General features: G+C 43.3%; 2 protein-coding genes and 1 pseudogene across 2 annotated transcripts; 2 read left to right on the top strand and 1 right to left on the bottom strand.

Moving 5' to 3' along the window:
- Window positions 1–16924: 16924 nt before the first annotated feature.
- Window positions 16925–27912, top strand: LOC128846096 (olfactory receptor 1009-like). The gene is given in 3 exon segments (XM_054045170.1): window positions 16925–17533; window positions 26966–27494; window positions 27497–27912. Coding segments are annotated over 3 exon segments (1554 nt in total).
- A 16933-nt stretch (window positions 27913–44845) lies between these two features.
- Window positions 44846–50050, top strand: LOC128846095 (olfactory receptor 6B1-like). The gene is made up of 4 exons (XM_054045169.1): window positions 44846–45764; window positions 47410–47432; window positions 47552–47602; window positions 50024–50050. The coding sequence occupies exons 1-4, from the start codon at window positions 44846–44848 to the stop codon at window positions 50048–50050; spliced, it is 1020 nt and encodes a 339-aa protein (XP_053901144.1).
- A 13813-nt stretch (window positions 50051–63863) lies between these two features.
- Window positions 63864–64734, bottom strand: LOC128847019 (olfactory receptor 12D1-like; annotated as a pseudogene).
- Between the last annotated feature and the right edge of the window lie 7355 nt (window positions 64735–72089).

The following is a 72089-nucleotide window of genomic DNA, read 5'->3' as shown; positions in this document are numbered from 1 at the left end:
CTTGATACCACAAACAAACACTTATGCCTGTGAATAACTTGCCAGAAACAAGTCTCAGGGATGGTCTAGGCATACTTAATCCTGCATCAGCATGGGGGGCTGGACTAGATGACCTCTCAAGGTCCCTTCCTCCCCTACATTTCTATGATTTTCTGACAGCAGTCTCACTGAAATCAATAAGCTTATTCCTATCAATAATTGTCCTCATGTTCTTTATGAGTTTCCAAGGGTAGGTTCTTTCTTTCTTTCTTTCTTTCTTTCTTTCTTTCTTTCTTTCTTTCTTTCTTTCTTTCCAGAGCAAGTTAGGGAAGTTGGAGAAAATAAATAAGGAAGAGTTATTTACTCCTTCTCATACACAAGAATTAGGGGTCACCAAATGAAATTAATAGGCAGAAGGTTTAAAACAAATAAAAGTATTTTTTAACACAACGGATAGTCAGTCTGTGGAACTCTTTGCCAGAGGACGTTGTGAAAGCCAAGGCTATAACAGGGTTCAAAAATAACCAGGGCCACCCAGAGGATTCAGGGGGCTCGGGGCAAAGGAATTTCGGGGACCTTTTTAATTTTGACTCACCCAGCGGTGCTCCAGGTCTTCAGCAGTGGGTCCTACACTTGCTCCAGGTGTGTTTGGTGGCACTGAAGGACCCACTGCTGGAGTGCCGCCGAAGACCCGGAATGCCTCCGGGTGAGTAAAAATAGGCCCTGTCCTATTCTCGTGGGGGCCCCTGCGGGGCCCGGGAGCTGGGGCAAATTGCCCCACTTGCCCTCCCCTCTGGGCGGCCCTGAAAATAACTAGATAAGTTCGTGGAGCATAGGTCCATCAAAGGCTATTAGCCAGGATGGGCAGGAATGCTGTCCCGAACCTCTGTTTGCCAGAAGCTGGGAATGGGCAACAGGATTACTTGATGATGACCTGTTCTGTTCATTCCCTCTGGGGCACCTGGCACTGGCCACTGTCAGAAGATGGGATACTAGAGTAGATGGATCTTTGGTCTGACCCAGTATGGCCGTTCTTATGTTCTAAGTTATTTTGAGGTGTGGAAGGGAGGAACTAGTTGTTTGCTAAACATTTAGCCATTGTCCCCTCTATTCTTCAAGCACTTTCCTTTAGGCATAGTGCTTACTGTGGTGAGTTCTTCAATTGACTTCAGTACTAAGCCTGGTAATATTTAAATGAAGAAATGGAGAAAAAGCTTTTGTGATGCTAGCCTAAAATAAGGTATAATTCAGACTTTGTGCTAAGGAACTCTGGGAGTGTTGACCTAGAATCTATTATATTTGAGAGCATACAGACAGAATAAGAAAGAGTAAGCAGGAAATCAATAAGAAAATATACCTTATGTTATAGTTTGGAGTCCAGGTAAAGTCACCAGACTATCAAGTATCTGGGGAACTGGTGCTTGTTAATCGCATTGTTAAGGCAAATCTCATAAGCACTGTTTGAAGGCACCACACTGAACACTCAGCAGAGAGGATTTTGTTGTATTGTAGGCTCCATGGCTCCATCTACCGCAGACATAAACTCGAGATCTTGGCCAAACTAACTCAGCAGGAGCACAAAGCAAGGTTTGCTCTGTCTCCTCTGATTGAGAGCACATCTTTTAGTGGTTCCACCGGGGGGGCATGGATCAGCATTCACATCGCACTCCCCATCAGTACACAGCCCAAGCCAGGGAAGCTAATGATCCAATCAGCAGACCAAATTCAGTGATGAATCCCGGTCACGAGCCACCTGAGGCATGTTGCTAAGAAGTAGTTCCACCCAGCATTTGAGAGGCAGGGCCACAGTGACGAACGATGATGTAATACTGGTCAACCGTTGACATGAAGCACTGCTGATGTGTTTGACTTCTGTTAATATCTCCAGAGGAGGCACAAGACTCTTGTGTGTATAATCAGACCGGAGGGAAAACAACAAATCAAAATGATTAAGTCATAGAAAGGGTGTACTTAGCAGAGAAAATTCTCTCTCTCTGGATTTACTCTGCATTTACACCAGTAGAAGAGACAGCCTGATCCGATGCCCTTTGGAAACAATAGAAAGCATCCCATTGATTTCAGTGGGCTTTGCATCAAGCCACAAGATCAGAATCAGGCCCATTATGTCTTAGATTCCAAGGCCAGAAGGGACCATTGTGACAATCATTTACTCTGACCTCCTGTGTAGCATAGGCCTGGGAACTTCCCCAAAATAATTCCTAAGGCAGATATTTTACAAAAAACATCCAACCTTGATTTAAAATTATCAGTAGTAGAGAATCCACCATGATCCTGGTTAAGTTGTTCCAACAGTTAATTACAGTCAACAATTAAAACATTTATGCCTTATTGCCTTTCTGAATTTGCCTAACTTGAACTGCCAGCCATTGAAACATGTTATACCTTTCTCTGCTAGATTGAAGAACCCATTATTAAATATTTGTTCCACATGTGGGTTCTTATAGACTGCAATCAAGTCACCCCTTAACCTAATCTTTATATTAAGCTAAATAGATCGAGCTCATTGAGTCTACCACTTGGACATGGTGATGGGATACAGGAGTGTGTTGCAGATGGCAGTGTATCGATAGTATGCCATCGCTGACAGGAGGAACCCTTCGGTGGTGATGAAGAGACTGATGAACAAGAATTGGGTGGAGCATCCATTGAAGCAAATGGCTTTGCTTTTTGATAGGAAGCTTACCATCGCTTTGGGGGCAATGGTGGAGGAGTAACAGAGATCTATGAGGGACAGATTCATGAGGAAGAAGTACATGGGGGTGTGGAGGCTTTGGCTCTGATGATGAGGACCAGGATTGTGTTTACCAGCATGGTTACCATGTAAATCACCAGAAACACCAAAAAGGGGACCATCTGTCACCCTGGACCATTTCCAAACCCCAGCAGGATGAATTCCGTGACTGCTGTGTCATTCCCCTCTCTCACTGGTGCCATGGCTATTAAATCCTTGTGGAAAGGGATGAGATAAGGAGAATCAAATGAAGACGATGCAATGAAAGGCTCAATGAAAAGAGGGAGGATGGATAAGGGGAAAAGACCCCGGGTCTGAGAGTTAGCAGATCAATGCTCATTTTCCAGACACCCAGTGAGGCCTTGGCCCAGTCATTTGGGCTGGGACTTCCAAAGCAGCCAAAGAGAATTGGGCACTCATCTGCCAGTTAATTTCCATAGGATTTCATCACCTCAGGCCAGATTTTTAAAGGTATTTCTGTGCCTAGTGCAATTATCAAAAGCACCTAAGCACCAAAATCTCCTAGATGCTTTCAAAAATCCCAGTAGCCTCCTAGATTCATAGATTCCAAGTGAAGAAGGCACCATTCTGAAACAATACTGTTAATCCTGAATTCCTAACTACCCTAAATTGATCTTAAATATCAATAAAAATCTGAGGCCTATGCCTTAAGCTCTCGTGAAAACTCTCAGCTTTGATATTTCTGCCTCTCAGCTCCCCTTCCTGAAAATGAAGATAATATTATTTCCTGAGCTCAGAGGGTGTTGGGAAGAGAAATTCATTAATATATTGCTAGTGCTCAAATGATACCATGTCAAGAGATAGAAAAGTATTTTGTCAGTAATTTTTAAAATAATCCACCCAACTTTCATTGACTTTTTGTAATATTTGGGTCCTTAATTCACTAAAGTTCTATTGAAAATCTCATCCTAGATAGATTGATTTTGATGCCAAAACTGCCTTTGACTTCACTGTAAACAGATTAGGCCCTTGTAATCCAAGTTAAACTAAATCCTAATACAATTGGAGCTGTTCTTTTGGAAGGCATCTTTTCTAGTCTGGCAGCCAATTTAACCAAATTTTCCTTGTAGTTGTAATACAAAGCCCATCTACTCAGCCAAATTGGACAACTACAGAATCTATCCAGCCACGTGTGATCCCACTGATTTATAAAAAGGTGGCAGATTGGGATTTTAGCCTCAATTATTCCATACTCCATCAGTCTGAGAATTAACATATATGATTTATTTATTGGACTGGGGAAAGGCAAACATGGTACCCATCTTTGAAAAGGAGAGCAAAGAAGATGTGGTGAATTACAGACCAACTTTGGTACCTGGAAAGATACTGGAACACATTATTAATCAATTATTATTGACCAGTGTTATCAGTTTTTGAATGATACCTCACAAGGTACAACTATTATTGCAGTAGTGTGTAGGATGTGAATACAGGGATGGCTAGGGTTAAAGTGGGTGCACAGCTGGTTGAAAGACTGTACTCAAAGAGCAGTTGTTAAATTGGGAGGACATGTCTAGTGGGGGAAAGATGGTGATTAATACGAGAATTGAAAGGTGGGTAAGAAACTGGTTAAAAGGGAGACTACAACGGGTCATACTGAAAGGCGAGCTGTCAGGCTGGAGGGAGGTTACTAGTGGAATTCCTCAGGGATCAGTCATGGGGCCAATCTTATTTACAACATTCATTATGACCTTGGCACAAAAAGTGGAAGTGTGCTAATAAAATTTATGTATGACACAAAGTTGGGAGGTATTGCCAGTACAGAGGAGGACCGGAATATCATACAAAAAGATTGGATGACCTTGAAAACCGGAGTAATAGAAATGGGGATGAAAGAACAAGAAGAAATTTTCCTATAAACTGCAGACATATCAGTTGGAAGCAACAGAGTAGGGGAAAGACCTAGGTTTATTGATTGATCATAGGATGACTATGACCCCTTCTTATGATGCAATCATGAATATAATGTATATATTTATGGATGCATGGATGCATCCATTTATATAATTTTGGAATTCAATATATTTAAAGTGGCACAATCCCTTAGGGACACATTTTTAAAGGTATTTACCCACCTAGTGAAGTTTTCAAAAACACCTAGACACCTAACATCCATTGAAAACAATGGGAATAAGGCATCTAATTGCTTATGAAAATCCTACTAGGCAACAACATACTTTTAGAAATATGACCGATAGTGCAGATGTAGCAGTATTGGATAGAAAGATATTTATACTAATGTAATAGATTCCCATGAATTAAGTATTACAATGTGTTAGATTTATTCAGGGCATGTTGTTGGGGCTGACCGCAAGTTACCTTGGCCTGTTGTTACAGAATGGTTCGCGGGGAGCTTGTAGTGAACTGGCTTTGACCAGCTCGAAACCACTTGACTGGATAAACAAGTAAAGAGATAAGGAGGGCCTGAAAGTGTTAAGTGTGGAAATAGAAAGCAATAGTGTTTCTTGCCAGATCCTGCTTGTGGATGTATACGCCCTCCTTAGAAAGAGATGATGATAAAAAATGGCTATGAGAATTGCTTTAGATGAACAGTCTCACCTACGGACCTAGGCCTTGTGGGTGCCCAGGAATTCCTCATGCTGGAGCAGCGCCTGCTATGAGCTCTCAAGGACAAGTCTGGAGGGTCCAGGACTGTCCGTAGCAGAAGGGACGTAAGCATCACTTTTTACTTATTAATTAACCCAGAGTATGCATTAATACCCGGGGGGGGGGGGAGGAGGGCAGCTGTGCATATCTCTCTATCGTGTTATAGAGGGAGAACAATTTATGAGTTTACCCATATAAGCTTTATACAGGGTAAAACAGATTTATTTGGGGTTTGGACCCCATTGGGAGTTGGCCATCTGAGGGTACATCTACACTACAGCGGGGAGTCGATTTAAGATACGCAAATTCAGCTACGTGAATAGCGTAGCTGAATTCGACGTATTGCAGCCGACTTACCCCGTTGTGAGGACAGCGGCAAAATCGACTTCTGCGGCTTTTTGTCGGCGGCTCTTACTACCACCTCCGCTGGTGGAGTTAGAGCGCCGATTCGGGGATCGATTGTCGCGTCCCGATGGGACGCGATAAATCGATCCCCGAGAGGTCGATTTCTACCCGCCGATTCAGGCGGGTAGTATAGACCAGACCTGAGTGTTAAAGACAGGAACACTTCTGTAAGCTGTTTTCAGTTAAGTCTGCAGCTTTGGGCATGTGGTTCAAACTCTGGGTTTGTGTTGGAGCAGACTGGCATGTCTGGCTCAACAAGACAAGGTGCTGGAGTCCCAAGCTGGCAGAGGGAAAGCAGGGGCAGAAGTAGTCTTGACACATCAGTTGGCAGTTCCCAGGGGGGTTTCTGTGATCCAACCCATCACAACTATTTCACTAGGAGGGTGGGGAAGCACTGGAATGGGTTACATAGGGAGGTGGTGGAATCTCCATCCTTAGAGGTTTTCAAGCCCTGGCTGGGATGATTTAGTTGGTGTTGGTCCTGCTTTGAGCCGGGGGTTGAACTAGATGACCTCCTGAGGTCTCTTCCCTCCCTACTCTTCTATGATTATATGATTCTATGATCAGTACGCACTACTCAGGGAGAATAAGAGTTGCAGAACAGGGAATATGCATGGTTTCATTAGGTGTGTTCATTTGAGGAAAGTACTCAATGTCTTTGTGGAAAATGAAAAACATACTCAGTGCATGAGATCCCAATATTTCAATCTTTGGGATTATTGTAATCCCAAAACAAAATACTAGAAAACACCTTGCCAACAGGGGGTTGTTTTCCCACCTGAAGTTCTGAACCTAATGTAGCAACTAGGGAGGAAGTCCCATAGGTTCTGGAAGCAAGCAGAAATACTCATCTATGAAGCCAGGGCTCATTGTTCAGAGGTCGGCGGTGTCAATTGGCATGTACGTGTGTTCTCTCCTTCTGCTAGCCCAGCCCTGCTCAGATAGTTGGTTCGGCCAGCCTCAACAGTACTACCCATAAAGACCACAGACTCAATTCAGTGGCGAAGGTTTATTGTCGATGAAGCATGTTCCTAGTGCCCTGGCTCTGTTGCTACAGGTACACTAAGACATCTATGCCGACAGCAATGGTACCAATTCAGTCAGCAGTGGGAGTCCTATGATTTCTCTTGTATACATTGATACAAACAACTTACACATTACACTTCTGACGTAGTTGGTTAGCAACCCTACACCCTGTACCTGTTTGTTTGAACAAAACTTCTCTATTTGTTATTCTGTTATCCCATCCTTATTTTACTTGGGATCAGTGTGTTTTAAGGCTTGTGTTTGTGCTGTTATTTGAGAACTTTATGTTCGGGTGGATCTGTGCTAGCCTTCTGGCATGTGTTTACATGGATACCCAGTATCTAGTATTTCTGATGAGTGCCTGTGTTTTAGCAATGCTAGCCATACCTTTTCTAATTTCATATACCAGACAGTAAAGTTATAAGCAAGCATCTGCTTTATGACAGGGCTTTTTTCTCCTAGGATGGCCTGGCTTTGCTGACTGTGGTTGAGTCCTCAGGTCTTGCACCAGGTCCTGTGCTCTCTACTACAGTCGGTGAGAAGGTTAGAGGTAAATGTGACTTTTCAGGCTAGTGATGGAGCTCTAACTGATCATAGTCCCGGCCCTTGAGTTTGAAGGGAAATTTTGATCACCCAACGCCCTCAGCCATGTTTAAAGCAGATTAACTCCCCAAATGCTTGGGCTGTGTGACAGTCAGATGTGCAGATCTGTTGATACAAAAGTGTATGAGGTTGCCATTAAGGTTTCTGCACTGGAGTGCAAGTTGAATATCGTATGGTTTGCTTCCAGGTATGTGTTGCAGATGGCAGTGAAAGCCTTATGGAGAGTTTGGTTGTGTTATTGACAGCATTATAGGCAATGAAAAGTTGGCAAGGAATGCAGGGGACTTTCCCCCTCAACTTCTAACTCCTATGCTTTATGATTTTGGTGGGTCAAGTGTGTCCTGACACAACATGAAATGTCACTAAACCTGTATTTTGTTTGTGTTTATTTTTATTAGAGCTTATTTAGGTGCCTAAAAATCTGGCCTTAGGTGCTTTGGAAAATTCCATTAGGTAGCTATCTGTAAGTTTAGATATCTAAGTACCTTTTAAAATTTAGCCTTTAGACTCCCAACCAAGTTCATTGGGATATGGGGATTCAGTCCGTTAAAAATCCCAGCCTTACTACATGACGATTCTGTCTGAAGTCAGTTGGCCTACTCCGAGTCAGGTAAGTGTAAGAGTACCCATTATAACCCAGATCTGAAAGAATGTTATGACCCCTCCTAATCTAATGTAGACTGGGATTTTCAAAGAGGGCTAAGGGATTTAGATACCCAACTCCCACTGATTCTCATTAGGAAAAAAAAATCCCACATGTAGCTTTTAACTCGTAACAAGTTGTTATGATTATGATTTATGTGAGTTGTTGTAATGTGGAGCAGCCCCGGTTATGGACCAGAATCCCATGCAAATGTTACCTTGGCAATGCAAAACTGTTATGATAGGTGAGCTTGATAGTGCTATGTACTATGAGGGTTGCCCAACACTTCCCATTGTAAGACCTGTGTTTGGTTCCTTTATAACGTGACAAAATGCAAATTATTTGGGCTGAAATATTCCAGGCCAGGTTTCTGCCTCAGGCTGATTTCTTTTTAGAAAATTTCTGCTAAAATGGTTCAGACAAGGAAAACATACATGGTTTTGTCTGCATTAAAAATATTGTGGCCTCGTCTTTGAGAAGGTCTAGCACCTCTAGCTTTGGAGCTGGGACTTGAAATTTGACAGAGGAGGTGGCCTTTGTGTCAGAGATGTGTCTTTTGCCAGCCCGTAAAAATCTGCCCAAATATGTCCATGTTATAACTTTGATAATCAGCAGTTCACACATCCACATAGAGACTTAGTGTTAGAAGCTAAATTCCCTGAAGGTTCCTTCCACACTGAGCATGCTCCAGTGCAGGACTGAGTGGGACTTTTCCCTGCAATGGTAGCTCTGGGCTGCTGTGGGCTGCACCAGGTCCAGGGTCCGGGCACCTGAACTGAGAGAAGAGGTCTGTCTCTCCTGTGCTCTTAATGACCTTGAAGGCAGCATAGAGGAAGATGCTGCCTGATTCAAATGCAGTGGAGAGAAGAGGCAGGCATGGGTGGGGGCAGAGGGAGTAGATTGGGAGAAGGACCCTGGGGGAAAAGCAGAGACTGGAAGATGGAGGTGGAGTGGGGAGAGGGAAACTGGGTACTAGGGTGAAGTGGAGGCTGGGCAAGAAGATTGGGACTGGGAGCTGGGGGCAGACTGTGACTTGTTGGCAAGGAGACTAGGACTGGGTGCCAGAGAAGGAAGTGGGGTTGGGCCTGGGTGTCAGTTGTCAAGGGGGAGACTGAGATCAGATAAGGAGCTGCAGGGGATACTGGGACTTATGGAGCAAGAAGACTGGGACTGATAACCAGTGGGATGGGGCGAAGGAGGTGAGGGAGGATGGGAGACAAATCTGATGAGGACCCTGGGTGAAGAGGCAGAATTGACACTAGCTGTGCAAAGTGGGCAGGAGAAAGAGGGGGACATGGATATTGGATGAGGAGCCTGGGAAGGTAGATTGGACTAGGAACCAGCAGGGAAGGGGAATGGCATGGTGGTGGGGGGGGTGGAAGCCAGGGTGGGAGCGAGAAATGGATCAGGTAAAAAGCTGGGGGAGGGGGACTGGGCTGGGCTGGGCAAGGAGACTGGGACAGGGAATGGTAGGTGAGACTGGGACTAGGACAGGGAATCTGGAAGTGTCAGACTAGGATTGCTGGGCATGGAGACTGGGATGAGAAGTCAGAAGGGAGGGGACTGAGACTGGTAAGGTGAGGAGGCTGGGACTGGGACAAGGAGCTGTGGGGGCAGACGAGAGAAACACGTCACAAGGGCAGGCTGGAGGGGATGAGGCAGGAAGCTCAGGCTTCGGGGGTATGAGCATAAAAGTCTGTGGCTTGTAGAGCACTCTCCCCTCCAGCACCTGGAACCCAAGATTCCTGGGTCTTGTTGTTCCTCTGCTATCAGCAAATACCTTTGAAACTCCCTGGGAAAGCATCCCATGCCCCTGTAGTACTGATCTACATAGATTCTAACAACCTTGTTTTAGTACCTTAATGACCAGCTATTTGATATTTTGTTTTATGCATATTGTTCAGTGTGGGGCCCCGTCCTCATTTACTGCACACTAGTCAAACCTCGCTCTGAAGAAATAATTTATTAATTTCTTCATGGGCTTTTCTCTGGTATCTATCCCTGTACTGTCTGAGTGCTTCACAAACATTCATGAATTTGTTTTCAGAGCACCTGAGACCAGAGGGGAGGTTGTGTTAACTTAGATGGAATATAGGAGCCTCATGTGTTAACATAACACAGCCACTGTCCAATATTAAACACCTTTAAACAAGGATTGGCGTTTGGTACATAGAAACCTCGATCTGCTTAGTGCCATGGCAAACCTGCCATTAAAATCCTTTTAACCCTGGATTAAAGATATGGGTGGGGGAAAGGAAAAACAGTTAAAGCATTTGAAATTTAGGGTATTAAGTAAGGTTTTTTTTTTCCTTTTGAACAACATCCCTTGTTCCCTTCCCTTTAGTTGGAGAGTCTTTAAAAGGAAAAACCCTTGTATGACAGTCTTTATATGCTAATAACTGTCCTTTAGGGGGGAAAGGAGAAGAAGTTACTTGAGGTGGGCTGGAGCTGTTGTTGTTAAAGTCTGATCCCATCTCCTACAAGACAAAACAAGACAAGCACACACAACAGGGGAGGGGAAAGAGCAGCAAAGATAGAAAATGTAGTTTTTGTCTCTGGTGTTGACTCTCACTTGCAACCTCACTGCTGGAAAAAAACAGGCACAGCACATGGTCTTATCAGCCACTCTGAGACCTGACAAGCTCGTGCCAGCATCAGGCTGTTTAGGACATCACTTTTAGTTGCCTTTCCAGTCACAGGCTTACAGCAGTGTTGGAGAACATGTAGTCTTGGGCAGCTAAGCCAAACTCTTATTAAATAGAAGGCAAAATAAGAGAGATGGGGAAAAATAAGATGGGGAAGGAAAAGGATACACAGGGGCGAGGGGAGAAGAGAAAGAGACAAACTCTAGGTGGTGGTTGGGATTCAGCCAGCTGTGGTAGAAGTGGTGATGTCATCTGGGTCCCTCTCTCTTGCCCGGTCTCATCAGGACATTACTCAGAGTCAGGATGATGCAGGCCCAACTTCCAGGAGATGGTGGGGGTGGCAGTCATGATGGTGAAGCTCATGCCAATAGCCAATAGTTCTCCCCAAAGTCTCTTTCTTTAAGGGCCCCAAAAGGGAGTGATGAGTGAAACAGCCCATCCCCTCCTTTTTTTGTCCACCAGTTAGTCCTAATTACCGGCACACCAATTTTGGCTCCTTGATTTTCAGGCTCACAATATTCTTGTTTACCAGGCATGATTTCAACACAGTCCATGAATTATGTCAGCAGGTCTTTTCATTTGGGCTAATTCAGTCTTTCAGTCTCTTTTTTGCACCTTTTCCTATCCACATATGTTGCTAGAGGTTATTGTGATAGCTTATGAACGCTTGCTTGTTTTTAACAGCAGAGCTCACAGTTAGGATATGTGTGGCAGCCCGTTTATTTTAACAGGTATTATATTCTCTATTTTACAGATGTGGAACTGAGGCACAGGGAGATTCAGTCAAAATGTTGGCTGCCCAATTTGAGATGCCTAGAACCTGATTTTTCAAAGTGCTGAGCCCAGGACCCATTGACTTCAGTTGCAGCTGTGATTGCTCTGCACTTCTGCAGATTAGATCCCAGGGTCTCAGGTAAGGCCCCCAGAACATGTGGAACACACAGTTAGTGACCATCTGTGAAAAGTCTGTTTTAAATGACATGCTGGGGTTGAATGTAGTTCTCCAGGGCAACATTCAACTGCCGCAACTGCCTTAGACCATCCTTTCTCTTGCTGTAGTCCCCTGCCTCAATTGCTAAACACCTTCCACCTTCTGCAATAAATGAGGCAGGGATCCTGCAAACTAGAGCTTCCTTCAGTACACAGCCATGATTCATTCCCCAGAGCACCATTCCACCTCTGCACTGAATGAGGCGGGGGTCTGGTGGAAAAAATAGTAGGTGATTGTGTAATTAAAAGTGTCTAATAATGGATACATACAAGAGGGCTGAATTAAGGTTCCATGGGCAACTTTAATTCTAGCATTTTCTAACTTCTGAGTGCTTGACTTGCAATCTTCATCACCTTGATCAATCGGTCTTTCAGCCCTTATATATATTGCGCTGATCACAACACATCTTCCATTCTTCTTGTATCCTGGCCTTCCTTCTCCATGTGCGGCCATGTCTTTTCATGATAAAATCTTCCCATCTCTTTGGAGGTTGGCTGAGTGGTCGTTTCAGTTCCTATGGCTACCACTCAGTGACAGCTGCAGTCCATCGATTGTAAGTGAGCCTTGTTATATGCCCAGGTCATCACATTTTATTATGCCTGATCTCAACAACGATGACCTGCACTACACTTTGCTGTCTGATCACTTCACTGGGGACTCAGTCACGGATGGAAATTCCCAGAATTCTTCTTTCCATCGCTCTCTGTATGACAGACAGTTGCCCCTCCTCTATCTTTGTCAGCACCCATATTTTGCTGCTGTACAACATTGCTGGCAGTACTGTTGAGTTGAAAAGGCTGGCACATGTTGCCTTGTTGATAGAATTGAAAGCGCAACAACCTTTCTTTCTTCGCGAGAGTTCACCTTCCTGATCATGGTGCCTGCTAATTTCTTGGCCCAAATAGACATATTGCTCAACTTCTTCTATTTGTTCTCCCTTGTTTGTTATTTGGACTTTTGGCAAGGTATCTGACCACATAAATTTCATTTTGGAGCGGTTAATTTTCAGTCCGACTTGGCTGCTTTTTTTGTTGAGTTCTTGCAGCATTTCCTGTAGTTTGATAGTATTTTCTGCGATCCACCCAGTATCGTCCATGAATCTGAGACAGTTTAACTGCTCTCCGTTGATGTTGATTCCACCCTTTCAATTCATCTGCTTGTAATAGCGCGCACTCACCTCTGCACTGCCTCCTGCTGGTAAGTCTGGGAATTAGCCCTTTCCAGCTTCGGAGTGCCTCCTGCTGGCCAGTTTCTTTCCCTTGGTTACCAACCCTGTTGTCTCCAGCACCTCTGGTCCCGTGTCTCTCCCAGACCCTGGTGTCCCTTACCTTGGGGTGCTACCACACAGCAGTGCCCCCACACTCTGGGTCTCACCTCCTCAGGGGAACCCCAACCCTTCTTTATACCCACCTTCTCTCAGTGTCTACTGCCAGTCTTCATCTAGCCCCTTTACTCAGGGGCAAACTGCAGTCTGCAATGGCCACTCATCATTGGCTAGGGATTTGGACCTGCTGCCTTTCCCTGGAGCCCCAGTACCTCCTTAGGCCTTTCTGCCAGGCCTCAGCCTGTGAGGTAGCCAGGCCCAAGCTCCCCAGCTCAGCCTGTCCCTTCCCCAGCACTGCTCTGTCGAAGGTACCCTGTCTTTCCCAGGCAGCTAGGTCCTTCTCACTCCAGGGCTGGAGTTCCCTACTCACAGCCCTCTTATCAGGGCCAGCTGTGTCCTGATTGACCTAGCCACACCTATGGCCAACTACTCAGCCAGCCTTCCTCAGCTGATTTCACTCCTTTTGTCCCAGGAGCAGGGTATATTGCTACATTGCCTCATTACGATTTCGAGGCAGGCTGTGAAGAGTTTCGCTGAAACCATGGCTCCTTGTTTCACACTTTTCTTAACTTAGATGCAAAGCGGGGTATCAAATAAAGTTATATCTGTAATGCAGTCAGAATTTTCTTCCCTTAATAGTTTGATATAGTTTGTGTCGATGCCCTGCTCTGCAATTGCTTTCAACACTGCATCGATCTCTATGCTGTCGAATGCTTTTTCATAGTCAATGAAGGAAATACGTAAAGATAATTTGCATTCCCTTGAGCATTCCAATAGTTAGTTTATAGTCAAAATATGGTCCATTGTTTTGAAATTCTTTCAAAAGCCTGCCTGCTGTCTCGGCTGCTGCTCGTCCAGACTCTGCAAGAGTCGGTTTATTATTTTGGTGAGCAGATTGTAGACATGAGAGAGCAGGCATACTGGACAATAGTTCTTTAGATCTTCACGATCACCCTTCTTGTAAAGCAGAATGGTGTTGGACTCCTTCCAGCTAGATGGCATCTTCTGCATTTCCAAGTAATGGCTAAACCTCTGAGCAAGGGTTTCCCAGAGGTCTTGGCCTCCAGCTCTTATCATTTCGATTGCCAGTCTATCTTTACCTGGGGATTTTCCTTCCTTCCTTCATTTGGTGAACTGCATGTTGAACTTCACTGACAAGGACTGGGAGGTACATGCTCATTGGTCTGTTGAAGTGTTGGTACTCGGACATTTATCTGAGACGCAAACAATTCGGTGTAGAAATCTTTGCAGACCGCTTCCATTCCTATTCTGTCAATTACTGGTTTTCCGTCCCTGTTCTTCAGTGCCATTATTGTTGACCCATACAGTGTCAATTCCCTTTTGCATTTTTTGAGGCGTCTGTGATCTTCAGCTGTTTTTAAGAGCCTTTCATTTTGGTACTTCTTGAAGTCCTCCTTTAGTCTTCTTCTTATCAACTTGCAAAGGAGGGAGTACTCAAGCTTGCACCATCATTTTGCCTCTTTAGCAAGTACTACATTTCCTCTGAGATTCTTCCCTTTGCTCTTTTCAGTCTTTCTTTCTTGGCTAATATTACTCATTACCTCAATTGATCATTGCAGTTATCTATAAGACTCCAGTCTTCCTTGGAAATGTTCACTTTCAAGATTGCCTTGTCAAATATTTTTGGCCGCTGTCTCTGATATGCCATCTGTAGCGCTTTCTTTTCCACCTTTTCATTGAAGTTGAGCCTTACTCTGAGCAAGCAATGGTCACTACTGGTGTTTAATGACGGTACTACTGAGATGTGTTGTACAATGCTCCACTTATTAATTAGAATATAGTCAATCTAATTTTTGTTCTTTGCATTGGGCATGATCCATGTCCACCTCCTCTTGGCCTTCTTCTTAAACCAGGTGTTACCAATGAACATTTCTTTCATCTCCACCAGAGTTTCCAGTCGCTCTCCTTGTGGATTCTGTTCACCGATGCCATACCTTCCAATGAACTTTTCACCTTCTTTCCCTCTTCCAACTTTGACATTCAAATCTCCCATTGCGATCGTATATGTGGATTTTTGAGCAAGGGTTTCCTCAAGCTCCTGATAGAATTCTTCCATATCATCATCTTCACTTGTGCTTGTGGGAGCATAGATCTGAATAATCTTGAGGGTGCATTTCTTGTTCAGCTGGAGGTGTAGCACCCTGATGTGTGATGACTTGAACTTGCATGAGATGATTTTTGAAGACCATTCCTTGTTAATGATGAAGCCAATTCCTCCAACAGTTCTCGTGCTTTCTCCTTTTCCCAACATGATGGTACTTTCGTCTCTCCACTCCTTTCTTCATCATGTTTTGCAGAGACCAAAGATGTTGTAGACTGTCCTTGCCTTCTCCTCCATTAGATGGTTGATCAAATCGTCTCTTATCAGTGTCCTGCAGTTATAGGTGCATGCTGAGAGGGCAGTCCTTTTTCTGGACCCTGAGATTCTTAACAGCCTCTTATCAACTGAACTCCCCACCCCTGTTGTATAACAGATCAAGGAGTGAACAAGGAGCTGGGGCCCATTTATTCATATTGTTTTAGCCACTTCTTCATCCACCCACTGGCTATGCTGTCAGTGGCGCGTTTACCTCCTCAACTTAGCTAGCACCCAACCTCAAGTAGGAGGACAGCTCTCCTCTCCCTGGGTTGGTAGTCTGACACCTTAATAGCATGGTTGAACCTACTGAAGAATACTCTCCACTATCCTCGCTGTCAGAGAAGCCAGGGTCACTGCTGCATCACTTTGAGGCATTGAGGTAGGATTTTGCAGAGGCAGGATCTGCTGCAAAATCCTACATCAATGCAATCTTCATAACATTCTTTTAAAGTAGCTTTTAGTGAGCAATTTAAGATTTGTAATTCTATACAGGTGAAATTCACCCCATGCAGGGGGCCAGTACAAATAACAGGAGCCAATCTAATGTTGCATTTAGGCTCTAGTTTGAACCCTAGTCTAGAGGAATCATTAAACCAGTATGTCAGCCTTGAAATTCCAGTATTGCAGCTTTTAAATTGCACCTATTTTACAGGAAAAAATTGTTTTGTTCTATCAATTCATAGATTTTAAGGCCAGAAGAGACTTTTACGATCATTTAATCTGAACTCCTGGGTAGCACACAGCAGAGAACCCCACCCAGTGACTCCCACATCTGTTTAAGCTAGAGCAGATCTTTTAGAAGGGCAAGCAGACTGCTTGCTAGAAACTCAATGACATTCAAAGAAATCACCCAGCAGGACTGATCTGATGACTGTATTTACAGGTTAATTGTTAATGCTGGTATTTGGATGGGGTGCATGTGTTGGAGTTGATGAGAAGCAATCTGATACATCCATTGACACATCCTTTTGAGTAATTACTGTGGCCTGGGCAGAGATATGCTCTAGTTCAGATAGAAGTTATTGGGCAGGAGGTCATAATAGATGCGCATCTTGCTCTCTTCTGGCTTTAAGATATATGAATCTGTGGCTCAAGGGTGACGTTCCACTACCTTGACTCATGTTGAGTAATGCTCGGACACGGGCATTGTTACACACTCATGAAGGAAGTGGGTAAAATCCCCTTCATTCACAGGGGAATCACATGGATTTCAATGGGAGAAGGTATCCATATGGGTTATGGGATTATCAGAATTTTGCTATATGGGCAAAGCCCAAAGTCCACTTTCATGAATCATTATCATATGGGAAATGTAATAATTTTTTGCTTTACTGCAGAAAGGTTAAAATTCACACAGAATTTCTCAAGGATGGTTCAGTATATATTTAACTAGCTTTCCAAGGGTTCTGCCCACTGTTATCAAAACCAATAGGAGCCTTGTGCTCGACTTTAATAAGGATCAATCCACTCGGACCTGTCACTTGCTGCAATCTATCTAGTACCCATCGGTTCTTCTTTAATCTTTATCTCATCACTTTTCCAAAGGAAATGTCAGCGGCGGAGCCAGGGAGAGATGCGAATCACACTGCAGTGATGGAATTCATCCTTCTGGGGTTTGGAAGAGGTCCAGGGCTCCAGGTGGTCCCTTTTGTGATGTTCTTGGTGATTTACATAATAACTGTGCTAGGAAACACCATCCTGGTCCTCATCATTACAGCCAACTCTCGCCTTCACACCCCCATGTACTTCCTCCTCATGAATCTGTCACTCTTAGACCTCTGCTACTCCTCTGTCATTGCCCCCAGAGCCATGGTGAGCTTTCTAACAGACACCAAAACCATTTCCTACAGGGGATGTGCCACCCAATTCTTCTTCTTTGCTCTCTTTGTCACTACTGAGACATTCATCCTGACAGCCATGGCATACGATCGATACACCGCCATCTGCAACCCACTCCTGTATCCCACCACCATGTCCAAGCCAGTCTGCATTCAACTGGTGGTGGGGTCCTATCTCTGTGGCAGCATGAACGCCATGGTGCAAACAGGCTTCACCTTTACTCTTCACTTCTGTGGCTCTAATGAGATCGATCACTTCTTCTGTGATGTTCCACCCCTGCTAACCCTCTCATGCACCGACACATACATCAATCAAATGGTGATGTTTGCCTTATCGGGCATCATCATAGTGAGCACTGCCCTGATCATTCTTGTCTCTTATGCCTATATCATCTCTGCTGTCCTCCAGACTCGCTGTGCCGTGGGCAGGCACAAGACCTTCTCCACCTGCACCTCCCACATAGTAGCTGTAAGTTTATTTTACGGGACTGTTTCCTTCATGTATGCCCAGCCAAGTTCATTATCCTCCCCAGATCAGGGTAAAGTGGTGTCTGTGTTTTATACCCTGGTCATCCCCATGTTGAATCCCTTCATCTACAGCCTAAGGAACAAGGATGTGAAAGAAGCTTTGAGAAGAACCATAGGCTGCATAATTATTTTTGAAATGAATCTTTTCTATGAATATTGAGTTAAATAATCCTTAGATAGATTAGTTGAACAATAAGTCCTTCCAATATACCAATCTATCTATCTATCTATCTATCTATCTCACGCCCAATACTGTCCTATGACACTAGAAGAATGATTTTTTAAAAACTGTAATAAATCAATCCTCTCTGTGTTTATGTTATTTTTCACATTTTTATCTATTTGTTTAGAAATGCACAGATTTGGAAAACTGGATCCAAACACCCTTGAGCCATAGGAAGTGTTTGAAATCTGCGTTCAAATTGCTCAACTACTTGATAAATGCTGAACCCAAATTTAGTTGCCTGGCTTAGTGTGTGAGTGTGTGTGTGGTGTCATATCTCCTTTACTCTCTGGCTCCAGTTGCTAAACACCATGATATTTTCCTAAGGGGTTAAGGTAAGATTTTCAGGAACACTCAATGTTGTAGTCAATGAATATTTTACCTTTGACTTCAATGGGGGCAGATTTAGGCCAACAGAAAACACTTTTGAAAATATCATTCTGATGCTGTTTGCCAGAAGTTTGGAATGGGTGACAAACGATGATTGCCCATTCTGTTCATTCCCTCTGAGGCACCTGGCATTGGCCACTGTCAGAAGACAGGATACTGGACTAAATGGACCTATGGTCTGACGCAGTATGGCCATTCTTATGTTCTTGTTTTCAGTTCAAATTGAAGATCTTTGTTCTCTGTGATGATGATTTTCAAAGTAGCCTAAGAAATCAGGGGCCCAATTCTCTTTGTCACTCAATGGCAGATGGGTGCCAAACACCTTTGGGGATATTCATAATCTTTGTCCACAATTTTCAGTTCAAACCCATCTCTGGTTTATAGATTTGTAGATTCCAAGACTAGAAGGGTCAACTGTGATTATCTAGTCTGGCCTCCTGTAAAACATAGGCCATAGAACTTCCCCACAATAAATCCTAGAGATCACCTTTTATAAAAACATCCAATCTTGACTTAAAAATTGTGTAGAAGTCCAGAGGAGAAAGGAACTCTGTATAGCAGGAAATGAAAAGTGTAACAGAGAGAACAAGCTCATGGGTACAGCTGGTCAAAAGTTTTCAGCCCAAAAATGTACATTCTGCTTGACCAAAACATTTCATGAATGTAGGTCAAATTCACCAAAATGCTACAGTCCAAATAAAATAAAATCAGAAAAAAACCTGAAACAGTTTCAATATTTTAAGAGAAATGTTTCAATATTTCAATTAAAAAGTGCCTTTTTGTTTAGAATGTTGCTGTAGTTTTACTTTAAAATAAAAGGTACAAACCCCCCAGAATGAAACATTTCAAGTTGTTTCAAAGCAAATGTTTTATTCAACCCCCCCAAAATTATTTTTTTACTTGTTTGCTTCACTGAAAAATTGGAAAAATAGTTTGTTTCAGATCAAGACACCCTGTGATGGGGTATCTGCCCCACATTGGCCCATAAAGGGTAATAGAGCCCTAGGGAGGCTGTGCAGGAGGTAGCCAATTAGAGAGCTGCTGTGAGGAGCAGCTAATCAGGGCAGGGCTGGCCCATATAAGAAAATCTGCAGGTCAGAGCAGTTTCAGTAGCTGCCTGGAGCTTGAGGAGGGAAGATCAGGCTCCTAGTAGGAGGATGGAGTGCCAGCACCCGGGACAGAGCAGTGCTGCCAGCAGGGACTGGGGAAGCTAGAGAGGGCTCCTGGATAGCTGCTAAGACTGGCAGGCTTAATGGTGAAGAAGGTGCTGGAGGCTGTGGGGAAGTGGTCTAGGGAAATGAACTGAGGAGCTGGAGGGAACGCAGCAAGTGGTGGTCATCTACAAGGTCTCTGGGCTGGAACCCAGACTAGTGGGTGGACCTGGGTCCCGTCCACCCCCACTTGCCACTGAGGAAGTGGCTGGACTGAGGGACTGCAATACTGTCCCCTGGAATGGGGGAGAACAGACTGTGACACAGCTGGAGGCTGAGTCCTGAAAAGGATGCTGCAGTCCTTGAAGTGACATGGGTCCAGGAGCAGAGGTGACAGTGGGTGAGTTACCACTAGAAGAGGTCACAAAGCTAATTCCCTAGACAGCCAGTAGGAGGTGCCACAGTGGTGAATCAGACCTCATCACACACACCCTCCCCCATCCCATATGTTTTTCTAATTTTTGGTTCAGCCTGTGATGGGTTGTTTACTCCACACCAGCCTGGAAGGGGTTAAGGTGACACAGATAGGGCCAATTAACATTATAGGCTGCATCTGGTAGAGAGTCTAGCTTGACTGAAAAGGACCAATGGCTGATAAAGCCCAGCGGGGGGAGAAGCTGGCTAAGGACTAAAACCAGGAAGTGTACAGCAGAAAGGGGCTGCAATGTGGAAGCCGGAAGTCACTCTCTGGGCTTGGAAAGGGAAAAGGAGGAAAAAGTGGAGAGAGAACCCCTGGGATCCTGGCCCTGATGGAAGGGTTTACCCAGAAAGGTGGAGAAGAAAGCCTGCGGGAGACACAGTAGGAAGCAGCCCAAGGAAAGAGCAGCAAGTTTTGAGATCATGCAGAGTTTGGCTGCTGACTCTAGGGTCCCTGGGCTGGAACCTGGAGCAGGCCCAGGTTTCCCTACCAGCCACTGGACACAGGATTGTGGGAGATGCCAACCAGAAATCTGGTCTGGAAGGATTCTGATATCCTGGAAGGTGTGTGGGGGGGTATATAGTGACCTAGTCGGATGGCTGAGTAATGAAGAAAGAGAGCATTCTGATTCAGAGAGATGGAGAGAGGCAGCAGGATGAAGAACAGGAGTACTTGTGGCACCTTAGAGACTAACAAATTTATTAGAGCATAAGCTTTCGTGGACTACAGCCCACAGGATGAGTAAATCATAGAAGGCAGTGCCAAACTGAACCAAAACTGATTCCCCAGACACAGCCACAAGGAGTTGCCCCATTGGAGAGACACTTCCCTCCAACCACAGGGGGGCAGCACCTCTGAGTGGAGTTGCACCCAGCTTTTCATGTAAGTGTAATGGGCTATGGGGGCTCTAAGGATGATTGGAATTTTCCATGGGAATTGTGTTTGGTGGACAATTGAGGTTTGGGGAAATCAGGTTTTTGTTAAGAAAGATAAAGTTTTTAATATTTGTTTTAATAATAGAAAATAATAATAATAAAAAAAAAAACCCAAAACTTTTGTCTGAAAACCTTTTAATCAAAAATGAATTTATGGCCAAAGTTTTAGTTTTAGTTTTTCAAAGAAAAGTCAAAAATTTCCATGGAAAAACCACCATTTTCCTATGTGTTCCACCTGTAACCCTTGCTGCGAATGGCATGCTTAAATGGCCCAGCCATGGGTATTAAGCATGCAGGGAGTGGGAAAAATTTGTTATTAAGGCTGGGATTTTCAAAGAGGGTGAGATATCCATTTCCCCTCTAAAAGTCAATGAGCGTTGAGCACCGATCTCACTTAGACCCTGTTGAAAAAGCCAGTCACAAATATTATGGTTTATCCTATGGCCTGCATTATGGAGGAGGTCCAAAACCAAAACACTTTTGGCAGAAAACTTTTCAGCCAAAAAAAAATGGAATTTTGGCCAAATTTTTAGGTATTAGGTTTTTCAAAGTTGAAAATTTTCCATGAGAAAGCCATCATTTCCCAGCCAGTTCTACCTGTAACTCATGCTACCATAATGTGGTACTTTGTCACCATCTAGTGACAGATACATTCCAATAAATGTATGTCCGCTACACCTTTGTCACCTTTCTCTAGGTACAGCAGTAGGGACTCATGTTTATAGATTCAGTGGTCAATCTATGCACATAATTTGCCTTGGGGTGGTGGTTTTGTTCATGTCCTGGAGAGGAAACTTAAATTGCTTGTTCATTTCTGAGATGTAGACTGAGCTCCCTCAGCCAATGGTAGCATGTAACCCAAATAAACCAGAGAGCCTCACTGTCCCATGCTAGTGATTAGCCCATGGGTAGGGGTTATGAGTCTGCTACTTCAGTTATAAAACCTTTAGCTCACACAATAGAGTCTCATACTTTTAGGGCCACAGGTGCCAGGTTCAATCTTCTCACAGCCCAACCGTAAGCATCATAACACACGTAGGCAAGGAGTGCATAAAATTTGGTCATTAAGGGTAGGATTCTTAAGAAGACTATGGGACAAAATGTCCATTTCCTTCTGCAAGTCAATGGGATCTGGGCACAATCTCCCATAGATCCACTTGAAAACGCCAGTCAAAACATTATAGTTTGCCCTATGGCCTGTGTTATGCAGAATGTCAGAGTAAATGGTCAAAATGATGCCTTCTGGTCTTAGAATCTATGAATTGGGAGATTGGTCAGGCCTGAAGCTTTGCATCAGAGAGCCTGACATTAACCCGAAAATGTGGAGGGAGCACGGGGGTGCAGATTCATGGGGAGGCAGAGATGGTGAGGAAAAGGAGATTTCCCAGCATGGCGATGAGGCAGAGGAGCAGGAAGGTGAGGAAATAGAGCAGAGGCCACCAGACAGATGGAAGAATTCAGGAGAATGAATTCTGGCTGGTGTCTACTCTTCATTCCTTCTGAGATCCTGGAGTAGGGATAACGAATATATTAATGCTCTGAGCTAGTTGTGTAGATAGATAGATCAAAGCAGAATATGGGGAATGTTTCCTAAGAAAATTCCCTTTTGAAATTTTCCTGTCAAAAAATTCTGGTATTCCCATGGGAATATTTTTTTTTTTAAAGAAAAATGTTTGAAAAAGCTACTTTCTGACACTTTCTTCCTATTTTCCCACTGGAAAAAAAATAGGAGGCAAGCATAAAATATGAGAAAGTAGGTTTTCTCCACTCTCTCAAATGCTGGAATTTTTTCATGGGAATGCCAGTTATTATAAAAACAGATTTTGCATCAGGGAAACATTTCCATACAGAAAATGTTGACCTGCTCAGATAGATAGATAGATAGATGTGATTGGAGGAAAAATATGTATGTCCCTGAAGAAAAAGAACTTTCAACAGAATAGACAGTTACTTTTGGTACACTATATCCCAAATCAGCCCCCAATTTGCTTCCTAAATTTGAGGAGCATGATAAAGAAGCAAACTTTGTGAAAAGTCTGAGTCCAGCACTGGGATATGTGTAATATACTCCTAGGAAAACTTCCACTTAATAAAATGCATCCTATCTTTTGGTGCCAGACATTGCCTACAAGCATGCAATGTTTCTGGGAATATCCTACCCCAGAGGTTCACAAAACCACATATAAAGATGAGTCTGTGATACCAGCATGAATCCTTCAGCAGTTTGCAGATGTATTTTATTTTATCATCAACAGTAGCAACCCCACAACCACCACCAGACTTAGCAGGGACATTTTCTTCTTCTTCTCCAGGTAAGTTCAGCTACTCTGGGTATTGACAGGTACAGAACCACTGCAATGATCTTTTTTTCTGCCATATCTATCTATCTATCTATCTATCTATCTATCTATATGCCAGCATTTAATCCACTCTGCTGACTTTACAGCATCCCTGTGTGAACTCCTCTTGTGCTCATATTGTATCACTGCACTTTTTACTTTCCTATAAAATATTCTATTCTGTTTAATGTTAGGAGATGACATTGGCAGTACTATACTACATGTAGCCCTACAATTTTGCCTTCAGGTTGAAGGGATTTCTTTACTTTTGGAGGTAGATACACCCAATTCAGGGTGCTGGATCTTTCTGGATATATCCCTAGTGTTATGAAAATAAATTCTGATCAGCAAACATTTTGGCTTTGGTGCAAGAGAACCTAATACCGTTATTTACCCATCCATCACAGAATTTCAGTATGATTTGGGCTTGTAATTCCCTCAGTCTCTTTGAAAAACCCAGCCTAGAGCAGTTTGAAACTCAGAAACTCCCTTCTATGAGAAATGCCGACATTTCAAAATTTATTTTCCTTCCAAATTGGAACAAAAAGAAAAAAAAATGAAATTTCCCACAAAATGAAATTGAAAAAAGAAATCTGGCCAATCAAAATGTTCTGTTTCAATACAATGGAAAAATTGTGTTCTAGTTTCAACTCATTTATTTTATATTATAACTCAAAATATAATATAGAATAAAATAAAATGTTCCATGCTCAAATTTTTGACCAGCACTAGCCCAACCTTTGCCTTTGGGTTTGCAATACCACTCATGTTTTTGTTTTCGTTTCTTTTTCAAAAAATGTTTTCATAGGAAAGTATTCTACAAGTTCTTCCCATACCAAACATTCAGGTTTGACACAGGTATGTCATCAATATGCTCCATATATTTGTCATGATTGTAGCCTGAAACAATTGAGATTTTCAATGGATCCTAAAGGAATTATATGCCAAACTCTCATAGAATCTAATAGGAATTGGGTGCCTAACTCCCTTAGGCTCTTTTGAAAATCCCATCCAGAATTATAGAATCACAGAAATGTTGGACTGGAAAGGATCTCGATAGGTCACTTAGTCCAGTCCACTGCACTGTGGCAGGACTAAGTATTATCTAGACCATACCATAGAGGTGTTTGTCTAATCTGTTTTTTAAAAAAATTCCAATGATGGAGATTCCCCATCCTCCCTAAGTAATTTGTTCTAATGATTAACTACCCTAACAGGAAGCTTTTCCTAATATCTAACCTAAATTACCCATGCTGTAATTTAAGACCATTACTTCTTGTCTTGTCCTCAGTGGTTAAGGAGTACAATTTATCACCCTCCTCTTCATAATAACCTTTTACATACTTGACGATTTATGTCCCTCCTCAGTCTTCTCCAGACTAAACAAACCCATTTTTTTTCCATCTTTCCTCATAGGTCATGTTTTCTAAACCTTTTATCATTTTTTTCTCTCCTCTGGACCTTCTCCAATTTGTCCACATCTTTCCCAAAGTGTGGTGCCCAGAACTGGACACAATACTCCAGTTGAGACTTTGTCAGCATGGAATAGAATAGAAGAATTACTTCTTGTGTCTTGCTTGCCACACTCCTGCTAATACATCCCAGAATGATGTTCACTTTATTTTTCGCAACTGTATTACATTGTGGACTCATATTTAGTTTGTGATCCACTATAACCCCCAGATCCTTTTCTGCAGTACTCCTTCCTAGGCAGTCATTTCCCATTTTGTATTCGTGTAATTGATTGTTCTTTCATAAGTGTAGTACTTTGTGTTTGTTCTTACTGAATTTCATCCTATTTATTTCAGATCATTTCTCCAGTTTATCAAGCTCATTTTGAATTCCAGTCCTGTCCTCCGAAGTGCTTGCAACCCCCTCCCAGCTTGGTATCATGCACAACCTCTGTGTACGGTCTATGCTATTATCCAAATAATTTATGAGGATATTGAATAGAATTGGACCCAGGACAAGTCTCTGAAGGACCCCACTCGATATGCCCTTCCAGCTTCATGGTGAACCCTTGATAACTGCTCTCTGAGTATGGATTTACAAGCAGTTGTGCACTCACCTTATAGTAGGTTTGTAAAAGCTATGTTTCCCTAGTTTGTTTATGAGAAGATCATGTCAGACAGTATCAAAAGCCTTTCTAAAGTTGAAATCTATATATCTACTGCTTCCCTGCTATCTGCAAGGCTTGTTACTCTGTCAAGGAAGGATATTAGGTTGATTTGAAATGATTTGTTCTTGACTGTTGACAGTTACTTATCACCTTATTATAGTCTAGATGCTTACAGTGTGATTGCTTGATTGTTTGCTTTTTGGATACTAAAGTTAAGTTATAATTGCCTGGGTTGTCCTTATTCCCCTTTTTATAGATAGGTACTATCTTTGCTCTTTTCCAGTCCTCTGGGATCTCTCCCATCCTCCACTAGTTTTCAAAGGCAATCACGAACAGCTCAGAGATCTCTTCAGCCAGTTCCTTAAGTGTTCTAGGATGTATTTCATCAAGTTCTGCCGACTTGACGATTTCTAAGTAATTTTCAACTTGTTCTTTCCCTATTTTAGCCTCAGATCCTACTCCATTTATACTGATGTTCACTATGTTAGTCATCCAATCACTACTAACCTTTCTGGCAAAAACTGAAAGAAAAAAAACATTTATCTGACTTTGGTCAGTGCTGTATTTTCAGTTATTGTCTTTCCCTCCTCGCTGACTGGTGGGCCTACCCTTTCTTTGGTCTCCTTCTTGTACAGAACCAGAGATTTTGTATCCAACTAATCCTTCAGGAATGGAATTTGCCAATGCCATGTTATTCAGTGGATATTAACTTTCCGCCTGCCCTCGGAACAAATGTTAAGGTTGAGGGAGGGAATTATTGTGATGGCACACTTGGTTAAAGTATTGACAGAACATGGATTTGCAGCATTAGTTATCACAATGCCAGGGACCAGTACTGCTGATATGATCCCAGATTCTGGAAACTGCCTGCTGGACATCTCTGCATAGTGCAAAAAATCTTCCTCACTAGCCAATAGGGCAGCAGAAGACCACCTGATAGCTGAGAATCCATTCCACAACCGTTACTTCAGCTTCAGGACTGCAAATCTCATGAGTTGCAGCACCAAATGCTAATGGCATTGGAGAGACACTGGTTCCTCTGGGACAGTCACAGGGAAGAGTAAAGGGTTTGGACCTTAGTATCTGAGAAGAAGATACATGATACTAGTACTACTATTATCATGTGCATGGTTGAGTAGCTTCCTTGGTCCCTCGCACATGACAAAGCACTACGATACCAGTGTATTACAATCATGAGTCTGACCACCTGCCCCTCCAACCAGGAGGACAGTCCTGAAGGTCCCATTGTGTTTGCAAAGCTGAACAAAAGGATTTTCCAGAGAACAGAAGAATGAGACTTAGAATAGGTTCAGATCCTCGGTCCACCAGAGATCCTGCTGGGCAAATCACTCAATTTACCTGCACCTCAGTTTTCCATCTGTAAAATGGGGATAATACTTTCCTATCTCACAGGGGTGTTGGGAGTTTATAGGGCCAGATTTCCAAAAGAAGAAGCAAATGAAAAACTTCGGTCAGCTCTTCTGCCCACTAGTTGAGGATGGAAATCAGAGATCACTAAGGGGTTAATGTGTTACCTCAATAGCCATTATTGATCCCTTTTAATTGTGTTTGTTCCCTTTAACCAAAGCAAGCAACTGCTATGGAAAACTGCACTGCGGTGTCTGAGTTCATCCTGGAAGGATTCAGAGACCATCCAGAGCTTCAAATCATCCTCTTTGTGGTCTTCTTAGTACTGTATGTCACCACCCTGGTGGGCAACAGTGGTATGATCGCCATCATTAGTGCCGACACCCATCTCCACACTCCCATGTACTTTTTCCTCAGGAACTTGTCCTTCTTGGACCTGTGCTACTCCTCTGTAATTGCCCCCAAAGCCCTGGCCAGCTTCTTCACCCAGAACCAGACTATTTCTTACACAGGATGCATGGCCCAGTTGCTGTTGTTTTCCCTCTTCATCACTACTGAAGGGTTTCTCTTGGCTGTCATGGCCTATGACCGCTTCATTGCCATCTGTTACCCACTCCTCTACCCCATTATGATGTCCAGGAAGTCTTGCCAGCAACTGGTGGCTGCATCCTACACCTGCGGCTGTGCCAATGGAGTGATACAGACTAGCTTCTCCTTCCGGTTGCGGTTCTGTGGGAGCAGCCAAATAACCACTTCTTCTGTGACGTCCCCGCTGTCATGAAGGCCTCGGTCACTGACACATACGTAAATGAGGTTGTGATGTTTGCACTCTGCAATGTCATCATAGTCATCACCACAGTGGCAATATTTACTTCCTATGCCTACATCCTTTCCACCATCCTCAAGACCCGCTCTGCGGAGGGTAGGTATAAAGCCTTCTCCACCTGCGCCTCCCATATGATGGCTGTGAGTCTCTTCTATGGGACGGTCTTCTTCATCTATGCCCAGCCAGCTGCTATATCCACTCCAAACCAGAGCAAAATGGTGTCCGTGTTCTACACCCTGGTGATCCCCATGCTAAATCCCCTCATCTACAGCCTGAGGAACAAGGACGTGAAAGAGGGTCTGGGGAGGATGATGGGGAAGAGGCTTTTTCCAATGAACTAAATAGAGTCCCAGGTACAGTGAGCTCACAAAGAGAGTTCTCACCACCATTTGCTGGAGCAGAGCAGGTCTAAAGAAGGGAGTTCAATCTAGTATTGCTGGAGCTAGGAGTCCCAGTCAGGAACCCTAGGTTCTGCTCCCCTTATGCTTCACAGATTAATGGGGCCAGCAGTTGCAAATGGGGGAAGGCTAGAGAGCTCTACCAGTTTACACCAGCTGAATATGTGACCCTTAGATTTAAGGCTAAAAGGGACCCTGGTGCACATATAGCTTGACCTTTTACATATCTGTAGATTTAAAAAAAATAGTGCCTGTCTTTTAGTGCCTCAGAAACTGGGTGCCTAGCTTGAGGTTCTTTAGGGGCCTGGCTTCCAGAGGTACTGAACCATTGACTTCATAGTTGCGGGCACTCAACTCTGCTGAAAATGACAATATGAGAAGCCAGTTCTGGAAATCTTGGCTAAATTAACCTCTTTCTGGCTACTTACCAGTAAAACAGACATAATTATTCTTACCAATGTTGAGAGGTGTGATGACACTTACTTTGTTCACATGTCATAAGCTCGTTCAGCTCTTCAACAGGAAGTCGCCGCAGACAATGCAGCTGAGGGGTTCAAAACTTCTTGAGGTGATTTCTAGCTTGGTTAACTATCTTAGGTACAGATATGGCCCCCATCATCTGAGCAACTCAGTCTTGAAGGCATTTATCCTCACAACATGTGTCTGAGGTGGGGAAGTGCTCTTATCCCCCTTTCACAAAGAGAAACTGGGGCCCAGCGAGACTAAAGGTTTATAAAGGTGTTTACGTACCTTAAAATAGGTATCTGGTGGAATTTGCAAAAATGCTTAGGTGAGTTAGATACTTAACTCTCATTGAAACCATTGGGAGTTAAGCACCAAACTGCATCGGTGCCTTTGAAGATAGGCCCCTCTCTGTATCTTTAGGTGCCTAAATATCTTGGTAAATATGGCCCCAAGAGACTTGCTTGAGGCATAAAATATGTGGGAAAGCAGCAATTGAACGTGGGTTCCCATGACCTAAGCTAATGTTCTAACCACTGGACTATGTGTCTTCATAATAGATATGGCAAAATCTCCTGGATTTCATAGGAAACGCATGGCCAAATTGCTTGGGCAGCTTTGAAAATCTCACCCTACACATCCAAAGTGTTTATAGATATAGATATATAGATATAGATAGATAGCGCATAAGAACCTAACTTCCTATTAAGGTCACAGGAAGACCTTAGATCCTCACAGACTCTGGCAATGATACAGAAGGTTTAATAATAACAAACAATATTACATATTAATTATTATTATTATTAATAATTACCTTCTGTATCATTGCCAGAGTCTGTGAGGATCTAAGGTCTTCCTGTGACCTTAATAGGAAGTTAGGGTTCTTATGCACTCTCAGAAAGAGCTCAGCAATAATGCATCTGAAATATTGGCCCAATCTGAATTTCAGTGTCTGTATCAGAGTCAATTGTGCAACATCTTTGGGCAGTGTATTCCATTCTCACTGCTTCCCTTGCAATGTGCCAATGTCCCTGTTTAGGGTTTGTTGGTTCATATTTTGTAGTGTTTTTGAAAAAAGAAATCAATAGGAAATGAACAATTTTCATTTACAGTAGAACCTCAGAGTTATGAACACCTCGGGAATGGAGGTTGTTCTTTCAAAAGTTTATGACTGAACATTGACTTAATATGGCTTGGAAACTTTACTATGCAGAAGAAAAATGCTGCTTTCCCTACCACTATATTCTTATTATTCAAGCATGGAATTGCTATCCATAGAGATTCTATGGTACAATTTGATTCATTTAAGATTTTTACTTCATTTAATTCTACGCTTTCTTTCACATATAATGCCACTCCCCCACCAGCACGATCTGTTCTGTCCTTCCAATATATTTTGTTCCCTGGTATTACTGTGTCCCACTGATTATCCTTATTCCACCAAGTTTCTGTGATGCCTATTATATCAATATCTTCATTTAATATGAGGCACTCTAGTTCACTCATCTTATTACTTAGATTTCTAGCATTGGTATATAAGCATTTTAAAAACTTGTCACTTTTTAGCTGTCTCCCATTACATGATGTAATTGAATGAGACTTTTTTTCTTTGACTGTTTCTCATTAGATCTTACTTGTATTTTATCATCTTCCATCCTCTCCTCCTTACTAGGACATAGACGATCTCCATTAGCAGATCCTCCCCATAGGAATGTCTCTGTCTGAGCCACGTGCTCCTCTGCACCTGTCAGCTTTCCCCCCGCCCTTCATTTAAAAACTGCTCTACAACCTTTTTAATTTTAAGTGCCAGCTTTCTGGATCCAGTTTAGTTTAGGTGGAGCTCATCCTTCCTATATAGGCCCCCCGTTTCCAAAAAGTTTCCCCAGTTCCTAGTAAATCTAAACCCCTCCTCCCTATACCATCGTCTCATCCATGCATTGAGACCCTGCAGTTATACCTGTCTAACTGGCCCTGCGTGTGGAACTGGAAGCATTTCAGAGAATGCTACTATGGAGGTCCTGGACTTCAATCTCTTACCTAGCAGCCTAAATTTAGCCTCCAGGACCTCTCTCCTATCCCTCCCTATGTCATTGGTACTTACATGTACCACGACCACTGGCTCCTCCCCAGCACTACACATAAGTCTATCTAGATGTCTCAAGAGATCCACAACCTTTGCACCATGCAGGCAAGTCACCATGCAGTTCTCCCACTCATCACAAACCCAGCTATTTATGTTTCTAATGATCGAGTCACCCATTACTAATACCTGTCTCTTCCTAATAACTGGAGTTCCCTCCCCCAGAAAGGTATCCTCGGTGTGAGAGGATACCACAACATCATCTGGAAGGAGAGTCCAAACTATGGGATCATTTCCTTCTGCTCCACTTGGATGTTCTCCTTCCCTGAGACTTTCCTCCTCCTCAGTAGCATAGAGGCTGTCAGACTGGGGATGGGACCATTCTACTGTCCCGGTAAGTCTCATCTATGTACCTCTTTGTCTCCCTTAGCTCCTCCAGCTCAGCCACCCTGGTCTCCAAAGCCCGTACACGGTCTCTGAGGGCCAGAAACTCCTTGCACGTGCTCCTTGCACCATAGGGCAGGTAATCATACATGCTGCATTGGGTGCACTACACTGGATAGCCCCCAGTCTGTTGCTGGACTTCTGCCTACATTGTTTTTTTACTCCTGAAGTTAGTTCCTTTGTTGAGGTTTTGTTTTTATCAGGGGGTGGTTTTTGGCTTAAGTTTGAAGAACTCTCCCACTCCCCTTCAGTAAACTCCCTCGCAAAACTCCTGTTAGGTGCTCCTGTTCACTAGCTCCTCTGGTCGCTTAGGAGTGGGCTTTTTAAAGCCCTGGTCTTCCTGAGTAGCCCCACCCTGGTTAAGGGTTGATGGGGCTAAAGAGCTTAGGGATCAAAGCCTCGTTAAGAAGCTCTCAGCCTCAGGCCGCTAGGCTCAGCACCCACACGGTCAGTACACATTCCCCAAAACAAACAGACCACATGGTATATTTCAGTCCAGCAGCAAGAACACCACAATAAACACACACACACACACACACACACACACACCAGACAACAAACTTACCCCAAGGGTCATGTAATCGCTCCTCCTTTACCTGGAGAAGTCCCTCCCCTCTTAATCCGCTCCAGTTCTTCTACTTTTTACAGCTGAGTTTAGAATTAGGGTAAATGTTGTCGTACCAATTATGACAACAGACCTATAGGTGCCACTATAATACTAACAAGCTATTAGGTGGTTTTGTTTTTCACAGATTCATAGAGTTTAAGGCTAGAAAGGACAATTAGAGCATCTATTTTGACCTCCTGTAGAATGCAGGCCATGGAATTCCAACAAATTACTCATCTCCTGAACCCAATAGCTTGTGTTTGGCTAAAGCATCTTCCAGAAAGGCATCCAGTCTGGATTTGAAGACATAAAAAGATGGAGAAGCCATCGCTTCCCTAGGGAGTTTGTTCCGGTGGTTAATAACTCTCACTGTTAAAAAATTGTGCATTATTTCTAATTGGAGTTTGTCTGGATTTATCTTCCAACCATTGGGTTTAGTTCTCTGTTCTCCATGAGATTAAAGAACCTTTTAGTACCTGATATTTTCTCCTTAGGAAGGTACTTGTACACTAATGAAGTCACATTTCAATCTTCTTTTTGATAAGACAGAAAACCCAAGCTTCTTCCACCTCTCACTATAAGGCATTTTTTCCAGCTCTTTGGTAATTTTTGTGGCTCTTTTCTGCACCCTCTCCAATTTTTCAAAATCTTTTTAAAATGTGGACATCAGAAGTGGACACAATATTCAAGCAGCTGTCTCACCAGTGCATATACAAAGGTTTGGAAGGATTAGATTTTATCAGTAAATGTCAGTAAACATAAATTCCACCATACACACATTTTCCCATTGATGATAATAGAAATGTACAGATAGAATAATGATGCTTGAGAACTTATTGAATATCGATTCAAGGATATTTACTTTGTATATTTTGACATGGGATCTTCACCTGAACCCCAAATTTTGCACAAATGTGAAAATTTAAATGGATAAAAATTGAAAAACAAAAAAGCTTTAAAGTGAACAATAATATTATCTGTCAAAACTGATATCAAATTCTGCAAATACACAGGCTTGGAAGGGTTCCATTTATGTCATTAATCATTTTTACCTGCCACACAGAAATTGATGGGGAATATATCAATTGATAGTAATGAGACAGTGCAGTATCCCCTGCACCTAGTACCCAGAGTGATCGAGTATCCAAGGCCCCTCATCTGTACAGGGAGCCCCCTGCAGACCTATTGTCACTGGGCTCACTTGCTCACTCACCAGCCAGGAGCACAGGGGCTGTCTTCTGCCCCTGTTCACAAGACATTTAGCAGCAGGGTGGCTTCTCCCATGGTCAGAGGCTCATCCTTCTCCTCACAGTCCCGAGTGGGGATATCTGCTCCGTCCAGTGAGCACATTCTCCCCCACATCTAGCACTGGAATTGCCACCTGGCTGTTTTTTAACTCTCCTTGTTGTTTGTTTCTACTTCCTTGCCAGTTGCTGATTGCAATGTGCTACATTTTTAAAACATGCAACATTGCAACTGTAAGTTGCATGCACGCACAGTCATGCCAATGGCCATGCAATGATCTTCTAACTACAGCACGCAGGTCACATGGCAGGGAGCACTGCCAATGTGTCACATGTTTCCCATCTGTGTGCCAGGACCTTAACCCGAAACCACAGCGGCCATATTGGAAGGACAGAACAGATCGTGCTGGTGGGGGAATGGCATTATATGTGAAAGAAAGCGTAGAATCAAATGAAGTAAAAATCTTAAATGAATCAAACTGTACCATAGAATCTCTATGAATAGCAATTCCATGTTTGAATAATAAGAATATAGCGGTAGGGATATATTACCGGCCATGTGACCAGGATGGTGATAGTGACTGTGAAATGCTCAGGGAGATTAGAGAGGCTATTAAAATAAAAAACTCAATAATAATGGGGGATTTCAACTTTCCCCATGTTGACTGGCTACATGTCACCTCAGGACTGGATGCAGAGATAAAGTTTCTTGACACCTTAAATGACTGCTTCTTGGAGCAGCTAGTCCTGGAACTCACAATAGGAGAGGCAATTCTTGATTTAGTCCTAAGTGGAGAAAAGGATCAGGTCCAAGAGGTGAATATAGCTGGACCACTTGGTAATAGTGACTATAATATAATGAAATTTAACATTCCTGTGGCGGAGAAAACACCACAGCAGCCCAACACTGTAGCATTTAATTTCAGAAAGGGGAACTACACAAAAATGAGGAGGTTAATTAAACAGAAATTAAAAGGTACAGCACCAAAAGTAAAATCCTTGCAAAATACATGGAAACTTTTTAAAGACACCATAATAGAGGCTCAACTTAAATGTATACCCCAAATTAAAAAACATAGTAAGAAAACCAAAAAAGAGTCACCGCATCTAAACAACAAAGTAAAAGAAGCAGTGAGAGGCATCCTTTAAAAAGTGGAAGTTAAATCCTAGTGAGGAAAATAGAAAGGACATAAACTCTGGTAAATGAAGTGTAAAAATATATTTAGGAAGGCCAAAAAAGAATTTGAGGAAGAGCTAGCCAAAGACTCAAAAAGTAATAGCAACTTTTTTTAAAGTAAATCAGAAACAGGAAGCCTGCTAAACAACCAGTGGGGCCACTGGACGATCGAGATGCTAAAGAAGCACTCAAGGATAATAAGGCCATTGAGGACAAATGCAATGAATTCTTTGTATTGGTCTTCATGGTTGAGGATGTGAGGGAAATTCCCAAACCTGAGCCATTCTTTTTAGGTGACAAATCTGAGGAACTGTCCCAGATTGAGGTGTAATTAGAGGAGGTTTTGGAAAAAAATGGTAAATTAAACAGTAATAAGTCACCAGGACCAGATGTTATTCATCTAGAGTCCTGAAGGAACTCAAATGTGAAATTGCAGGACTACTAACTGTCATCTGTAACCTATCATTTAAATCAGCTTCTGTACCAAATGACTGGAGGATAGCTAATGTGATGCCAATTTTTAAAAAGGGCTCCAGAGATGACCCCGGCAATTACAGGCTGATAAGCCTGACTTCAGTACCGGGCAAATGGCTGAAATTAAGAACAAAATTGTCAGACACATAGATGAACAGAATTTGTTGGGGAATAGTCAACATGTTTTTTGTAAATGTAAATCATGCATCACCAATCTACTAGAATTCTCTGAGGGCATCAACCAGCATGTGGACAAGGGGGATCCAGTGGATATACTATATTTAGATTTTCACAAAACCTTTGACAAGGTTCCCTCACCAAAGGCTATTAAGCAAAGTAAGCAGTCATAGGATAAGAGTGAAAGTCCTCTCATGGATTGGTAACTGGTTAAAAGATAGGAAACAAAGGGTAGGGATAAATGGTCAGTTTTCAGAATGGAGAGAGATAAATAGTGGTGACCCCCAGGGTCCAGTCTGGTCCTATTAAACATATTCATAAATGATCTGGAAAAATGGGTAAACAGTGAGGTGGCAAAATTTGCAGATGGTACAAAACTGCTCAAGATAGCTAAGTCCCAGGCAGACTGTGAAGAGCTACAAAAGGATCTCTCAAAACTGGGTGACTGGGCAACAAAATGGCAGATGAAATTCAATGTTGATAAATGCAAAGTAATGCACATTGGAGAACATAGTCCCAACTATACATATAAAACAATGGTATCTAAATTAGCTGTTGATACTCAAGAAAGAGATCTTGGAGTCATTGTGGATAGTTCTCTGAAAACATCCACTCAATGTGCAGCGACAGTCAAAAAAGCAAACAGAATGCTGGGCATCATTAAGAAAGGGCTAGATAATAAGACAGAAAATACCAGATTGCCTCTATATAAATCCATGGTATGATAAATAAATTAGTGGAGATATCCTATCTCCTAGAGCTGGAAGGGATGTTGAAAGGTCATGGAGTCCAGCCCCCTGCCTTCACAAGCAGGACCAAATACTGATTTTCCCCCCATTCCCTAAGTAGCCCCCTCAAAGATTGAACTCACAACCCTGGGTTTAGGAGGCCAATGCTCAAACCACTGAGCTATCCCTCCCCCTGCCCACATCTTGAATACTGCATGCAGGTGTGGTCACCCCATCTCAAAAAATATATTGGAACTGGAAAAGATTCAGAAAAGGGGAACAAAAATGATTAGGGGTATGAAACATCTGCCATATGAGGAGAGAGGGAAAAAAGCTGAATAAGGGGGAGGGGGATATGATAGAGGTCTATAAAATCATGACTGGTGTGGAGAAAGTAAATAGGGGAGTGTTATATACTCCTTCTCATAACACAAGAACTAGGGGTCACCAAATTAAATTAATAGGCAGCAGCCTTAAAACAAGCAAAGGGAAGTATTTTTTTTCACACAATGCACAGTCAGCCTGTGTATCTCCTTGCCAGAGGATGTTGTGAAGGCCAAGAATATAACAGAATTCAAAAGAGAACTAGATAAATTAATGGAGGATTGGTCCATCAATGGCTATTAGCCAGGATGGGCAGGGACGGTGCCCCATTTCTCTGTTTGCCAGAAGCTGGGAATGGGTGACAGGGGATGGATCACATGATGATTACCTGGTCTGTTCATTCCCTCTAGGGCACTGTGGTGGGGCAGCTGCCCCACCCCCCATGCTAGAGGGGGCTGCAGCAGGCCAGGGTACCTGTGCAGCCCGGCAGCCAATTAAAGAAGGGCTTATTGGGAGCCAATCAGGGTCCAGAGTGGAGAAAGCCAATCAGGGCCAGGCTCAGCCCTATAAGAAGGCTGCTCAGGGAGCGAGCAGGCAGTCTGTCCCAGACCTTTATGGGGGAACGTCTGTCTCCAAAGCAGGAGACCAGCACCTCGGACAGGGCAGTGCTGGGTGGGCTCAGGGGAAACAGAGTAGGGCTCTGGCCCAAGACCTGCCAGACTGCGGGGTCTTGAGAGAAGGGGCCTAGAGCGTGCGAGGGGCCAGAGGGGAAGTGGCCCAGGGACAGTTGGACAAGGGGAGAGAAGGAGGGCAGGGAGTCTGCCACTAGAGGGTCCCTGGGTCGTGACCCAGAGTAGTGGATTACACCTGGCCATGCAGTAGAGTAGCTGAGACAAATTGCAACTGGCCCTTGAGACAAGGGGCTAGACTTTGGAAGTTGGGGTTGACCACTGAGGCCAGTGCAAGGACTGCTGAGCAACCCCCCCTCCCCCCTAGGAAGGGGGTGACGATGGACTAGGGGGCACTGCCAGAGGGCGGTGGCCTGAAGAGGACGCTGCCGAGCGAGGAGCAACGTGAGTCCAGACATCAGTGAGGAAGAGATGACGGGATGGGACACCACCACCAGAAGGCACTCCCCATGGACTAAGCTAATCCCCGGAACAACCAGTGGGAGGTGCTGTGGTGGTGAGTCCCAACCCTGTCACAGGCACCTGGCATTGGCCACTGTCGGAAGACCGGATACTGAGCTAGATGGACCTTTGTTCTGACCCAGTATGGCCGTTCTTATGTCACAATAAACTATAATAACAAATGTTGATGGGAAACAGTCTGAAAAAGTGACAGAATGACTACATTAATCTAAATGAAAGAGCCTACTGATATGGTTCAAGGACTATGTTAAAATAATTCTTGGTAAAAACAGGAGATCTGGAACTAGAAATTAGGAAACCAAAATTAATTAACCTCTGTTTGCCAGAGGTTGGGCATGGGAGACACACAGTACTGGGTTTACAATGGCTCCAGTGGCACCGTGGCACCAGGCCCACACTTGTAAGGGCCCACAAGGGTTAATCCAGCCTGGGCCACAGCCCAGCAATGTGAAGAGTCAACAACTTCCCAACACCAGCTGAAACACTCAGCAGCCTGAAGAGCGCAGTATGCAGGTGCAAAAGAGACTGGGTGTTGCAGAGTTGGCTGGGAGTTGTGGTTTGCATGCTGCTGTGTTCCTCTGGGGCCCTGGGACCTGCGCTGCCAGCTGCATGACTAGTCCCAGAATGTCCTGCGCCATGTTGCCAGCCGTCGCAGCTGAAGTGGGTGGACCGGACCAAAAAGAAATCCCAAGCAAGGCAATGGTCTGCAGGGAGAGGATTCCCACCGCGCCCTCCCTCCTCCTTGGGGCACGGAGTGGTAGCTCCTGGTTACACCACCCCCAAGTCTCCCCCGTTCTCCTGGGGCAGTGGGAAGCTTGGGACAGCTGCGGCGCTGAGACTCCCGGGTGGTGTGCAGCCCCCCAGCGACCGTGTCTGGTGGCTCCTGGCCAGTGTCTCAACCCTGCACTTCAGGGTGGAGGGTGGTTGTCTGTGGTCCCTGGGAGCAGGGAGGGCGGTAACAGTGGGGCTTCTCAGTGTTGGCTGCTGCACCCCCTGCTAGTGGGAATACCCAGCAACTGCCCCCCTGCAATCCAGGGAGGGGAGGGGGCACAGCACGCTTTGGGGAGAAAGGGGCAGTTGTGGGACAAGTCTGAGCGTGATGTGGGAGCTGGAAGTGACTCTGTGTGGGGGGGTGTAGGAGAAGCAGGGTGTTAAGGTGGGGGTTGGTGTGGCAGGGGCACAGGGAGGGAGGGATCTGGGTTGAAGGTGGGGGTTGGCTCAGTGTGGGGGGCTAGTGGGAGGGAGGTGACAGTCCTGGAGTGAAAGGGGGGGGCAGTAGCAGGGAGATCGAGGAGACCCTTTCCTAGCTGTGTGGGGTGGGGACAGTAGGAGGGACGGGGGCAGGGAGAGCCCAGGTGTGAAGGCTGGGGTAGGAGTTTGAGGCTGTATTGTGGTAGCCTTTGTGGTAAAGTGTGTGTGTCTCTCAGTGGCCCTTTCTCCCTGCAAAAGATGGGCACCAGCTATTTTCTTCCCCATACTCCACCCCAAGGTTTTGTAAACATTATTGTACTAAAGTGAAAAATGCAGCTTGAAAAAAATGTATTTATGAAACATAACTTTGGGTGAAGGAGGTGGTGGTATGGGAGATGCAGGTGCAATATCACTGACTGCTACATCCAGGCTTAATATGGCTCATAAGTGTGCTAATTAAGCACCTGTGTTCCAGGTCCCAAGCAGGCCCTGAGTGTTTAAACAAAAAGGACAAAAGTAACAAACAACCCCCTCCCACACAAACCGAATTCAATGGTACTCTGGGTACATTGATGTTAGCCCAGTTTGTTCTCTATGTTGTCGAATAAATGTTTTCATCCCCATTTGGACAATACCACATTTACTACAGTATCAATAGCCCTGTCACACTGGGCCCACACTTGGAAAGGGCACATCACAACCACATGGGGGCCCACAGATGTGTTTGGCACGGGGCCCACAAAAGGTTAATTCCAGCCCTGGAGACACAGGATGGATCACTTCATGATTACCTGTTCTGTTCATTCTCTCTGAAGCACTTGACATTGGCCACTGTCAGAAGACAGGATACTGGGCTAGATGGACCTTTGGTCTGACCAGCTATGGCTGGTTTTATGTTCTTAAAATTGGTGTGTCAAATATTAGGCCTAATTGGTGGACAAACCAATGGGGGGGGGTGGGGTTTGGGCAATTCCACCTATCACTCCTTTTTGGGGTCATTAAAGAAAGAGTTTATGGGGGGAGGAAAGAAAAAACAGGCAGAGGCTACTGGAGAGAGCTTTACCAACATGGCTGCCACCCCCACCATCTTCTAGGACCCTGGACCTTTTTCATCCTAACCCTGAGGGATTTCCTCATCAGACTGGGCCAGAGAGAGGGACCCAGATGACATCACCCCCTACCAGCTCCAGCTGAATTGCAAACATCACCTGAGATGAAATGTGATCAGACTTCAACACAGCAGCAGCAACAGCTCCAGCTCATCTCAACAATCACCTTCTCTTTTCCTCCAAAGGACAGGTATTACCATCTTTGATACCATCTAAGAGACTGTCAAATAAGGGTGTTTTTTTTTCCCTTCTAAAACTCTTTCCAGCTAAAGAAAAAGGGAACAAATGATACTGTCAAAATGAAAGCCTTACTTAATGCTTAATGCCTAAAATGATTTTTCCCTTTTTTCTGTACCTTCAATAAAAGTCTAAAAGGAATTTTAATGTATTTTTTGCCATTGTACAAAGCAGGCTAAGGTGTCTATGCCAAACCCTGGACCTTGTTTAACATTGGATGGGTGACTGAGTTATGTTACCTCCTTTGGCCCATTTATTTTATCTACATTAATACAACAGGCCCAAACTGAGTTTTGGACACCATTGTGCTAGGCACTGCACAAATGTGTAGTAAGAGACTGTCTCTGACTTGGAGAGCTTACAATGGAAATAGACAAGGCAGATGAAAAATAGGAGGGGAAACAAAATGACTTGCATAAAATCATTGACAGACCCAGGACTAGAACCTGGGCCTCTTGATGCTTAGACCCAGTCAGCATTTATTAGACCAATTCCTCCAGCTGGCCCTAGGTCTAGTGTTACAGCTAGCACACTTCACAACCTTAACTCTGCTTCCCCGCAAGCTACTCTTCTCTACACATCTGTTTCCCAAATTGCCCTGCTCCCAACACCACCCATTTCAGGTGTTTCATCTAGTGTTTTGTTTGAAAGACCTTCGGTTAGGTAAAGGGAGTCATAGGACTCTGATATCTCCAGAAGCAAGTTGGGATTTTATGAAGAGAAACCAAAACAAAAAAAACTACACCAGAAAATTCAAGGGCATAGAAACAAACAGTGTATGAAATGACAGCTGGAGAGGCCTTCTACTTTTAGAGAAAAACAGGATAGTATATCTTATTTTAAGCCCATTTAATAACACAACACTAACTATGGAACCTGTATCAGGCACTTCCATAATATCAGAAATGATACGAGGAATTGTTTATTTGTTGGATTTTGCATAGGACTGATGAGGCATCAGGAATGCAGTAGAGGAGCCTATGAACTTCCATCTCTGGGTGATGCATCATTAAGTGGTTATTACATGAAATAGAAAATATATTTGAGGGGGGGGAAGATGAATCGCCCAAAGAAGGGAGGAAGAAGGAAAGAGTTAAAACTGATAATGTAGAGGTAAATAAAGCCAAAATAACCAACAGATGTGGTGCATTTAAAAGGAAATCCATTGAAAAAATGTCCACACATCTACTCGCTCTAAGCCCCAATGCAAGGATGTATCTGGGAACGGAAGTCCTCTGTCTCCATCTAATGGTGAGATCAGTGATTGCGCTCCAGTGCCTGCTTTCCCCATGGAAAGCCCCAACCCCTGGGCACATCCAAGCACTTTCTCACCTGGCTGCTGCCTCGCAAACCTGCTTTGTGCATATTGACAACTGCTGGATAATGCCAACATTTAGCTGGCAACCGAGGAAGCTGCTAATAAGCGGAATCTACTGTACATTGAAATCAATGGGAGTTAGGCACCTCTATACCTTCAAAAATCTGGCCCGTTGGGACTTAGATGTCCTGATAAATACTAGCAGACTGAAAACCGACATATTTGTGAATAACCAATCAGGCTGGTATTATCAAAGCTGTCGGAGTTAAGTGCCTGAATCTCATTGAAATTTAGTTGGGTACCTAACTCCCTTAGGCTCCTTTGCAAATCCCAGCCTCAATGATTTGGATCAAAGCTCCTTCCTCCTGACCACACACCTTCCATTAGGGAAGGGGGGCTGTATGGTGGGGGCTGGTTAATGGAGGCAGTGGCAGAGGGATCTCCCCCTCTTCCCCAGTGCTCAACCCTCTGGGAGATGTGATCCGAGCAGCTGTGTCTTTTACCACCCACCAGGAGTTGTTTTTCATGGCTCCACTCAACAAGCCGCTCCGGCTACACTGCTCCCTGCCTCTTCCTCCAAGCAGAGCAGTGGCCAGGCAAGCAGGCAGCCAGGAGAGGTTGAGGAGAGGGTCTGAAGTGGATCCACAGAGGAGCAGCCCCCAGCAGAGGCTCCCTGTGGGTGTGAATCTTTGGAAACTTGTTAGCACCACAAGCGAAGGCTCCCGGGGTGGAATCCTGGCCCCGTTGAAATCAGTGGGAGTTTTGTAATTGACATCAACTGGGCCGCGAATTAGGCCTCTAGGGCCACTGGAAGATGGGGAGGAGTCGACCCTGCCCAGCTTAAATCAGTACGTAAGGAGAGCTCACCCAATCTTGTCTATGTAGCACTGCGGGGGAATACCACTCCTCTATCCCGACCCAACTCCAGGTCTCTGTTTAGTTTCTCTCCAAAGGATATTTTCCTCCCTCCTTATTTTTTTTGTCCTGATCAATTATTTGGATCAAACATCGGGGAACAAACAGCTATTTTGGGGTATCATCTGTCTTCACCTCCTATTCTCAAGTAGGTAGCATTTGTTTGCAATACATCCATTAGTGAGTTTCTTTCTTTCTCACCATATTGCTTTTTTTGCTCATTCACCATTTCAAAACGTATTTTTCTCTTTCTTTTGGTTTTATGCTTTCTCTCTCTTCCTCTTTCTTCCTTCCACAATTTCTTTCTTTCTTGTTTTCTTGCTTTTGCTCTTTCCTCTGCACAACGTGCAGAAAATTCAATGGGAAACTCACAAAAAGAACCTTGTGATTCAATTAGGTTGGGCAAGAGAAATAACATGCTCAAATTATTATTTCTTTCATCCTTTCATTAATTTCTTTTTTTTAAATGATTTCACTAACAATTTAAATCATTGCCTTTTTTGTTCTGATTTGGGACAGAAAACATTTCAAAATCTCAAATTTGTTCACAGGATGGAAAATCTATTTTCTGACCAGCTCTCCCCAAAGCACCCATCACCTTTAAAAATATTGACCATGAATGTCTGATCCTTGTTTGAATCATACAGGGTTGTTGGCCTCTGTCATAACTTTAAAGGGAAGGGTAATAGCTGTCCTGTGTACAGTACTATAAAAATCCCTCCTGGCCAGAGACTCCAAAATCCTTTTCCCTGTAAAGGGTTAAGAAGCTCAGGTAACCTGGCTGGCATCTGACCTAAAGGACCAATAAGGGGACAAGATACTTTCAAATCTTGGGGGGGGAAGGCTGTTGTTTGTGTTCTTTTGTTTTGGGAGTGTGTTCGTTCTCGGGACTGAGAGGGACCAGACATCAATCCAGGTTCTCCACATCTTTCTAAACAAGTCTCTCCTATTTCAAACTTGTAAGTAAATAGCCAGGCAAGGCGTGTTAGTTTTCCTTTGTTTTTCTCAACTTGTAAATGTACCTTTTACTAGAGTGTTTATCTTTGTTTGCTGTACTTTGAACCTGAGACTAGAGGGGAGTCCTCTGAGCTCTTTAAGTTTGATTACCCTGTAAGGTTAATTTCCATACTGATTTTACAGAGATGATTTTTACCTTTTTCTTTAATTAAAAGCCTTCTTTTTAAGAACCTGATTGATTTTTCCTTGTTCAAGATCCAAGGGGTTTGGATCTTGATTCACCAGGAGTTGGTGGGAGGAAGGAGGGGGAATGGTTAATTTCTCCTTGTTTTAAGATCCAAGGGGGTTGGATTTGTATTCCCCAGGGATTTGGTGAAGGTTTTTCAAGGTGTCCCAGGAATGGAATCCATTGAAATGGTGGCAGCCAAACCAGAGCTAAGCTGGTAGTTAAGCTTAGAAGTTTTCATGCAGGCCCCTACATTTGTACCCTAAAGTTCAAAGTGGGGATCCAGCCTTGACAGCCTCAGTGGGTATATTTACACTGCAATGAAAGAGCTGTGGCTGGCCTGGATCAGGTCTTATAAGGCTTGGGCTGGGGGCACTATACAATTGAAGTGTAGATGTTTGGGCTCAGGCTGGAGCCTGGGGTCTGAGATCTCAGAGCCCAGTTCTGCAACCTGAGTCCTGCAAGCCTGCCTCATGATTTTTTTAATTGTAGTGTTGACATTCTCAGTGATATCTGATAGATTCATAGTGTTAAATCCTGGCTCTGTTCAAGACACAGGAAGTTCTGCAGTTGGCTGCAACAGGACCAAAATTTCATCCAGAGATTTTGAACCATTATGGTCATTTAGTCTAACCTGCAGCCAGCCAAAAACAATAGGTTTGAGTGGGACGGAAGAACCTGTGCTTATCAATGGGGTGTTAGCTCCAAGTCCTGCTGTTTGGGGTCTGTGCCCCACCACGAGTGTCTGTATGTGGCAAAAAGGGAAAAATGGCCTAGCCCACTCCAGCTGCTGGGGTAGGTATTCAGGAGACACCTTAGCTGCCATCTTCCCTTCTCCACGAAGGGGGCTAGAAGTGGGACCCTGCTACTTTCTTTGGGAGCCAGGAGATGTAGGTTTCATTCCCACCTGCAACACTGGTCAGCTCTATGACCTTGTTCAAGTCTTTTTTTCCTTCCGACCTATATAGATGGGGGGATTTTAGGGGAAGGGACAGTCTCTTACTACATGTCTGTGCAGGACCAGAACAACAGAGTCCTCATTTTTGTTAGTGGCCTCTAAGTGCTACTGAATTAAAATAATAATAATAAATAATCATAATAATCCTGGTTGAGATTTTCCAAGATGCCTAGGGAACTTAGATGCTCAGATCAGTCATTTAAATTGGTATTGGGTATCCAAACATCCTAGTTGGCTTTGAAGAGCTCAGAAGATCCACGTCCAAGATAGGAATTATTTTTAGAGCTGGTCAAAAAATGCTCAAACATAATGAATGTTATGTTAATTTCCTGGGTTTGACATGGAGCCATTTTTCATTTGTCTCTGAAAATACTTGTGCTATATTTTAATCAACATGGTTCCCGACATTTGTCTTAATTTTTATTTTCATTTCCCCAAAAGCCAGTTTTCATTTAGTAAAAAAAAATTGAGAATCATCTCAATTAAAAGTAATCTTGTGGAGAAATTTCATGAACAAAGGAAACACGTTGACAATTATTCATGAACAATTTCAGTATAGGAAAAAATGGCCAATTGATTTACCTTGGGCTAGATTTTCAAAGGTGTTTTCAAACCCTAAAGATAAAAATAAGTGCTCACTGGGATTTTTAAAAGCAACTATGTGTCTAGCTCCAATTGATTTCCATGGGAGTTAGGCAACTAGGCCCAGATTTTTAAAGACATTCAAAATTAATAGGTGCTGTCACATAGATGATTTTGAAAATCCCACTAGGTACCTATCTACATTTTTAAGTATCCAAATGTCTTTAAAAATACGGCCCCAGGTGTTTAACTTAGTCAGTTTTGATGCAAATCTGTGTGCCACTACATGCCAATCTATATCTTTAGGTGCCTAAATATCTTTGTAAACCTGGCCCATTATTTTTTTATTAATAATATTAGTATTATTTAATTCTGACCAGCTCTAATTATTTGCATGGCTTTTCGAGTCCCAGTCCCTGTGACAAAGCCATCAATACTGTGTTGACATGCAGTCACATTTCTAACACCTGTGTCTCTCCTCCAGATTGAATAACAACAGTGCCAAGACCTCCAGCATGCACTGGGCCAACCAAAGTCATGTGACCGAGTTCATTCTGGTGGGTTTCCCTGGCATCCTGGAGCTGCAGCTCCTGCTCTTCTTGATGTTCCTTCTGGCCTATGCATTGACAGTGATAGAGAATACGGTGATCATCATGCTAATCTGGGCCAACGTCCCACTCCACAAGCCCATGTACCTCTTCCTGGGGAATCTCTCTTTCCTGGAGATCTGGTACGTCTCAGTCACGGTGCCCAAGATGCTATTGAGCTTTGTAACAAAAAGGAAAAGCATCTCCTTTATTGGGTGTATGGCCCAGCTCTACTTCTTCCTGGCCTTGGCCTGCACTGAGTGTGTCCTCCTGGCCGTCATGGCCTACGACCGCTACGTGGCCATCTGCAACCCGCTGCGCTACTCAACCATCATGAGCCAGACTCTCTGCATCCGCCTGGTGGCTGGGTCCTGGCTGAGTGGCTTTCTCATCTCCATGTGGAAGGTCCTCTTCATCTCGCGTCTGACCTTCTGTGGGGCCAACATCATCAACCACTTTTTCTGCGACGTGTCACCGCTGCTCAACCTGGCCTGCACCGACATGTCACTGGCAGCACTTGTGGACTTCCTGCTGGCCCTGCTCATTCTCCTGGGGCCTCTCTCCATTACTGTGGCCTCTTACATCTGCATCATCTCTACGGTTGTGCGCATCCCCTCAGCCAAGGGGCGTCACAAGGCCTTTTCTACATGTGCCTCCCACTTGCTGGTGGTCACCATCTTCTATGCTTCCTCCCTCTTCATCTATGCCAGACCTCGGGCCATAAGTTCCTTTGACTCCAACAAGCTGGTGTCCGTCATCTACACAGTTCTGACACCCCTCTTCAACCCAGTCATCTATTGCCTAAGGAATGAGGAGTTCAAGGACACCCTGAGGAAAACAGTGCATGGCATAAAAGTCTTCTCCTTGTCTGGGACTTTCCAAGATGGCCTAAAGGATTCCCATTTTTTAACTCACTAATATCCTGTGGCAATGAGTTCCACAGGTCAGAATGATTTTTATCTATTAGACTTAAATCAGACCACAGTGAATTCCATTTAATGGACCTATGATATCATTCTTGAGGGCTACGGTGGTCTGGGATTTCAAAGAGGGGCTAAGGTAATAGGTGCCTAATGCCCATTCTTTAACTCAATACCAGTTCAGATAAATTTAACATGCATTGAAGTATTATGGTTTCTTGAACTGAACTGAAATTATTTGTTTCATGTCTGGTGGGCCAGATTTTTAAAGGTGACTAATGGTATTTTAAAAATCCATGGAAATGAGTGTGAATCGGGCACATAGATGCTTTTGAAAATTTCATTAAGTGCCTTAATACCTTTAAAATGCTCTCCTTTTGACATGAAACACCATCTGCCTCAGGTGTAACAGTGCCACATGGTAGTTGTAGTTCAGGTCTTTCAGTCGTAATTCTTCTTTATGGGCCACGCTTCTTGGCTGATTTACATCTCCAGACCAGTGTGTTGCATCATAGCAGTCACATGACTGTGTTGCATCATGGGAGATGCAACCCAGTCACGAAGGATGAAGTGATGGCTTGAGGCTGCAGTTTATTGTCCAACTGACCCAAAATAAAACATGTCACCATTTCCCAAACTGCTTTTTTTTCCCTGCATTTTTCAGTTCACAAAAAATATGAATCATTCAACTTTTGGACCCAGTTTGGGTCATAGAAACATAGAATCATAGAATATCAAGGTTGTAAGGGACCACAGGAGGTCATCTAGTCCAACCCCTTGCTCAAAGCAGGACCAATCCCGAGCTAAATCATCCCAGCCAGGGCTTTGTCAAGCCTGACCTTAAAAACCTCTAAGGAAGGAGATTCCACCATCTCCCTAGATAACTCATTCCAGTGCTTCACCACCCTCCTGGTGAATTTTTTTTTCCTGATATCCAACCTAAACCTCCCCCACTGCAACTTGAGACCATTACTCCTTGTTCTGTCATCTGGTACCACTGAGAACAGTCTAGATCCATATTCTTTGGAACCCCCTTTCAGGTAGTTGAAAGCAGCTATCAAATCCCCATTCATTCTTCTCTTCTGCAGACTAAACAATCCCAGTTCCCTAAGCATCTCCTCATAAGTCAGGTGCTCCAGCCCCATAATCATTTTTGTTGACCTCCGCTGGACTCTTTCCAATTTTTCCACATCTTTCTTGTAGTGTGGGGCCCAAAACTGGACACACGTCCCTCGATCTGTTGGCAATGCCCCTACTTATACAGGCCAAAATGCTGTTAGCTTTCTTGGCAACAAGGGCACACTGTTGACTCATATCCAGCTTCTCGTCCACTGTAACCCCTAGGCCCTTTTCTACAGAACTGCTGCCTATCCATTTGGTCCCTAGTCTGTAGCAGTGCATAGGATTCTTCCGTCCTAAGTGCAGGACTCTGCACTTGTCCTTGTTGAACCTCATTAGGTTTCTTTTGGCCCAATCCTCTAATTTGTCTAGGCCCCTCTGTATACAGGTCTGTCGCATCTTACGCTGGGGTTACGTTCCGCAGTCAGCGCGTAAAGCGAAAATCACGTATAGTCAAAATTACATTGAGTGTAATGGCGTGCGGAATCGCCCGCACTACAGGCACAGTATTAAAATTGTTATTTTTCTCTTTTTTTTTTTTGCCGACCGCGTAAATCTGAAATCGCACATGTTAAATGCACGTAAGATGCGACAGACCTATACTATCCCTACCCTCCAGCGTATCTACTACTCCTCTCAGTTTATTGTCATCTGCAAACTTGCTGAGAGTGCAGTCCACGCCATCCTCCAAATCATTAATGAAGATATTGAACAAAACCGGCTCTAGGACCAACCTTTGGGGCACTCTGCTTGATACCAGCTGCCAATTAGACATGGAGCCATTGGTCACTATCTGTTGATCCTGACAATCTAGCCAGCTTTCTATCCACCTTATAGTTCATTCATCCAGCCCATACTTCTTTAACTTGATGGCAAGAATATTGTGGGAGACCGTATCAAAAGTTTTGCTAAAGTCAAGGAATAACACACCCACTGCTTTCCCCTCATCCACAGACCCAGTTAGCTCCTCATAGAAGGCAATTAGGTTAGTCAGGCATGACTTGCCCCTGGTGAATCCATACTGACTGTTCCTGATCAGTTTCCTCTCCTCTAAGTGCTTCAAAATTGATTCCTTGAGGACCTGCTCCATGATTTTTCCAGGGACCGAGGTGAGGCTGACTGGCCTGTAGTTCCCCAGATCCTCCTTCTTCCCTTTTTTAAAGAAGGGCACTACATTAGCCTTTTCCCAGTCACCTGGGACCTCCTCCGATCACCACGAGTTTTCAAAGATAATGGCCAATGGCTCTGCAATCACATCCGCCAACTCCTTTCGCACCATCAGATGCAGCGCATCCAGCCCCATGGATTTGTGCTCATCTAGCATTCTAAATAGACCCGAACCACTTCTTTCTCCACAGAGGGCTGGTCACCTCCTCCCCATGCTGTGCTGCCCAGTGCAGTAGTCTGGGAGCTGACCTTGTTTGTGAAGACAGAGGCAAAAAAAGCATTGAGTACATTAGCTTTTTCCACATCCTCTGTCACTAGGTTGCCTCCCTCATTCAGTAAGGGGGCCACACTTTCCTTGACTTTCTTCTTGTTGCTAACATACCTGAAGGAACCCTTCTTGTTACTCTTAACATCTCTTCCTAGCTGCAACTCCAAGTGTGATTTGGCCTTCCTTATTTCACTCCTGCATGCCTGAGCTATATTTTTATACTCCTTCCTTTTCATTTGTCCAATCTTCCACCTCTTGGAAGCTTCTTTTTTTCTGTTTAAGATCAGCAAGGATTTCACTGTTAAGCCAAGCTGGTCGCCTGCCATATTTACTATTCTTTCTACACATCAGGATGGTTTGTTCTTGCAACCTCAATAAGGATTCTTTAAAATACAGACAGCTTTCCTGGACTCCTTTGCCCCTCATGTTATTCTCCCAGGGGATCCTGTCCATCAGTTCCTTGAGGGAGTCAAAGTCTGCTTTTCTGAAGTCCAGGGTCTGTATTCTGCTGCTCTCCTTTCTTCCTTGTGTCAGGATCCTGAACTCGACCATCTCATGGTCACTGCCTACCAGATTCCCATCCACTTTTGCTTCCCTACTAATTCTTCACAGTTTGTGAGCAGCAAGTCAAGAAGAGCTCTGTCCCTAGTTGGTTCCTCCAGCACTTGCACGAGGAAATTGTCCCCTACACTTTCCAAGAACTTCCTGGATGTCTGTGCACTGCTGTATTGCTCTCCCAGCAGATATCAGGGAGATTAAAGTCTCCCATGAGAACCAGGGTCTGCAATCTAGTAACTTCTGTTAGTTGTCGGAAGAAAGCCTCGTCCACCTCACCCCCTGGTGTGGTGGTCTATAGCAGACTCCCACCACGACATCACCCTTGTTGCTCACACTTCTAAACTTAATCCAGAGACTCTCAGGTTTTTATGCTGTTTCATACCGGAGCTCTGAGCAGTCATACTCCTCTCTTACGTACAATGCAACTCCCCCAGCTTTTCTGCCCTGCCAGTCCTTCCTGAACAGTTTATATCCATCCATGATAGTACTCCAGTCATATGAGTTATCCCACCAAGTCTCTGTTATTCCAATTACATCATAGTTCCTTGACTGTACCAGGACTTCCAGTTTTCCCTGCTTGTTTCCCAGGCTTCTTGCATTTGTGTATAGGCACTTAAGATAAGTCGCTGATCGTTCCGCTTTCTCAGTATGAGACAGGAGTCCTCCACAAAAGTTTTCCTGGCAGGACAGAAATTCTGATATTGACTAAGCTCTATTTCAGACCATGGTGGATGCCCCCACCCACAAACATGTACACTCCTAATTCAGACGAGATATTACACTACTGCAGAAAGCCGTCTCTGAGGTAGTCTGGTGACCAGACTATGAAGTGACTGTCTCAAGGCTAGGGAAATACTCCAGTTCTCAATTAGACTAGATAAAATGATAGCAAGTTTCAAGAGAATTTAGATACCTTAACATAGCATAAGACAGACAGAGAGTTAAAAATGAGTCTTTCTTTAAAGAAAATGCTAGTTAACCTGTGAAGAATCTAGAACCTGTGAAGAACCTGTTATTGCACTTGCTATTATTGCTAATAATAATCTTCATAACACTATTTTATGGCTCTTTCAGATATCTAATAAGAAACACTTCATCTGAGACCTTCCGTAGTATTTTTTGTTCCAGCTGAATAGCTGATATTGCTTCTACACCTTCTGGGATTTCAACACTGTGCTAAGGTGAATATTGAATCTTTTACTATCATTGTAAAATAGTGGTCTGTGTATTTGCTCTTTTCTTTGTGCCTTTCCAAACAAGCCCCTTTGTGCTTTTTCCCAAGCTGCCCCTCACACAGTGGAGTCTATCCTTATAATCAGCCACAAAGCTACCTCATTATCCACCTGCAAATCCCTCCTTGAAAATCTCCTTTGCTGTGATGCCAAAAAAAAAACTTAATAGTGGCATGGTTGCTGGTGTCCTGACATCACTGCCAGTCATTCTGACCTGGACTGTCTCATCGTCTTCTTGTACTCCACCATCTATCCATCCATCTCCATCTGTTGACTCTTTGTTTCCTTGTACTCCCCCATCTATCGGTCTCCAACTTTTGTCCCATGTAATTGTAAGCTCTTTGGCGAAGGGACTGTCTTTCTGTTCTGTGTTTGTACAGTGGTCCATGACTAGATTTCCTAGGCACTACCACAAAAACAAGAAATTTCTTTCTTTCTTTCTTTCTTTCTTTCTTTCTTTCTTTCTTTCTTTCTTTCTTTCTTTCTTTCTTTCTTAAAAACATGCTCTAGTTTAAGCACAAGTTATTGAGATTAGTGGAGGAATCATAGGCAAACTCTCTGCCCTGTGTTATACAGCAGTGGCTCTCAACCTTTCCAGACTACTGTACCCCTTTCAGGAGTCTGATTTGTCTTGTGTACCCCCAAATTAGAGGATTGGGCCAAAAGAAACCTGATGAGGTTCAACAAGGGCAAGTGCAGAGTCCTGCACTTAGGACGGAAGAATCCCATGCACTGCTACAGACTAGGACCGAATGGCTAGGCAGCAGTTCTGCAGGAAAGGACCTAGGGGTTACAGTGGACGAGAAGCTGGATATGAATTGACAGTGTGCCCTTGTTACCAAGAAGGCTAACAGCATTTTGGCCTGTATAAGTAGGGGCATTGCCAGCAGATCGAGGGAAGTGATCGTTCCCCTCTATTGGCCATTGGTAAGGCCTCATCTGGAGTACTGTGTCTAGTTTTGGGCCCCATACTACAAGAAGGAGGTGGAAAAATTGGAAAGAGTCCAGCGGAGGGCAACAATAATGATTAGGGGTCTGGAGGGACTTATGAGGAGAGGCTGAGGGGAATGGGATTGTTTAGTCTGCAGAAGAGAAGAATGAGGGGAGATTTGATAGCTGCTTTCAACTACCTGAAAGGGGGTTCCAAAGAGGATGGATCTAGACTGTTCTCAGTGGTACCTGATGACAGAACAAGGAGTAATGGTCTCAAATTGCAGTGGGGGAGGTTTAGGTTGGATATAAGGAAAAACTTTTTCATTAGAAGGGTAGTGAAGCACTGGAATGGGTTACCTAGGGAGGTGGTGGAATCTCCTTCCTTAGAGGTTTTTAAGGACAGGCTTGACAAAGCCCTGGCTGGGATGATTTAGTTGGGAATTGGTCCTGCTTTGAGCAGGGTGTTGGACTAGATGACCTCCTGAGGTCCCTTCCAACCCTGCTATTCTATGATTCTAAGTTTCACCTCACTTAAAAAAGACACACTTAAAAATCAGACATAAAAGTACAAAAGTGTTCCAGCACACTATTACTGAAAAATTGCTGACTTTTTCATTTTTACCTTGTAATAAATCAATTGAACTATAAAGACTATATTTACATTTCAGTGTATAGTATACAGAGCAGGTTAAACAAGTCATTTCTGTATGAAATTTTAGTTTGTACTGATTTCGCTAGTGCTTTTTACGTAACCTGTTCTAAAACTAGGCAAATATCTAGATGAGTTGATGTAGCCCCTGGAAGATCTCTGCATGCCCCCAGGGGTACACATACCCCTGGTTGAGAACCACTGTTAAACAGCAGGTCAGATTAGATGTTCTAATGTTCCCTTCTGGCCTGAAAATGTAGGAATCTTTGAATCGATGTGCAAACTCATAGCCGCAATTGGGTGTAAGCAAAACAATTCAGTGAAGAGAGCAATCAAATCTCAAAGATAAGCTGTTTCTTCTGTATGTGTGCAGGGTTAGACTGAACAATGCTCACTCCTGCTGGCAAACACTTGCCTATAATGAATCCTATTGATATCCAATGGACTATCAATTTACGTGCTGACTAATGTAATGGGTAAGGGTGGCACTGCTGGGCTCTGTGTCCTTGATCCCCTTTCCACTGAGCCAGCAGCAGAGACTTCCCTACGAACACTGCAAAGTAACCTAGTGGAGCTAGGCACCAAAAACCCATTGAAATCAGTTCCTAACTCCCTTAGGCTTTTTTGAAAATTCCAGCATTAAATATGCTTCATATTTGGTAAGAGAAAGTTGCACGTTCCAATGGAGGTATTTCCAGATCTTATATCCCAATTCATTGCTCGTAAACCTCTTTTTCCTCTGCTTTATGATCTTTTCTACCTTTGTCTTCTTCTTATGCTGATTATTCCCCTTCTCTTTCTTCTCCCTCCCCCCATTCCTTCACCTCCTTCTTCTCCCTCTTATGCCTTTCTTTATTTCTATTAGTGCTTCCTTTTCTTTTTTCATCTTCATTTCCTTTGTTCCCCCCCTGTAGCTCCCTCACCTTCTCCCTCTTCCCCATCCTTTCCACCCTTATCTCCACACCTGTCAACCTGTGGAACCCTTTGCCAGAGGATGTTGTGAAGACTATAACAGGGTTCAAAAAAGAATTATATAAATTCATGGAGGCTAGGTCTATCAATGGCTATTAGCCAAGATGGGCAGGGATGGTGTCCCTAGCCTCTGTTTGCCAGAAGCTGGGAATGGGTGACAGGGGATGGCTCACTCGATGATTTCCTATTCTCTTCATTCCGTCTGAAGCACCTGACATTGGCCACTGTCATAAGACAGGATACTGGACTAGATGGATCTTTGGTCTGACCCAGTATTGCAATTCTTATGTTCTTATGTCTCTACTGACAGCCAGTAGCCCACTGATCATCATAATCACTGTAAAATGTACATACGGACAATATTTAAGGAGTTATGTACCTATACTGAAATTTATGTTCTTAAGGTATGGGAGTTAAGGCAGGTCATAAGGAGGTGAGTGTGGAGTTTGCAGTGTTATATTTCTGGAGCCAGCACAGCAGGAGACAGACAGACACAGAGGGAAGTTATGGAAACCCAGCTGTTTTCTGTGCTAATTTTATTGTTCCAGGGACAGAACTGAAACTAATACTGAAGTGAGACTTTGCACTGGGGAGAGAAGAGTGTTCAACCATTGAAAAGGACAGGACACCATATTCCTCCACCCTACTTTAAAAAAACTTTCTAAACACATATACATTATTGTTTACATGACTAACAATAAATACTCTATAAAGTAACTAAGAGTTGCAGGTGGACTATGGCAGACTCTTAAATTTCAAGAGATTATTCTGCCCTGGACTAGCAATTTACTACATAAAAATATGGATATTCAGGCACACAACTGCTTTGTAGACTCTCTTGCAGTAACCTGGAGATAATGGTGTGGTAGTGTCCTGAACAACAGGAACAGTTGATGGTTAGGAATCAACTGGATTTGGTATAGAATCAGCTGGTCCCGGAACAAAAATTTCTTCCACCAAGTCATTAAATTAGGAGTTGTACCACAAGGAGGTTAGATCTGAGAAACAGAAATCCTACTCTAACATCCTCAGTTGCTGGTACTAGTCTTGGCTTCAACTGGTCCATATGTCATTTCTGTAAAATACCATTGATAATTTCACCATCAATGAAACAGGTCCCGTTTCACTCCATAATAGTAGCTGCAAGTCCACACTAAGTCTCCAACTTGGAAATAACAATGATGAGTCTCATGTTGTCGATTAATTTAGGATTTGACTACACATGAGGCAATATCAGGACATACCAGGTCTCAACAGGCACACAAAGAGCACTTCAAGAAAAGAGTTGCAGGTGACTCTTGGGGTGTTCCTGTAGACTAGTAGGGTGTTCCTGTAGGATAGCAAGACATTGTGGTGTCTGCTGATGACTTAGCATAGACTTATTAGCTTTTAAGATGTGCTTAAGTGTTTGTAGAAAACATTCCACTTCGCCATTTGTAGAAGGATGGTACAGAGCTGAGCATATGTATTGAATTCCATTTGAAGCTGGGGACTTCTGAAATTTTTCAGAACAGAATTGAATTGCATTGTCACTCACCAACTGTAATGGTAAACCAAATTGGCTAAAGAAGGTACAAAGATGTCCCATGGTCTTTGTAGCTGTAGCACAAGTCATTCTGAAAACTTCTGGCCATTCTGAATGGATATTAACTACAACCAAAAATATACAACCTTCTAGAGGTCCAGCAAAATCCACATGAATACATGTCCCAGAAGTCTGTGGTCATCACTAACGGTATTGATGAACTGGGCTAGCATAATGTAATACAGCACTTCACCTTCCTCTCAATGTCTTTATCGATCCCTCGTCACCAGACATGACTCTGGGTGGCCTTCATTCATACAATGCCAAAATGTCTTTCTTGCAGAGCTTCCAAAACCTGAGATTGGAGGGATTACAGATTGATCATTCACATCCGCATAAGATGCACAGATAATTCAGATTTATGTGACACAAATTGTGCAAACTGGGGATTCTTTGGACTCCACACTATACCCTGAAAGTAACTATGCCCATCTTTGCATACGAGCAGCAGCTAATGACACAAACCCAAATTTTGGTCCAAAATTTCACCAAGGTGATGCAGCAGTGGAAAAAAAGGCTAATGCAGTCCTAGGATGCATCAGGAGAGAGATTTCCAGTAGAGACAGGAAAGTGTTAGTATATTATAGAAGGCACTGATGAGACCTCATCTGGAATACTGAGCGATTCTGGTCTCCCATGTTTGGAAAAGATGAATTAAAACTGGAACAGGTGCAGAGAAGGGCTACTAGGATGATATGAAGAATGGAAAACCTACCTTGCGAGAAGAGACTCAAAGAGCTTGGCTTGTTTAGCCTAACTGAAAGAAGACTGAGGGGAGATATGATTGCTCTCTATAAATACATCAGAGGGATAAATACCAGGGAGGGAGAGGAGTTATTTAAGTTAAGTGCCAATGTGGACACAAGAACAAATGGTATAAATTGGCCATCAAGAAGTTTAGACTTGAAATTAAATAAAGGTTTCTAACCATCAGAGGAGTGAAGTTCTGGAACAGCCTTCCAAGGAGAGCAGTGGGAGCAAAAAACCTAACTGACCACCTTATTTGGTGCCAGGAAGGAATTTTCACCAGGTCAAACGGGCAGAGACCCTGGGGGTTTCCACCTTCTTCTGCATCATGGTGCATGGGTCACTTGCTGGTTTAAACTAGTGTAAATGGTGAATTCTCTGAAACTTGAAGTTGTTAAATCATTATTCGAAGTCTTCAGTAACTCAGCTGGAGGTTAGGCGTCTATGAGAGGAGTGCGTGGGTGAGGTTCTGTGGCCTGCAATGTGAAGGAGGTCAGACCAGATGACCATGATGGTCCCTTCTGGCCTTAAAGTTTATTAATCTATGAGGCCCATAGAGGTATTTAGGTGCCTAAAAAAGCAGCTGGGTGTCCAGAGGGATATTCAAAAGTGCCCAAGCCCCGAACTCCGACTTGTATACATTTAAATCTGGGCCTTATGCTCCTAAATCACATAGATGCTTCTGTAAATTGCACTTGTGTCAAGGCTGTATCCCCACTTTGAACTTTAGGGTACAAATGTAGGGGTCTGCATGAAAACTTCTAAGCTTAACTACCAGCTTAGCCCTGGTCCGCTGCCACCATTTCCAATAGATTCCCTCCCTGGGAAGCCTTGAAAAACCTTCACCAATTCCCTGGTGAATACAGATCCAAACCCCTTGGATCTAAAATAAGGAGAAATTAACCATTCCCCTCCTTCCTCTCACCAACTCCTGGTGAATACAGATCCAACCCCCTTGGATCTAAAACAAGGAGAAATTAACCATTCCCCTCCTTCCTCCCACCAACTCCTGGTGAATCAAGATCCAAACCCCTTGGATCTTAAAACAAGGAAAAATCAATCAGGTTTTTAAAAAGAAGGCTTTTAATTAAAGAAAAAGGTAAAAATCATCTCTGTAAAATCAGTATGGAAATTAACCTTACAGGGTAATCAAACTTAAAGAGCTCAGAGGACTCCCCTCTAGTCTCAGGTTCAAAGTACAGCAAACAAAGATAAACACTCTAGTAAAAAGGTACATTTATAAGTTGAGAAAACAAAGGAAAACTAAGACGTCTTGCCTGGCTATTTACTTACAAGTTTGAAATAGGAGAGACTTGTTTAGAAAGATGTGGAGAACCTGGATTGATGTCTGGTCCCTCTCAGTCCCGAGAGCGAACACACTCCCCAACAAACAACACAAACAAAAAACTCCCCCCCCCCAAGATTTTGAAAGTATCTTGTCCCCTTATTGGTCCTTGGTCAGATGCCAGCCAGGTTACCTGAGCTTCTTAACCCTTTACAGGGAAAAGGATTTTGGAATCTCTGGCCAGGAGGGATTTTATAGTAGTGTACACAGGACAGCTGTTACCCTTCCCCTCATAGTTATGACAACTTGTTAGCCTCAAGTTTCCCAAGCCCTTACGAAGCCCTGAGGTGGGCTGCAGCTGCAGCTGTCATGATACAAACAATAAATTATCATAATAAAATATAGCTATTTCGCTCAATCTGCCACAGTCCCAGTGATTTTCCCAGTGACCATTCGTGCCCAGCAATTCTCAGCTGCTAGATCAGTTGCAGAGCTTCCCAAGGGGCTTTCCCGGTACTTATGTACATTGAAAATTCTGTGAATGACCCAGCTCAACTCAAATCACAGGCAATGCACAAGGGGGTGGTGGTTTCACACTTAATTCAATTACGGGTTCTGGCCAGAGATGCAGGACCCACAGTGAGATGTTGATTAGATGTGAAATGACAAGCAAGGGGAGTATCAGTCATTGCAGTTACAGACACATCAAAGATGCTCCCAGTTTTGCCTCTGGGATGCCCAGCTGGTAAGAACCCCGTTCATCTAGTCTAATGAGACCTCACAGGACATGCACAGCTACACCGCTTCCTTGTCATGGCTTCCTATCTTAATTAGCAGGGAGGCAATTATTAACCATGCTCTAACAAGTCCCTGTAGACCCAGTGCGCTGACTGGGCTTAGGGCCAAGAAAATCCTTCACATAATGAAACACCGAGAAAAAAAATGGCTTCTGATTTTATAGTTTCACAGCTTGGTTCCCACCTAAGAAAAGACAGCAGAGAGACGAAACTCTGTTAGCATGCCTGCTTAATACACTAGGTGAAAGCAAGGGGAATAATTACAATACAAACACAAGGCTATTGTCTTTATTATTAAGAAATTGGCCACATATTACAACAATAGTTTACGTTTTTAGTCTTATTGTTGCCCAGTTTATGAGTATCCACGATGATCAGAAATTGGCCTGTATAAATACACCTATTGTCATATAGCGATAATAATAATTGGAATTGTGCTGTCTCTCTGGATGCAATTTTCAAAAGTGCCTAAGGGAGTTAGGCACTTTACTCCATTGTGATGCATTAGGAGTTGGGTGTTTTACCTGAAAATCCCTGGCTTGTGGAATTTCACCCAAAGTGATATCAAATGCATGTATTAGATAAAGTGACTCAGTTGAAGAAAAGAAAATTTTCCTCTAAACTCCATTCTACCAATCTTAGGCATCTGTCTGGGAACTATAATAGTTTATATTCAGGCTCAGAATGATTTGAATTTTATTAGTAAAAGTCGATTTCACCACATACACACAAACTGATGTAAGGTCTGAATGGAAAATTTACAATCCAGCAAATATGATTATCCTAGTTAAATCTATGTGCCATCTTTATAGCTAAAGTAATGAATATGTATTTGTATCTCAAACGTGTCTGTTCTTGTCTGACATCTCACAAATAGATTTATAACAAGGCTAGATAGCTATGTGTTGATGGCCCGTTGAGTATACTTCACTCTAACAATGGACCATAGAAGAAACTCATCCCACCCAGATAGCTCTCCCTGAGGATGCCTCAGACACTGACCATCACCCTGTGATTCAGCCAACTATGTAAGGACATGTGATATGCTCATGTGACTCTGGACACCATCTTGCTCCAGTAACTTTCCAAAAACAGGGGCTGTTGGCTGTGTTTGGAACAGTAATTTTCCACGCACATGGCAGAGGATATAAACAAACACCTGAGATATCTCCATTTTCCCTTTATTTCCTGTTTCATTTCCCTGGGCCAGATTTCTACCAAGTAAGATCTAAAGAAGTTCTCATGACCCCCAATCTGTTTGGGTGATTCCAGAGAGACTTTAGTAAACTAGCAGTTTATTCCATTACTGCTGTAATCCTGAATTATGAATACTGAAAATCACTTGTATGTATATGATCCTTTCACCATTCAATAACTATCTTCTTTTCTTTCTTTTTTATATTATTAAACCTTTATTTTTTGGTTACTAAAAGGATTGGCATCAACATGATTATTAGGTAAGCTCTGGGTTTTATATTGACCTTTTAGGAAAAGCTGGGTTTTGACTCAACGAAATTGTTCGTGGAACATGGCTGCTTTCCTTTGAACTGTTCAATTTTTCATAAAAAAATTACAAACCCAAAACAAAACAAAAAAATCATTAAAAATTCCCCCAATTTTCCCCCCACAGTTTTCAGCTGTATTCAATGAAATCTGAAAACTGCTGCCTTAGTCATTGACAGAGATAGGACTAGAACCTCAGGTTACGTCTACACTGCAAATTCCATGGTGCTGAGTCTGAAAGCCTGGTTTAGTTTACCCAGATTCATGGGTCTCAGGCTGCAGGGCTAAAAATAGCAAGTGTAGACATTCAGTCTTGGGCTGGAGCCCGATCTCTGAATACTGTCACAGAGTAAAAGGCTTGTAGCCTGGGCTTCAGCCCAACTGGGAATGTCTACACTGAAATGTTTTTCCCTGCAGCCCAAGCTCCGCGAGTTCTCGTCAATTGTACCAGGCTCTGAGATTTGGTGCTGTGGGGTTTTCTTTGCAGTGTAGACATACCCACTGTCTCCTAACCTAATGCTCTATTACCTGGACCACAGTAGCAGTCCACTACAGAGGTATGCAGGAAATGGTTTTCCCATCGCACAAAAATTTTCAATTATGGAAAAAATTATTCCCACCCAGAACTGGGATGAACAGTTGAAACCTCAGAAATTTTCATCAACAGAAAATCTGCAAAAAACTTTCCCATTTGTGTCTCTTGAAAGATTTTGTTTTGATAATTTCCAAATGTGTTGTTTGAGTTTTGACCATTGCTTTTATTGATTAGTTTTCTCTAATTAGCTTAAATTTTGAAAAGAAAAGTGGCTTTGAACTGGAAAATCCCATTTTCTGACCAGCTCTACCAATTATCACTCCACCTCTTTGCTAAAAACCTCTACACACCCACTATGTTAAGAACACCCTTTAACTTTGCTTTCACTCTGCTGATGTTGGCTTGTGTGTCTTAATGTTTTAATGTTTGCAGTGTTTTTGTAGCCATGTTGGTCCCACAATATTAGAAGAAGAGCTCTATGTAGCTTGAAAGCTTGTCTCTTTCACCAATAGAAGTTGGTCCAATAAAAGATATTACCTCACCCACCTTCTCTCTTTACTGCTTTAAGTTATTTCATCACACAATAGACCATATCTCGCTCTCAGATATACTGGTAAGTCCAGACTACTTTAAGAACACAGGAAATGCAGGCTAGTGGTTAAGACCTTTCAGGTTCAAATCTTTCCTCTGCTACAGACTCCCTATGTGATAATAAACAAGTCACCTGGGGTTGGTTTTTTAAAGGTATTAAGGCACCTAGTAGGATTGTTAAAAGAATTTAGGCACCTACAGTGGATAATGGGCAATACTGTTGGAATATGTAAGGGTTAAGTAAAGACATGGAAAACCACTGCTGTGCTGGCATGGTATCAGGGGGTAGGCACAGGCATGCACTATTCCTTCACTTGATAGATAAAGTGTTACACCTTTCCCCTCCATTCTCCTTGTTAAGAATTGATAAGTGTTGCAGCTGCATAAGAAATGTGGGGCTCTAAAGGATACTTTTTGGGTAAAGAAGTGTTATATCTTCCTCCCTTCCTTTCCCAGCTACATAAGCGAGCCTTGGGCCATGGCCCCTTCCTCCCTCCCCTGACAACTACTCATAGCCCCTTCCTCTCTCCCCTGAGAACTGCAGATTAAGGGAACTTGTAGTAACAAATTATTGCAAACAAATATATTTTCAAGGGAAAAATGTGTGTATAATATGCGTAATGCTGTAATCAGTCAAGAGGGGTGGGTATGATCATAGTATGGGAGTTTATATTACTTAATAAGGGTTTTTGGGGTGTTGTAGCAGATGTAGGCGTTTACATATCAACTCAAATAAAAAGAGTGTGCTGTAACTAATCCAGTGCTTACTGGACAATTGGGTCAAGGGGAACAAGTATCACAATAAAGAAGCCTGTACTCATACCTGCCTCTGGGTCAACCTGCTCCTTTTTCTTCTAACATCTGGTGTCATGAACAACACTGCAAAAAACATGTCTTTACTTAACCCTTACATATTCCAACAAATAGAGGTACCTTACATAGATTGACATTAAAGGACTTACTCCAGATTGATACAAGTATAGTTGAGAACAAAATTGCCCCAGTGTCTTTACACAACTGAGCTGTATTATTTGTACCCCACAGTGTCCTCTGCCTCCTCTTATTTGGCTTTGTGCTAAATCTTCTCTGTAGCTGAATGGGTCAGATTCTTATATATATATATACACACACACACCTATCTCATAGAGCTGGAAGGTACCTTGAAAGGTCATTGAGTCTAGTCCCCTGCCTTCACAGCAGGACTAAATACTGTCCCTGTCAGATTTTTGCCCAAGATCCCTAAATGCCCCCTTCAAGGATTGGACTCACAGCCCTGGGTTTAGCAGGCCAATGCTCAAACCACTGAGCTAACCCTCCCCCATCACCTCATGCCACCCCTTGTGTTGCTTTCCCTGGGTTATCCATGTGCCTGGAACCCAGCCCCCTGCTTGGCTCTTCCCTCTCAGCTAGCGTAAGTGCTCTGACTCCAATGGAATTACTCCTGCTTTACACTATGGGGCATGAGTTGGGAATCAGCTTCCTTGACTCCAATAGAATTATTGGAGAATTAGAGTAAGTGAGAGGGGAATCAGACTCATAGACTCTAATGGAGTCACTACTGATTTACACCAGGATGGATGAAGGGAGAATCAGGCATGTTGGAACTTCTGTTCGAGGAAGGACTTCAAGATTAGCACCATAGGCAGTGACTCTGAGGGTGCTCCGGGGCTGGAGCACCCACAGAAAAAATTGTGGCAGCTCCTGGATCAGTGCCTCCCCCTCCCCCAGCACCTCCCGCCCACCGTAGATCAGCTGTTCAGTGGTGTGCAGGAGGTGCAGGGTTGCAGGGGTAGGGGCAGGGGCAGGGGCAGGAAAAGGTGGGGGGAGGGGACAAGAAGAGGCAGGGCAAGGTGGGGGCTTGGAGGAAGGGGTGGAGTGAGGGTGGGCAAGGGACAGAGCAGGGGTTGAGCACCCTCTGGGATCTGAGTAAATTGGCGCCTATGCTTAGCACTATAAAATTTATGCGAGAATCATTTCAATAACACACCAATAGGTGCTATACAAAACTAAAACACATAGACATGTTATTATTGAATGATAGATTGCTCAATGCATAGGGATCATCACATTCTGAAGGGAAGTCTGCTAAAGAAAGCCATGGAAAGTCACACAGCAGGTGTTCCATGCTCTACCATTCGCCCAGGGATTAGATACACATTAAATGTTTCATTTTGAAATAAAATATTGAAATTTTCTATTCTGACAACAGAAAGTTTGAACCTTGTCAGGTTTAATTTTTATGTCCTGGAATATACAGGCGGTCAGGTTACATTATCACAATTGTCCCTAATGGCCGCAGAATCTATGAATTGATTAATGTTTTTTTTTTCCAGTTTTTTTCAAAACAAAATTCCACTACAAGGCAGGTTTTCTAATCCTTTTATCATTCTCATGGCTCTTCTCTGACCCCTCCCCAATTTATCAACATTCTTCTTGAATTTTGGATGCCAGAATTGCTCACAGGATTCCAGCAGCAGTTGAACCAGTGCCACATGCAGAGGTCAAGTAACCTCTCTACTCCTACTCGAGATTCCCTTGTTTATGTATACCAGGATCGCATTAACGCTTTTGCCCACAGTCTTGTGATGGGAACTCATGTTTATCTGATTATCCAACCCTCGCCAAATCTTTTTCAGAGTCACTGCTTCTCAGGATTGTGCCCCCCATCGTATAAGCATGGCCTACGTTCTTTGTTCTGAGATCTAAGTTTACATTTAGCCATATTAAAATGCAAAAGTTCTCCCACATTTGTTCTTTGATCTTGGAAGACATCTGCATCCAATTTGAAAAGTAACAGGCTGAGAGTAATTGTCTATGTCTTGGATTTTCAGTGGAGCCCAAGGAAGTTGGGTGTCCAAATCACATTGAAATTCAGTTGCCTATGATCTCTATTTTTAACCATCTCTGTTCTGTAGCCCTTCAGGAGTGAGACCTTGGAAGCGAGACGTGTGCATGTTCTATATTATATATCTGCTGATAGATCACATGTAGGTAATTATAGAGTATGATCGAATCACCCCTTAACCTTCTCTTGCTTAAAATAAACAGATTTAGATCCTTGTCTCTATCACTATAAGGCTTGTTTTCCAATCCTTCAATCGTTCAGATCGGAAGAGCATATGTGGGTTTTGCCAACAGGGATCTGTATAAAGGTCAAACATTCCATTCAACATTTGTTTTAAAAAGTGGTTAGTTTTGATATCTTCAACCTGATCTTCACCAAGCCAGATGAAAAATGCAAATACTGTTTCATTTTTAATACCCATGTTATGTTTTAATGACGAGTGTGTGTGATTTTTACATTTCTTAAATCTAAAGATTTATAAATCCAGTCAAAATGAAAATCTGTCATGACCTTCTGTATATCATCACTAGCATTCCTGTTAATAAAAATAACAATTCATAATAATGGTTCCCAAGTAGAGTTGGTCTAAACTTATCCATCGTTTTTTTAAAAATTCGTTTTAGGAAAAGCTGGGTTTTGACTCAACAAAATTGTTCATGGAACGTGTCTGCTTTCCTTTGAACAGTTCAATTTTTAATCAAAAAAATACAAACCCAAAACAAAACAAATAATTCATTTAATATCCCTCCAATGTTCCCCCCACAGTTTTCAGCTGTATTCTTTTCAATATTTGGTTGTGAGAAACAAAAAACATTTTTGGTTTTCAGGTACTCAATAAGCAGTGAAACTTTTCCACTGAAAAGTTAGCCAAAAAAGACTTCCCCATACGATTTTCACTAAACTTTTCCATGCTGGGGAAAAAGAAATATCTGTCCACTGCTATTCACAACAGTAGATTTACTAAGCACAACCATAATAAAAACAATAACATCAATGGTATTGTAGAATTCTAGGTATAGCTGTAATACAATTAATAATGACAATGGTCAATTAGAATGGTTCCCTAGAAAGTAATTTCCAGGCAATACTGTAATGCAAATAGTAAAAAATCCAGTACTTAATATGGTTCAATATAGTGTATTTTCAAGTGCATCTTGCAGGATTTTCCCTTACTGTCCATTTCTCCACTTCCCTTGATAATATCAGAGATACTTTTTTAGTATTGTCTCTACTTTATTAATTATTTCCCAGGGAGAAGCTTTCTTCCCAGTGCTTTCCTCAGGACAGATTTCACCTCCTGGTTCCTCAGGGTGTAGATCAGGGGGTTCAGAACTGGGGTGATGATGGTGTACATGAGGGTGATGATCATGTCCCTTTCTGAGGAGCCTCCCACGGAGTGTGTCATATAATTGAAGAGGACCGGCACATAGAGCAGTGTCACCACGGTGAGGTGGGAGGTGCAGGTGGAGAAGGCCTTTCTCCTGCCATCCCACGACTGGACCTTCAGGAAGAGGAAGGAGATGATGTAGAGGTAGGAGAGGAGTGTGATGATGAAGGGAGTCAGAGCGATGGTCCCAGTGACGATGTTCAGGAGGCTCAGGTTGAGGCGGGTGCTGCTGCAGGCCAGGCTCAGCAGGGGCTTGATGTCACAGAAAAAGTGGTGGACACGGTTGCGGCCACAGAAGTGCAGTCTGGAGGTCATGACCGTGTGCAGCAGGGAGTGGAGGAAGCCGGTGGTCCAGGTGGCTGCTGCCAGGAGCAGGCAGACCTGTGGGTTCATGACCAGCATATAGCGAAGCGGGTTGCAGATGGCCACATAGAGGTCATAAGCCATGACAGCCAGAAGAATGACCTCACTGCTGCCCAGGAAGTGGAAGAAATGAAGCTGGGAGAGGCAGTCAGTGAAGGAAATGGTCTGGTACCCTGAAAGGAAACCAGCCAGCATCTTGGGCAAGCCGGGTTTCAACCATTACCATATCCATGATGGCCCCATTCCCCAGCATGCTGGCCAAGTACATCATCAGGAAGAGAATGAAGAGGAAGCACCACAGCTCCTGGAGGTTGGTCAGGCCTAGAAGGATGAACTCGCTCATCTCCGTCTGGTTCTCCATTACTGGAATATACAAGAAAAGGAGACAGAATAGCTGCAGAGTGTCTCGTATCGCTCCACACGAGGAGTAGAGCTGAAAGTTTTATATTTGTGAATAAAAATTTTAAATGAATAATTAAAAAAAAATAATTAATTTTTTTGAAATGTACTTCAGCATCCTCTTAGTTTGATAGAATCACAGAATCAGTTATTATACTGGAGCTAGCAAATGTTTTCCCTACATTTTAAAAAGGGCTTAGAGGTGATCCAGGGAATTACAGATTAGTAAGACTAACATATGAGCCTGGTAAAGGGGTTGAAAGAATAATTACAGATAGATTAATAAAAGACCCAGAGGATCATGATATCATAGTGTCTAAGCAGCACAGATTTTGCAAAGGAAAATGGGGTCTCACTTATCTGTTAGAATTACGTGAATGTGTGACCAAAACATTAGATAAAGAAGAATGGGTTGACATTTATTTAGACCTTCAAAATTCCTTTATGTGCCTCACAATAGGCTATGACAGGATCTCTGAGGTCATGGGGTGAGCAGCAAAGTATGAGAGATAACAACGGGCAGCATTAAAGGTTCAATTTTCATTAGGTAACAAGCTTAGCAGCTCTTCACTCTTTGGATCCATCCATTGGCTTCCGACTGGATAGTGTATCAAAGCTCAGCTTCTAGGCACCAGTTGAAAAGCTCTAAGTAACTCTGCCTTTCCCTGTATATCCTCCCTTGTCATGCTTTCTGTTGCCTCCAGTTCCTTCCACTCCATCAATGCTCTCCAGTTCATAGTCCTTCTGTTTGTCTCATTCTCACACCGTGCCATATACGGTAAACCTCTGCAAACTCATCTGGAAATCCCCTATTCTGCCTGCATTTAAGTCCTTCTCACAGCCCCATTTCTGCTGTGTTGCCCGCCATGATCAAACCTGACTTGTGCATACACTGAAAAGTTGGAGAGGGTGCAGAAAAGAACCACAAAAATGATTTGATAAAATGCCTTACCGTGAAGGCTTGTCTACTCTAAAGCTGTATGTTGATCTAAGTTATGCAGGCCAAGACTATAACAGGGTTCAAAAAAGCACTAGATAAATTCATGGAGGATAGGTCCATCAATGGCTATTAGCCAGGATGGGCAGGGACGGTGTCTCTAGCCTCTGTTTGCCAGAAGCTGGGAATGAGTGACAGGGGATGGATCACTTCATGATGACCTGTTCTGTTCATTCCCTCTGGGGCACCTGGCATTGGCCACTGTCAGAAGACAGGATACTGGGCTAAATGGACCATTGGCCTGACCCAGTATGGTCGTTCTTATATATGTTACATACCTGAAGTCGACATAACTTAGGTCAATTTACAGTGGTGATCCAGATTGGAGACTAGAGCCACTGGGTAAATGGCAGAGTTTACACAATAAAACAGAAAATTTCAAAATAATTCCTGTTGGGCAGGATTTGAAAAGGAGCAGTTTATCATTTGTTTCAGTTTTCTGTGATTTTTTTTATTTCTCCTCCCCTCCACCTGTTTTCTCTTCTTCCCTCCCATAACTTTTCCACAGAAAAAGAGAAGTAATATGTAAAACTGCATGAAAATGAAAATATACATTTTTTTTAAAAAATTGAGATGTTTAACAAAAATAAAACAACTTAGATACATTATTTTTGCACAGAAATTTCCATTTTTTGAAAATACAGTAGAACTTCATAGTTACCAACTCCAGAGTTATGAGCTGATTGGTCAACCACATACCTCATTTGGAACCAGGAGTATGCAATCATACAGCAGTAAAGACAAAATAAAATTAAGAAAAGGAAAATATAGTACAGTACTTTATTATACGTAAACTACTAAAATAAAGGGAAAACAGCATTTTTCTTTGTGGCGACGACAGAGGAAAGGAAACAGAACGGCAGAAAGCCTTAAAAGCCTCAAGCCGAAAAAACCTCCCAGGAAAACTTTCCTGGGGTTTTTATTATTTCTATCTCTCTGCTTACAACACTTCTAACTGGTCACATTCTTGCGCATAGGGAAAGCATACAGTGTACAACAACATGAGATAGCAAACCCATATCTTGTGCACGTGAAAGCCAGCTGCGATGGAGACAAACAGGCCAGCCAAGAAGTTTCCCAAAACACAGACGCTGGGCTGAAGGCCACTCCTGCCTTGTAACCATGGAAACAGTGTGCCGTAACCATGGGCTGGCAATTTGGGAGCTATGCATTCCTACATCCCCCCCTTTTCTATTTTAGATGCGGTGTTTAAACGGAGCACCCTCGCAGGGTAGCATGCACAATGCCACTAGATTGGGTATACACTGAACAAAGCAGCAAAATAAAACACTAAGAACTAGGACTAAAACCCCATACTATAAGAGGGTTTTTATCCACCCTAAGGGTAACCATGACTAAATATAATTTCACTAAAAAGGAAAAACATCCTGGCAAATGGCTTAAGCATAACATTTCAGCATATCAATTTGCTATTGCATGCAATTACTATTATCAGTAAGCTTAAAACAACACATTTCTTTTAATGTCTCACACCCCAGATGTTGCTGGGTGGTTTGCAGACAGGAACAAGGCAGGTACTTAACAGACCTTGCATGTCCGGGGCAACGGCCAGGCAGAAATCAGATTGATTTAATACTTGTGCCAGGTAAACCCAGATGTCTCGGTGAATTACCCAATCCCACATGCATCCTCCCCATGGACCCGGCAGGATACGGTATGTGGGATCCCACACCCCCTCAACCGGTCCATATGCTTGGAAGGAGCACTGAGAACGTCTGCACTTCCACCCAGAAAGTCTCCAAGTATGTCTCCATGGCCACAGATCAGATGGTACTCCTGATGTGTCTGTAAGGGCAGTGGGCCAAGCCTGATGCTCTAGATCATTTCGAATGGCCATTAGCTAGTCATTCCGGAAATCCTGAATTTCTGAACATGCTAGATCCCACTGCAATGCCTTCCCAGCCTCAGTGATATTCAATACCATCTCTGTCAGCAACTTCTGGGTCATTGAACTAAGGGCGGAAATGACATGTAACTTACCAACTCCAGCCTGTATCTGGGTTAATTGTACTCCAGAAACAAGGCCAATGGCCTTCTCTAGTTGCCCCAATTTCTCATCATATTCTTGGTTCTTAAAAATATTCCAAACTGCTGCTGCACTATTGGCCCCATCCCATAGTGATCCGGTCAAGTCTTTCTTCTTTCTAGAAGAAATAACCCAAGCCCTCTGTTATGCTAATCTAATGGCAGCCCCCTGTGAGCAATTTGGGTATTCATTTAATTGTTCACTAATTGGGTGACCAAATAACAATAAGGGCCTCTCTCATTGATTTTATCAAATATATGGCATTGTCTGTATTTGGATGTGTTACAGGGGTAATAGTGTAATGGAGGAGATGGCAGGGGCAATGGCAACAAGGTGCCTTTGGTACTTATCATTTAAAATCCAATTAGGGAGGGCAATACATGCTGAAGGACTTATCCAAAACACAGGGCGCAGCCTGTAGAATAAACCCCAAAATCCAATCAATACCACGTTCCCAAGAATGGGTTCCACAAGTTTCTTCCTGCTAGTGTATAATTCTTTGTTTCTTCACCAGGGTCAGTTCTTAATGTCTCTTGTAGTCAGGAATTCCTGGACCTTGTGGTTTCAATGAAGCAAGTGTTCCTTCTTCTCTTTTCCTGAAACAGTGTGGTTTAGCATCATACAGGGGAGATGTTACTAGCACATCACCCTGTAATGGTTTTGCTTCTTCTAGAAAAATCCAGAGGCACAGTAGGGCTGTCAGTGGACAAGGGAGAGGTTACTAGCACTTCACCTTGTCTTTTTTTTTTTTTTTCTTTCTTTCTTTCTTTTTCCTGCTGTCCAGAAGACACAGCAGAGCTAGAAGGAGAAATAGGCTTATCATCAATCAGAGGGATGGGAGGAGGGATAGCTCAGTGGTTTGAGCATTGGCCTGCTAAATGCAGGGTTGTGAGTTCAATCCTTGAGGGGGCCAGTTAGGGATCTGGGGTAAAATCAGTACTTGGTCCTGCTAGTGAAGGCAGGGGGCTGGACTTGATGACCTTTCAAGGTCCCTTCCAGTTCTAGGAGATGGGATGGGATGGGAGAGTCCTCCCAAGGTGGAGGGGTCTTTTTACAGTGAGAAGCATGGGTCCAGGCAGGTAATCCTTGGCACTTCACAGCGGTGTTGGTGGTTAACAGGACTTGGAAAGGGCCTTTCCAGCATGGAGCCAAAGCAGTCTTTTGTTGAAGGACTTTACATAGACTCAGTCTCCTGGTTTCAATGAATGGCAGGGGTGCTAGGGTCTTTGGTAAGACTGTGAGAAAAGAAACCTAACACATTTCATTAATGCCTGGCAGTGTTTTGCAGATTTTACAGCTGCTTGGGCACATTCAAGCCCCCCCCCTTTTCTTGGGGGTCAGACAAGTTTTGGCTGTGACCTTGGATGAGCCTGCTAGCTGTATTTTCCTCTCAGTTAACTCATTCTGTGCTTTTTCCTCTTCTCCCTTTCTCAGCTTCTTTTAACCTACAAAGGAAACTTCCACTCTTCACTCATACACCTTTTCCCAACAATGAACACATACACATTGTCTTTATACAGTACATTAGTCTTATTATTCAATGTATGCCATGTACACCCTTCCAGTAAAATAACTTTATTACAGAGCTTTGGAGCAACAAACCAGGACAAGCACACCCACTTTTGAGGAGTCCACTCAGTACAACTTCTGGTGTCCAATAGCTTTCCTCCCTCCCCAGCCCTCTGGCTAGAAATCTGAGGTAGCCAGAAGGATCCCATGGGCAATATGGGGAGTGGGTTAACCTTCCATGTCCTTGCTTCCAAAGACTGTTGGTATGCAAATTTTAACAACAATTTTTCAATTAATAATCTGGCCAATGAAGTTTCTTTTTCTTACTTAAGCAACTGTATTAGACTTTAGTATATCACATTTTTCTGATTTATCCAAACACTTTGTATTCCAAGTTGAATAAAACAAGTATCTGCTTTTTGATTTAATCCTCCTATTTAATTTTGAGCTAGACTGTCTTATGAAAATATTAAACCCAACAATTCTGGCCACAAGACAAACACCACAAGACAGGACAAAGAACACAAAAATAATTCCTATTGTACTAGTAAATGCATGGTACATTGAATGCTATTCAGCTGGCATCCGTTTTCTCTGATAATCTGAAAGACAAAAGAACAGAGGTCTACCCCTTCTGGGCAGTCAGTCATTGCTTAAAATATTTCCTTTATATACACATACTCTTGTTGATTTCAGGCAAAACAGAGGAACTACCCCATATTTCCTAGTATTTGTTTCATATGCAGCCCAGGTTTCAGTGGCTTCTACCTTATTAGTTAGAAAATTGCATTAATACAGATGCTTTCTGGCTTGCTTCCAGATCCAAAGCTATCCACAGCTTAAAGATTCTTACTTAAAAAGGGTCACAATTAACTTTCCCAGTCTTTTGATTGCCTTTTTCTTCTAACTCCTGAAGACAGAGATTCATTAACCGGTTAACCAAAACCAAAACCAAACCAAACCAAACCAGAACCAGATAGTGTCTCCTTATCCTATTAGGACTCACCTTATCGGAGCACGAACCCCAGGGGCTGCGGTGAATCAGAGAAAAGGGGCGAAACACCCCGTTGGCGCCGTTCCCAGTTCGCCGCAGCCGTCCGGAGTCCAATGCCCGAGCTAGGAGAGTCCCGGCGGAGTCGCCAGAAACTGTTACCGAAATATCGGGTCCACCTAGCTGAGAGCCAATAACAGTCAGACAGGGATAAGGAGGAGTTGCTTTACTCTGCAGAATAAAGGAGAGCTTTGCACCTTGGTACAAAAACTCTGTCTCATACACATTATACCATTCCAATTATCATCCTGGGGATTTGAAATCCCCATGCTTATAATTACTTACTCCTTTCCTTCCACTATGCCCTCAAAGTTTCCAACCTGTTTTCCAGTCAAGAAGCCATAACGACCCACAGTCCGGATACCAGGGGCACTGGCGACCTATTTCCCTTAGAATATGAGCGACCGGGACAACGACACATGATCGCTGCCGTATAATCTTTTGTAACTCTCTTGCGTGCTCCTTCTGGGCACTGGAAAGTCCCCCCCCCCATACTCACGAATCAGGGGCAGCAAACGGCCGCGGGGGTGCACTCGGCATATCCAGCCGGTGAGCAGGGGGTTATCACGTCGGGGTCACCAGCTGTGGCGACGACAGAGGAAAGGAAACAGAACGCCATGTCTGTGGTAGCCAGAAAGCCTTAAAAGACTCAAGCTGAAAAAACCTCCCAGGAAAACTTTCCTGGGGTTTTTATTATTTCTACCTCTCTGCTTACAACACTTCTAACTGGTCACATTCTTGCGCATAGGGAAAGCATACAGTGTACAACAACATGAGATAGCAAACACATATCTTGTACACGTGAAAGCCAGCTGCGAGGGAGACCAACAGGCCAGCCAAGAAGTTTCCCAAAACACAGACGCTGGGGTGAAGGCCACTCCTGCCTTGTAGCCATGGAAACAGTGTGCAGTAACCATGGGCTGGCAATTTGGGAGCTATGCATTCCTACATTTCTTCTGCATAGTAAAGTTTCAAAACTGTATCAAAGTTCCACTGTAAACTTTTGAAAGAACAACCATAACATTTTGTTCAGTTACTAACATTTCAGAATTTTTAACTAACTCCATTTCCAAGGTGTTTGCAACTCTGAGGTTCTACTGTAGATCATTTTTGTATGAAAATGTTTCTCAGCCAAATAGTTCAACCCGCTCTCTTGCAGACTCCAGGTGAAATTGCCATATCAGTGCAGAATCATCATTATTGTTGTCACGGTCATCTCCCACATTTCTTTTTAGATTTGTATTTTCACTACAGCAATGGGGAAGCAGGTGCCCAACTCCCACTGACATTCAATGGGACGTACTTGGGTGTCTAATTTTCTAGTCCCTAAACCTAATCGTAATTTGCTGTGCACTGCACCAGTCTCATTGGTATGGAGGCAGCCCAGCAAATAAGGGACCTAACTGTTAAGGTATCTCCCATAATCTTGTCTGAGGGCAGTGGTTTTCAATACATGGTATGTGGACCCCTGGGGGTCCACAGACTATGTCTAATATTTCCAAAAAGGTACACACCTCCATTCAAAAATTTTAGGGGTCTGCAAATGAAAAAAAGTTGAAAACCAGTGTCTTAGGGCATTTCTGCAGTTCGGACTACAGGATTGTTAGTTTCAGCACTCTCTAGCATGATTGGTTGTAAATGCTCCATGTACACCCTGCAAGTGTGAACTAAAAGGTAGTTGATTTGCATTTGCACTCACAGGGTACTCACAGG

Source organism: Malaclemys terrapin, chromosome 12 (assembly GCF_027887155.1).
Source record: "Malaclemys terrapin pileata isolate rMalTer1 chromosome 12, rMalTer1.hap1, whole genome shotgun sequence".
Taxonomy (NCBI): domain Eukaryota; kingdom Metazoa; phylum Chordata; order Testudines; family Emydidae; genus Malaclemys; species Malaclemys terrapin.
Note: the sequence above shows the minus strand (reverse complement) of the source record. Positions and strands in the feature narration are given on the sequence as shown.

Coding starts and splice junctions, on each gene's coding strand:
- LOC128846095 (XM_054045169.1), top strand. CDS start 44,846: ATGCACTGGGCCAACCAAAGTCATGTGACCGAGTTCATTCTGGTGGGT. Junction 45,765..47,409: donor CCTGAGGAAAACAGTGCATG/GCATAAAAGTCT, acceptor AATCACGTATAG/TCAAAATTACATTGAGTGTA. Junction 47,433..47,551: donor AAATTACATTGAGTGTAATG/GCGTGCGGAATC, acceptor AAGATGCGACAG/ACCTATACTATCCCTACCCT.